We start from the raw sequence: 72089 nt of genomic DNA on the forward strand, positions 1-72089 counted from the left end.
TTGTATAATATGGCAAATATTACAGATCTGACTATTTTCTCGATCAGACACCCAGTCAGATGTCTTTCATAATACATCACAGGCATCAGCTTACAGGAAACAGACATACAGCCATATTCATCTTACAGCCAATTATTATGTGTACAAAGTAAAAAATAAAAAAAGTAAAATGTAGATTTTTACTGTCATACATTAAAACTATTATTTTTCTTCAGATGTCAGACATTTGTAGGGATCAATTGCTACTAAAGGTGTACAGGCTGGGTTATTGTCTGCAGGTAGTTTCTAACTGCAGCAAAGGCCAGTGTTACAGTTGCACTCTGTAATAACTGATCCAGTTCTGCCATAAATACATTATGATATATTAATAACATTATTTATCTCACCTGCCCACTATCAGTGCCCTGGGATGTGGACACTTTGGTCACAACCCTAATGTAATATTCTGCATGCAAACAGCTATTTTATTGAATATTCTTGGATATTCTTTTTTAGTTTTAGAAATGACCTTTCACAGTCTGTACTGACTGACAGAACAGGGCAGGGATGCCATAAAAAGGGAGGGGGGGCATAAGGATGATTCCATGGACCCCTAAGTGACAGGGCCCTAAGAAATTAGGAACTTAATCGGATTGGTCTGGGCTGGGGGCCCAATCTGATTTGCTTTCATGGGGCCCAAAATCTCTAGTGGCCCCCGGGTGTTACATCGGCTTGCGGGCGAGCGGGGAAGCAAGCGAGCCGAGCCGGGGATTCAGGCAAACGGGGTTTATTTCGAGCGGACAAGACAAAACAAGCAGAACTGCACATAACGTCAATGACCGGACTGGGGAATACTGACTCAGCTCTCAATTTACCAATCAATCTACGTTCCTACCCTCACCTATGGTCACGAGTTGTGGGTAGTGACCGAAAGAATGAGATCGCGAGTGCAAGCGGCCGAAATGAGTTTTCTCCGCAGGGTGGCTGGGCTCTCCCTTAGAGATAGGGTGAGGAGCTCGGTCATTCGGGAGGGACTCGGAGTAGAGCTGCTGCTCCTCCGCATTGAGAGGAGCCAGAGGAGGTGGCTCGGGCATCTGATTAGGATGCCTCCTGGACGCCTCCCTGGTGAGGTGTTCCGGGCATGTCCCACTGGGAGGAGGCCCCGGGGAAGACCCAGGACACGCTGGAGGGACTATGTCTCTCGGCTGGCCTGGGAATTAGGGGTGCACCGATTGCAGTTTTCTGGCCGATCAACGATCACCGATCCTTAGACAACCTTACCTGCCGATCTCGATTTTTTTTTTGCCGATCTTGTTTCTTTCATAACTAAAAGATTTATAACTATAAAATTTCCAAACTGAGGACATGTTGCCTCCAACTCCCCCTCCTCCTTTTTCTTCTTCTTCGTCCTGCACGGCAGCACAGGTGTGACGTATTGGGCGGGCGGGAGGGAGGGAGGGAGGCAGCCTGCACTGCACCTCTCTCGGGAATGGGAGAAAAGGCTGATTTAAAAGCATATAACTAAGATCGGTGGATCTCATGGGAATATGGTCGATTTCTGATCCCCTCAAATTAACGTGATCGAGGCCGATAGATCGGTGCGCCGATCGATCGGTGCACCCCTACTGGGAATGCCTTGGGATTCCCCCAGAGAAGCTGGATGAAGTGGCCGGGGAGAGGGAAGTCTGGGTTTCCCTGTTAAGACTGCTGCCCCCGCGACCCGATCTCGGATAAGCGGGAGATAATGGATGGATGGATGGAATGGAGTGAGAGTTAATCAGCTGGGTAATTTTCATACTGTCCCTGCAGGTGTGTCCACAGTGAGCAGGGCGACTGTACAGAGTGGAGGATCTGTCACCATCCCGTGTTCCTATGACAACATATATAAACAGCAGGTGAAATACTGGTGCAACGGGAGTGACTGGAGTTCATGTACTCTCATAGTACGCACTAATTCTTCAAAGAAAAGTGGTGAAGTGTCAATCAGCGATGATCCCAAAAAGCAAGTCTTCACTGTCACCATCAACAAACTGAGAAGTGGGGACTCTGGTTACTACTGGTGTGGTGTGGAGATCGGCAGAGGTTCAGCTGTGGGAACACCGGTTTCCCTGTCAGTCACTGAGGGTAAGATGTCTGTACTGCAGACTGTAGCCAATGAGATGCACAATATGTAACATGTCATTCAGTCAGAAAGGAAGGACATTAACACAAACACAGGAGAAAATGTTTTCAGTATCAGTATTTTTTCAATTTTATTTACTGTCAGTTACAGGTGTTTGATGCTATAATTTCAAGTGTCTGTGTGAATGTACAGAAAGATTAAGCATTACCTCTAAGGGAGACATCCCATAATACAGGCCTGATGACCTCATCAGATACAGGTCCTGCTCTTTATCAAATACATGAGTGTCTGATCTGTATGTTACACCTGGCAGCTGTACAGAGGCCTCAGGATTCACATATTTCTAGTTTATGATACATTTGTATAATATGGCAAATATTACAGATCTGACTATTTTCTCGATCAGACACCCAGTCAGATGTCTTTCATAATACATCACAGGCATCAGCTTACAGGAAACAGACATACAGCCATATTCATCTTACAGCCAATTATTATGTGTACAAAGTAAAAAATAAAAAAAGTAAAATGTAGATTTTTACTGTCATACATTAAAACTATTATTTTTCTTCAGATGTCAGACATTTGTAGGGATCAATTGCTACTAAAGGTGTACAGGCTGGGTTATTGTCTGCAGGTAGTTTCTAACTGCAGCAAAGGCCAGTGTTACAGTTGCACTCTGTAATAACTGATCCAGTTCTGCCATAAATACATTATGATATATTAATAACATTATTTATCTCACCTGCCCACTATCAGTGCCCTGGGATGTGGACACTTTGGTCACAACCCTAATGTAATATTCTGCATGCAAACAGCTATTTTATTGAATATTCTTGGATATTCTTTTTTAGTTTTAGAAATGACCTTTCACAGTCTGTACTGACTGACAGAACAGGGCAGGGATGCCATAAAAAGGGAGGGGGGGCATAAGGATGATTCCATGGACCCCTAAGTGACAGGGCCCTAAGAAATTAGGAACTTAATCGGATTGGTCTGGGCTGGGGGCCCAATCTGATTTGCTTTCATGGGGCCCAAAATCTCTAGTGGCCCCCGGGTGTTACATCGGCTTGCGGGCGAGCGGGGAAGCAAGCGAGCCGAGCCGGGGATTCAGGCAAACGGGGTTTATTTCGAGCGGACAAGACAAAACAAGCAGAACTGCACATAACGTCAATGACCGGACTGGGGAATACTGACTCAGCTCTCAATTTACCAATCAATCTACGTTCCTACCCTCACCTATGGTCACGAGTTGTGGGTAGTGACCGAAAGAATGAGATCGCGAGTGCAAGCGGCCGAAATGAGTTTTCTCCGCAGGGTGGCTGGGCTCTCCCTTAGAGATAGGGTGAGGAGCTCGGTCATTCGGGAGGGACTCGGAGTAGAGCTGCTGCTCCTCCGCATTGAGAGGAGCCAGAGGAGGTGGCTCGGGCATCTGATTAGGATGCCTCCTGGACGCCTCCCTGGTGAGGTGTTCCGGGCATGTCCCACTGGGAGGAGGCCCCGGGGAAGACCCAGGACACGCTGGAGGGACTATGTCTCTCGGCTGGCCTGGGAATTAGGGGTGCACCGATTGCAGTTTTCTGGCCGATCAACGATCACCGATCCTTAGACAACCTTACCTGCCGATCTCGATTTTTTTTTTGCCGATCTTGTTTCTTTCATAACTAAAAGATTTATAACTATAAAATTTCCAAACTGAGGACATGTTGCCTCCAACTCCCCCTCCTCCTTTTTCTTCTTCTTCGTCCTGCACGGCAGCACAGGTGTGACGTATTGGGCGGGCGGGAGGGAGGGAGGGAGGCAGCCTGCACTGCACCTCTCTCGGGAATGGGAGAAAAGGCTGATTTAAAAGCATATAACTAAGATCGGTGGATCTCATGGGAATATGGTCGATTTCTGATCCCCTCAAATTAACGTGATCGAGGCCGATAGATCGGTGCGCCGATCGATCGGTGCACCCCTACTGGGAATGCCTTGGGATTCCCCCAGAGAAGCTGGATGAAGTGGCCGGGGAGAGGGAAGTCTGGGTTTCCCTGTTAAGACTGCTGCCCCCGCGACCCGATCTCGGATAAGCGGGAGATAATGGATGGATGGATGGAATGGAGTGAGAGTTAATCAGCTGGGTAATTTTCATACTGTCCCTGCAGGTGTGTCCACAGTGAGCAGGGCGACTGTACAGAGTGGAGGATCTGTCACCATCCCGTGTTCCTATGACAACATATATAAACAGCAGGTGAAATACTGGTGCAACGGGAGTGACTGGAGTTCATGTACTCTCATAGTACGCACTAATTCTTCAAAGAAAAGTGGTGAAGTGTCAATCAGCGATGATCCCAAAAAGCAAGTCTTCACTGTGACCATCAACAAACTGAGAAGTGGGGACTCTGGTTACTACTGGTGTGGTGTGGAGATCGGCAGAGGTTCAGCTGTGGGAACACCGGTTTCCCTGTCAGTCACTGAGGGTAAGATGTCTGTACTGCGGACTGTTGGCAATGAGATGCACAATATGTAACATGTCATTCAGTCAGAAAGGAAGGACATTAACACAAACACAGGAGAAAATGTTTTCAGTATCAGTATTTTTTCAATTTTATTTACTGTCAGTTACAGGTGTTTGATGCTATAATTTCAAGTGTCTGTGTGAATGTACAGAAAGATTAAGCATTACCTCTAAGGGAGACATCCCATAATACAGGCCTGATGACCTCATCAGATACAGGTCCTGCTCTTTATCAAATACATGAGTGTCTGATCTGTATGTTACACCTGGCAGCTGTACAGAGGCCTCAGGATTCACATATTTCTAGTTTATGATACATTTGTATAATATGGCAAATATTACAGATCTGACTATTTTCTCGATCAGACACCCAGTCAGATGTCTTTCATAATACATCACAGGCATCAGCTTACAGGAAACAGACATACAGCCATATTCATCTTACAGCCAATTATTATGTGTACAAAGTAAAAAATAAAAAAAGTAAAATGTAGATTTTTACTGTCATACATTAAAACTATTATTTTTCTTCAGATGTCAGACATTTGTAGGGATCAATTGCTACTAAAGGTGTACAGGCTGGGTTATTGTCTGCAGGTAGTTTCTAACTGCAGCAAAGGCCAGTGTTACAGTTGCACTCTGTAATAACTGATCCAGTTCTGCCATAAATACATTATGATATATTAATAACATTATTTATCTCACCTGCCCACTATCAGTGCCCTGGGATGTGGACACTTTGGTCACAACCCTAATGTAATATTCTGCATGCAAACAGCTATTTTATTGAATATTCTTGGATATTCTTTTTTAGTTTTAGAAATGACCTTTCACAGTCTGTACTGACTGACAGAACAGGGCAGGGGTGCCATAAAAAGGGAGGGGGGGCATAAGGATGATTCCATGGACCCCTAAGTGACAGGGCCCTAAGAAATTAGGAACTTAATCGGATTGGTCTGGGCTGGGGGCCCAATCTGATTTGCTTTCATGGGGCCCAAAATCTCTAGTGGCCCCCGGGTGTTACATCGGCTTGCGGGCGAGCGGGGAAGCAAGCGAGCCGAGCCAGGGATTCAGGCAAACGGGGTTTATTTCGAGCGGACAGGACAAAACAAGCAGAACTGCACATAACGTCAATGACCGGACTGGGGAATACTGACTCAGACGCGGACTAAATACACAGGATAGGTAGAAAACAATAGGCAACAGGTGATGACAATCGGGAATTAACATGAGGTAACGAGGGGGGCGTGGCACACACGAGGATCGGACGAGCCGGGCGTGACACCGGGAACAGGGTTGTTTATTTTTAATTTAACAATCCTTTCTTTTGTTTCCAATGCTGTCCATTTTTGGCACATGATGAAGGAGGAAGGATAATTGAAAAACAGAGGTAAGCATTCAGCAGTACTTACAGCAGTGTGGTGTCCAGCTATGAGCGTCTACCTGATCACACAATGATGGGAAACTTCTGTTATTTTATGGGACCATTGTTTTTCTTTTTTTCATTAAGTATAATATCCCTGTGATGGCATCACATCCAGGGTGAGCTCTGCTTTGTGCCCTATGCTGCTGGGGAAAGGCTGCAGGCCAGTTTGGAAGATGGATGGATGGATGGACGGATGGATATAAAATGTTGTTCAATAACCAGGGGCGCCGTAAGGGGGAGGAAAGCTAGGACGATTCCAAGTGACAGGGTGACAGCCTGAGTGACAGGGGCCCTAAAAAATTAGGAAAATAACTGGATTGGTTTGGACTGGGGGGACTAATATGATATGCTTTCATGGGGCCCAAAATCTCTAGCAACGCCCCTGTCAATAACTATAGTAAAACTGGCAATTAAAATTCTCTAGCTATTTTATGTTCGTTGTTAATGTCTCCTGTAAGTTAATTTAGTTATACAGTGGTACCTCAGTTCTCAAACTCATTAGAACTCGAATTTCTTAGAAGTCGAACCAACCAGTTTGAGAAAAAAAATTAGCTAGAACTCGATCTGAATCTCAGAAGTCAAACCATGAACGCCGACCTAAGATAACTTGTACGCGCAGGGAAATGAGTCATGCGGCACGTCTCTCAGCGGAAACAAAGGGTAACGCTTCAGTCTCAGCCTTGCATTTGCTGTGATAGCATCGTGCATGCTTACACTAGCTGAATACATATATTTAGACAGTAAAAATACATTTAGACAATGATAGACAGTAACAGTAATTATTATTATATAATAAAATACATTTAAAAATAAAGATTTCTTCTGAATTAATTTAATATTAATAATAAACCATTAATATATTTAATTATAATAATATTGTCGTGCCCAGCGGGGACAGAATGGAGATAAAGGCGCAGACGTCAGGGTATCGGGGAATACGGAGTTTAATTACAGGCAAGGCAGGCAAAACGCAGACGGACAATACAATGACCAGACTGGGGAAACAAACTGAAAAGCGGACGAAATACAGAAGACTAATGACAACAAGCAGAAACAGCTGATCACACTGGGATTCCACACGGGGTTAACGAGGGGGCGTGGCACACGGAAGGAGCAGACGATCGGGGCAGGACACATTGTTTTTTTTTAACTTTACACATTGTTTGGATACATTTATTTTCTTACTTTACAAATTACTGTTTTGATAAATGTGCTTAGATGTGTTTAGTACAGTATATGATCTTCTTGTTTTATCCAGTTCATTTTGTGTTTAAATGCTAAAACAAACATATTTAGGTGTACTTTTCTGGGGCATGGGAACATGCAATTAATTGGTTTTCCATTAAATTCGATCACAACTCGAACTTTTTAGGATTCGATCCGAAGTTCTGAACGGATTAAATTCGAGTTCTGAGGTACCACTGTATTTAGTTGTTACTTAGCCTAGTTTGCAACCTGGTATTTGTTACACCGGTATTGCGTGCGTCCATGAAAACCGTAAGTTGTTGTACTGTCGTATGTGAGTGATGTGGAGTTTATGCATTAAGTGAATGTAATTAGTAAGTTCGCCTGTTACGGTGGAGATGCTAGATGTAAGATGGCATATGTCATACTTCCAGATATTAATGGTTATAGCCCTCAGTTTATCTTTATGTTAGAGAACTATATATATGCATTGGTTAAATCTGTGTTTGCTGCATAAGAGCAGCGCATACTGTGATGTTTCCAGGATAATTTGCATTATCGGTACTAATTCATGTTATTCTGGATAGTGTTACCCGCCATTGTAATCGCTGTGCTAAATCTATATCATATTGTGTTGTTTATATTGTAAAGTTCCCGCTATGGGAATAAGGAGGCAAGTGGCCGAAAACTAACTTTATTTGCCTGTTGTGGGCCACAGCCACACCATACACACTTTATATTCCTAAAAGAAACAGTCGCAGAACAGTCCTGCACTACACCCTCTCTACTTATTCTAGATCGTTCTTCTTTCTTCCCGTCAGTCTCTCAGCCCTCCCGCCTCCTCTGGCTCCTCCCACACCCTCTCCCCTGGATGGGTGCATGCCCACAGAAAATATCCCTCCCAGCAACCTCTGTAACACGCTACAATATTTACAGACCACACATACCTATACATACCATATATTCCTCTATTCTCGGCATACTACCCTATGGTAGAATTACAGTACAATCAGATAAAGGCGTCTTTTATCAGAGAAGTACTGGTGACCCGGATCCTGCTTGCACTTACATCAGAGTTGTAACCGGACTCCCCGCAGTGGTTTGAACATTCCTCCCCAGCGCATGTGCTCTCCTCCCCCACTCCCTTCCAATGTTGCTATAAAGCATGTGAGACTTTACTGTTCAAATCCACCCTCTTATTCAGCTCCTTGGTCCAGCTTGTTTCTGTATGTAGGACTGGGCTTATTGGTGCTGCTGTTGATCATCATCATCATTGCATGGAAAGTGTGTGACAAACACAGTGAGTATCTGCTGATGCAGACGGTGTATAAGTGACCTGACTGTCTGAGCAGTGATGCTTGTCCCTCTGCACTCCTGTGAGCAGCAGCTACAACTTCATGCTTTTATCCTTTTCCAAAGCCGGCTGGACAGAGACACAGACAGCAGCATTCAGACACACAGGTTATACAGTAACATTAAAACACAGAACATGGTCACAGTCCCTTTGGGAACACAGACTAAAAACAGTGCAGAGCTAAAAACCACTGTGGCGCAAACAGGACATCAGAGCACAGCAGCCCTGAAGGATCCTTCCTCCATGATCCTGCAGACTTTCCTCTGACCCTCTGAGTCTGTGTCCACCCAGCTGAGCTTATAAAACCCTAAAGAAGTTAGTTATTCCAACCAGGCCTGGCTGGGCATCATTAACTGGGTTACCTGTAAGTGTAGGTTGGTAATCAGATTTCACCTGAGATGCCAATGGCTCATAAATATTTGTGTAGTTTTATACAGTTGTTAGACTGGGTAACATTTTCACACTTATGTACATGATAACCAAGAGGAAATGACCACGTGTTTGTTGTACAACAAATTAACAGTATCAGTTGAAAGTGAGTGATGTGATCAGAATAAATTTCTTTGACTTTATTTCTCATTTCTTTCCTTGAAGAGAAAAAAATGGCAATGAACCAAAATCCAGGAAGCACAGAATTAACAGTGAGTTCATGTTTAATATGGGGAGAAACTGTAGAAAATTCTGCAAGGTTTTGTCTTTTATAAAAGAATAAAAATAGAAACTAAAGTCTGTTAACAGCCAGTAACTCATTAAGAAGTTTATCTCTGTAAATAAAGCTGATGTGAGGAGTGATTGTGTTGAATGCTGAGTTGTGACTTTGTTCTAGTTGAACCCAGACCATGAATACGCCAACATAGACAGAACTGGCATCATCAAGGGAGACCCAGCAAAGCAGGTAAAGCACAGAAATAACATACATATGATGGTATTTATGAGTGTAGCTCCTGTCTCTAAACATGTCATGTTATTAGTGTGTGAAGAAACTGCATTTTGTGTGGCACATTTTCATAAGCCAGTTTAGTTTATTTGCAGTTAAAATATTTTCCAAATGGCAATTAAAAAGAATTAATATTGGACAAAATTTGTAAAAGTACAAATTATTAACTGGTACAGTATGTCAGAATATCACCAAATTCACAATGACATTTGATGGCTGTCAGTTAAAGAATGGACAGGTGGTTCTGTAGAGATACATGGTCATAATGTGTTCCTCTCTCAGGCCTTTGTGGAACCTGGTGCTGATGTCACCTACAGCTCCATTCTCCTGCCAGATCCACAGGTAAGATGGTTTTATGTAAATCAGTGTCCAGCATGAGTGTCACAATGAGAGTAAAACGTGTATCAGGGCAGGAACATCTACACCTCAGCTGTCAGATCCATGTGTATCAGAATCAGATATAATGTACCAAGAAGTACCATGATACCCTGATATTTCACAGTGATTCACATGGGAGGTTTGGGAGTTTATGGATTTGTGGTCTCTGCACAAAGGTTGGTCTTGTACCTCCACTGTAAGCACCTAAATGCTCTCAGCAGGTGTCCTCTAGATGTTCTTCACACCGACCTGCTGTAACCCCAGCCAGCGATGTGGTCTACAGCTCAGTCACCCAGCAGGACAGAGAGGTCAGTTTGGACAATCTGCTCTAACATGAGCTGTGATAAATTTAGTCTGTGATGCTTCATATGTGTCGTATGTTTCCTTTGACACCATATACAGCCATTATTACAACATGATTCAAGATGATTATTTGGCTTTAATATTTAAGTGATGAAAATGAAATGAAAAGAGAACTAAAGAGGGTTTCCAAATTAATCTATCAGTCTGATTTCCTGTAGCAGTAACATTAACACACCACACTGCCTGAAATGCTAAGGAAAGTGTTGGTGCCTCAGAAGCTGAAATGATGAATCCAGTAGCAGATGTTAATGCTTATCTGTTCCTTTTCCAGTAGGGGGCAGCAACACAGAGATGCTCCTCTACATGTGGAGAGCAGCTGCTGAGGATGAGAGCTGTGAGGGACACACAGATACTGCAGTGATGGGGAGGGATAGTCACCAGAGAGGAGCTTCTTACAGTGATGTCAGCTGTATTTAAATGGCATGCAGCTCTCTCACATTACAGTGTGTATTTCAGCCATGATCAATGTGCTGTTTATCTCACTTGTATATTGCTTTGGACAAGATGGAATAAATGTAAATGTAAGGTATTATCTTGGCGGTCTGTGAACTGCCGCTTTTCATTCATATAAATGGAAAAAAAATATCATTAACTATCCTGCTTGATTAGTATAAAATAAAATGCTTGTTATTTCAATATGCATCATTTTCAGGTTATTTGCCAATGTCTGTCTCTTGTGTATGTAATATTGAGCATTTACTGAGGTCTATGGGCTCTGGCTTTAATTTTACTCTCTTCTTACTCACTTCACTGCCCCCTGCTGGAGCATCTTCACTGTTTCACTGCCTCCCTGCTCTTCTCTGACTGTGGGATTAAAAGCTGCCCTGTTACCATCACATCACATTTCAGGATAAAAGCTTTACTTTTAGGTTTCCACAGAATTTTAGGCTTTTGCTTATTGATATATGGATTATTATTTAAAATGCAGACCACAGATTGTGTGACTCATCATACATACTGTTAATAAAAATGCTTTTCATTAAGCCTGCATGCTGCAGTGGTGTCTCAGTGTGTAACATGGACGCCTCATACTGTCAGGGGTTTGGGTTTGAATCCTGTCCCTGGCTCTCAGTGTGTAACATGGACGCCTCATACTGTCAGGGGTTTGGGTTTGAATCCTGCCCCTGGCTCTCAGTGTGTAACATGGACGCCTCATACTGTCAGGGGTTTGGGTTTGAATCCTGCCCCTGGCTCTCAGTGTGTAACATGGACGCCTCATACTGTCAGGGGTTTGGGTTTGAATCCTGCCCCTGGCTCTCAGTGTGTAACATGGACGCCTCATACTGTCAGGGGTTTCGGTTTGAATCCTGTCCCTGGCTCTCAGTGTGTAACATGGACGCCTCATACTGTCAGGGGTTTGGGATTGAATCCTGTCCCTGGCTCTCAGTGTGTAACATGGACGCCTCATACTGTCAGGGGTTTGGGTTTGAATCCTGCCCCTGGCTCTCAGTGTGTAACATGGACGCCTCATACTGTCAGGGGTTTGGGTTTGAATCCTGCCCCTGGCTCTCAGTGTGTAACATGGACGCCTCATACTGTCAGGGGTTTGGGTTTGAATCCTGCCCCTGGCTCTCAGTGTGTAACATGGACGCCTCATACTGTCAGGGGTTTGGGATTGAATCCTGTCCCTGGCTCTCAGTGTGTAACATGGACGCCTCATACTGTCAGGGGTTTGGGTTTGAATCCTGCCCCTGGCTCTCAGTGTGTAACATGGACGCCTCATACTGTCAGGGGTTTGGGTTTGAATCCTGCCCCTGGCTCTCAGTGTGTAACATGGACGCCTCATACTGTCAGGGGTTTGGGTTTGAATCCTGCCCCTGGCTCTAAGTGTGTAACATGGACGCCTCATACTGTCAGGGGTTTGGGTTTGAATCCTGCCCCTGGCTCTCAGTGTGTAACATGGACGCCTCATACTGTCAGGGGTTTGGGATTGAATGCTGCCCCTGGCTCTCAGTGTGGTGTTTGTGTCCCTGATTTGGGCCCCGTGCTTCCTGGGATGTGCCCCAGGCTGACTGTGACCCCACCCTGGGTAAGATGGTGAAAGACAGATGGATTATCTATCTTATTATTATTATCTATCACGGAAGGAGCGGACGATCGGGCAGGACACATTGTTTGGATACATTTATTGTCTTACTTTACAAATTACTGTTTTTATAAATGTGCTTAGATGTGTTTAGTAATCATCTTAGGTGTCTAGGTTGTAGTTGTGGTCTATTTGAGAAAGTGAGTTTTGTTCATGTTTCTTTACCCTGCTGTTCAGGAACAGGGTGAAGGAGGGACAGTACAGTCCCTTTGGTTTTACACATTTTACATTTGGTATTATTCTGGAAAAGGTATATGCTCTTCTTGTTTTATCCGGTTCATTTTGTGTTTAAATGCTAAAAAACATATTTAGGTGTAATTTTTTGGGGCTGGGAACCAATTAATTGGTTTTCCATTATTTCTTATGGGGAAAATTCGATCACAACTCGAACTTTTTAGAGTTCTGAACAGATTAAATTCGAGTTCTGAGGTAACACTGTATATAAAATGTTTTTATCATAATGTAATCCTGAAGCGTCACAGAGTGACTTTTAACAATTATTTTGACATTTTAGGTATATTTTATGTAACATTAATGTTATGACTTGTTACACTGAGGGAATCTGGGTTTTCACTGAGTATGAAGCGAGGATCTATTCTTACACGTTGTTTAAAATCATTATTAGGCCTGTATGGCATGTTTGGTATCTTTATTAAATTGATCAATTAAAATCATGTTAATTCATGTATTGAAAGGAGTTTGACAGTAGTCAGTGTTTAGTACTGCTGTAAGGTAAACACTACCAGGTTACAAAATTTCAAAATGGTTAACAGTTGAGAATATTCATTCATAATTTAGAAAAGTAATCAAAAAGTAATTAAATGTAATTAGTTACATTACTTTCATATAGTAATTGAAATAAGAACATAAGAAATTTACAAACGAGAGGAGGCCATTCGGCCCATCAAGCTCGTTTGGGGAGAACTTAACTAATAGCTCAGAGTTGTTAAAATCTTATCTAGCTCTGATTTAAAGGAACCCATGGTTTTAGCTTCCACTACACTAGCAGGAAGACTATTCCATACTCTAACTACACGCTGTGTAAAGAAGTGCTTCCTCAAATTTGTTTTAAAATGTTCTCCCGCTAATTTCCACTTATGGCCACGAGTTCTAGTATTTAGACTAATATTGAAATAGGCATTTGGCTGAACAGCATCCAGACCCGTTAGAATCTTATAGACCTGAATCATATCCCCCCTTAGTCTCCTTTGCTCAAGGCTAAACAGATTCAGTTCCGCTAACCTCTCCTCATAAGACATTCCTCTAAGACCAGGAATCATTCTCGTAGCTCTTCATTGCACCTTTTCTAAGGTAGCAATGTCCTTCTTGAGGTATGGTGACCAAACCTGCACACAGTATTCTAGGTGGGGTCTTACCAAGGAATTATATAAGTGTAACATCACCTCCCTTGACTTAAACTCCACACACCTAGAGATATAACCCAACATTCTATTGGCCTTTTTTATTGCTTCCCCACACTGGCGAGAGTGGGACATGGAAGCATCAACATACATACCTAGATCTTTCTCGTAATCAGCTACCTTTATTTCAGTGGAACCCATAAAATATCTGTACTTTATATTTCTGCTCCCTGCATGGATTACCTTACATTTATCTGTGTTAAATTTCATCTGCCAAGTATCAGCCCATTCGCTAATTAAATCCAGATCCCTTTGAAGCCTCTCTGCTGCTAGATCAGTATCTGCTACACCGCCCACCTTGGTGTCGTCTGCAAATTTAACCAGTTTACTGTATGTATTTGTGTCAATATCATTAATGTAAATTAGGAACAATAGTGGTCCTAAAATTGAACCCTGCGGTACCCCACTATGAACGGAGGCCCACTGTGACATTGTGCCTCTAATAACTACTCGCTGCTTCCTGTCAGTTAGCCAGTTTTTGATCCAAGCTGCCACAGTTCCTAAAATCCCTGCAGCTTTAAGCTTTAGCAAGAGCCGTTTGTGGGGGACAACATCAAAGGCCTTCTGGAAATCTAAGTAAATCACATCATAGGCCTTTTTGTGATCAATTTCACTTGTAGCTTCCTCAAAGAACTCAAGTAGATTCGTTAAGCAGGATCTACCTCTCCTAAATCCATGTTGGCTATCCTTTATAATGTTATTTGCATCTAGGTAATCTACCATTTTCACTTGAATTATAGCTTCCAATATTTTTCCAGTAATGCTAGTTAAACTGATTGACCTATAGTTTGCTGGATTACTTCTATCCCTTTTTTTGAATATGGGTGTTATATTAGCATGCTTCCAATCTGATGGTACCACACCCGCAGATAACGATTTCTGGAATATTAAAGTTAAAGGTTGGCTAATAATATCCCTCATCTCTTTTAAAACTATAGGTAAGATGCCATCAGGCCCCTGCGATTTATTTATTTTGAGTTTAGCTAGGCTTAGTATCACATCAACCTCAGTTATACATATATTGGTCATAGCCGATGCTGTATTCGTATTAATTGGTGGTAAGTTACTTGTGTTCTCTATTGTGAACACCCTTGAAAAATAATCATTAAACTCATTTACTATATCAATTTCATTATCAATTATAAGGCCCTTACTATCCTGTAAATTAGTGATTTCAGCTTTTAGTGCTCTCTTGGAGTTAAAATATTGGAAGAAACCTTTACTGTCATGCTTAGCCTCCAGTGCAATTTTTCTTTCTACATCCCTCTTGGATAGCCTAATGTCATTTTTTAACTCTGCCTGTAGACTTCGATACTCCTGCTTAATTTTGAAATCATTACTTATTTTCCAATTGTGGAACAGAGCCCTTTTCCTCCTGACTTTATTCTTAATTTCCTTACTAAACCACCTTGGTTGTCGTTTCCTAGATTTAGTTTTGCTGGAAACAGGTATGAAGTCCTCTTGCACTTGCAACAATGTGCTTTTGAAAAATTCCCATGCCTCTTCAACTGTTTTGCTATTTAACTCTGTCCAGTTTACAGTTTCTAATTTCCGTCTCATACCATTAAAGTTAGCCTTCCTAACATTGTATACTTTTAATTTCGACTTTGCTCTTCGGACACTAAAATTAACCTCGAATTTAACCATGTTATGATCACTACCGTACAATGGGTCTAAAACCTCTAATTTTCCAAACCTATCCTGGTTACACTACTATTACATTTTAAATAGAGTAACTTATAACTTCAACGAATTACATTTCCAAAGTAATCATCCCAACACTGGCCGTAAACGACATAAAGACGTCTGTTACCTCACTGGAAAATTCTTTCAAAACTCTACAACATAGTGACCAATGTAGAAAGGCACTTAGACAAGGCCGAGAGCAGAATCTCCAGTATGGATGATAGCTACGACCATCACAACAGCGACTTACCCACCCTGCAGAAAACAGGGAACCGGCTTCTGCTAATAGGTGACGATTTGGAAAACCGCAGGTGGAGCAAGAATTTGAATTTTATCAATTTTGCCGAGAAGGCCGAGGATGGTACTTCTCTCACGGGTTTTCTTCAGTCTATGTTACTGACCTGGCTCAGGCTCCTGGAGGATTTTCCTCCACTGGAAACTGGATCTGCTCATCAAACCCTGGCTCCCACTCTAACCCCGAATCAGCCGCCAAGAAGCATCCTTGTGCGCTTTCTGCGTTTCTCCCAAAGAGCGGCGTTGAAGAAACGCAACATGGCCTACGGAGGATCTCACCCTCACATTTTCCCAGATTTATCAGCAGAAGTTTTGCGGAGAAGACGAGTCTTTGACAGCATGGGGAAAGTTTGAACGTGTGAACATCTATCGAGGATTTACCTACCCAGCACCTCTCACCATGAATGTTGGTTTCGCCTTTTCAACACTCCGGCATCAGCTGCAGCTTTTCTCGGAAACGATGAAACGACTGATTCACTCAGTTTGTCTCTGTGAGCTTTAGTGGAGAATTTTTTTCCTTTCTGACCACTACTTATTACTTTTGTAGCGTATTATATATACTGTTCCATTTATATTTTAAATATCTCATGGGGCTCAAAAGAGAGGCTGTTACTTGGGGTCGTCTTAGGTGTCTAGGTTGTAGTTGTGGTCTATTTGAGAAAGTGAGTTTTGTTCATGTTTCTTTACCCTGTTGTTCAGGAACAGGGTGTAGGAGGGACAGTACAGTCCCTTTGGTTTTACACACTTTACATTTGGTATTATTCTAAATATTTGGCTCTATATTATCCTTTTTATTTTCCTCTTTTCTCAGGATCTTCAGATCAATTTGTCTCCTTTAAATTTTTCTTACTTGTTTACTTACAGATCACAGGATCTGCATGTCTACATCTCTTAGATTTACAACTTGGCATGTTTAAGGGATTGGTCATGTGATAAAAAGGGAAAAGTGTTTAATGCACCTGCTAAAACAAAAGACCACTATAGCACGTCTCCAGGAAACCTGATTATTAAAAACTGAACATTTAAAACTTAGGAGAGACTGGCTTGGCAAAGTCTACTTTTCCTCTCATACACAAAACAGAAAGGTTACAGCCATCCTCATACATAAAAACCTCCCCATTGTTTTTGAAAAGGAGATGAAGGATCCAGAGGGGAGATTTATCTTGATTACCGGCTCGATTTTCAACCATCACCTAAGCTGTGGCTGGTAGGCGGAAACAAGTGCATAAGGGGCATATTATTCAGGTGTGTCATCTGTAGAAAACTACGCGGACAAATGGAGCATCAGTTAATGTCAGATTTACCTGCAAAGAGACTACAAATTGCACCACCTTTCACCTACATTGGCCTAGATGTCTTTGGCCCATGAGAAGTCAGCTATCATAAGACCAGAGACGGCCAAGCGAGCAACAAAAGGTGGGCCGTGTTGTTTACATGTCTTAGCGTGCGAGCAGTACTCATAGGAATAATAGAGACTTTAAGTGCTTCCAGTTTCATTAATGCGCTCAGGTGATTTTTCTCCATCAGAGGTCTGGCGGTTCAAATCCGGTCCGATCGAGGCACAAATCTCACTGGTGCTTCGAAAGAGCTCAGTCTAGAACAAGACACAGACATTCAAAGATACCTCCAAGATCAACAATGCACGTGGATCTTCAACCCTCCGCACGCCTCCCACATGGGAGGTGCGTGGGAGCGTCTCATTGGTGTGGCAAGACGCATCCTAGACTCCATGATGCTACAGCAGCGCTTTGCCTCTCTGACGCACGGAGTCCTCGTCACACTAATGGCAGAGGTTTGCGCCATAATCAGTGCAAGGCCGCTTCTGCCTGTCTCCACTGACCAGGAAAACCCACTCATCCTTACTCCATCAATGCTCCATCGTCAACTCCAGCAGACTCTGGCAAAGCAGAGATTCTCCGGCAGCAGTGGAAGCAAGTTCAGCACCTGGCAGAGACATTCTGGCACAAATGGCAAGGAGAGTACTTGAACACTTTGCGAAGCAGGGCCAAATGGCAAGACAAAAGGCCTAACTTGAGCGAATGTGACATTGTTCTGATGAGAGACAGTGTTGTGAATTGAAATCATTGGGCTATGGCAATGGTCATAAAAGCACTTCCCAGCACAGACACTGTTGTGAGAACAGTAGAAGTAAGAGCAATTAAGCAAGGCACAGCTAAAGTGTATAGTAGACCAGTTTCTGAACTTGTTTTACTGATTTCTCCCAAACATGATGTTGAATATGTTTAGATAATGTGGTTATGGAATATGGTATCCTTTAGATACCAGACAGGGAGTATCATGGTTTTAGAAGACCGGAGGTGCATTTGCAGTTTTGAAGCATAACGTCTGGGCTGTTGTCTGGGCTGTTATCTGTGCTGCACGGACGCCATCTGCTGGTCAGTGCTGGTAGTGGAGGGAATATTGTGTTTGGAGGGAATATTGTGTTTGGTTTGATTTTCTGTTAGTTGGGAGAGGCCGGATGGCGGTTCGTCATTTTTCCTACTGTTCATAGCGTTTTAAACTTTATGCCATTCGGGGGCAGTGCCCTGTGAGTATATTGCGTGTTTTACTACGATGAGACGGGTAACTTTGGTGCAGTGGATTTATGATAAAGCATTTTGCCTTAAATGTAATGGCGGCTGGTTGCGGTCGGCTAAACCACTTGAGTGAATGCTAACTTGTAATAACCAGTGCACAAGACGTATACAGTTTTTTACAAAATAAAGAATAAGGACAGAAGGGACGGATCCGGCTGCATTCGTGGTTCTTCATGCTTTTTTTTACATGTTTAGCTGACTGGATAGCTAGGCAGCGAAACTTAGTGAGGCCAGTACAATTAGGGTACTCCAAGCTGAAGGGAAAAACAGGTTCAAATGCAGGTGGTCAGATAAGTTAACAAACAGGAGCAACAAATCAAAATAGGCGGACAAAATCTCAGAATCAAAGGACAAAGCAGACCCAAAAAAACAGAATAAGTAGTGATGTTAAGCTTGACACCGAAGCTCCGAGGCATGTGTCAAAAAAAACCATACAGTGCGTTCTGAAGCAGAACTTCGATGCTTCTTCCGTTCCACCCGAAACACGCGACCATGGTGATCCGAAGCTTCGTTCTGTGCTCAACCACGTGACTGCTTCAGAAAAGTGAAAATGAGGCGCGAACCTCAGTGCCGCTTTCGAACGTGTTGTTGAGTACATACGTGTTGTTGAGTACATACGTGGGAGCAAACACACTGCATTGGAAGTGTTTGAGCAATGGACCCAGAAAGGAAAGAGGTCGTTCTGAAGTTTGGCAACACTTCAAACTTGTATCAACAAATAAGGTGTGTTGTTTGATAAATTGGGTAATATTTATTTATGTGTGTAAAAGTATTGATTCTGTTATTCTTGTACTGCCCTGGTCCAGGTGGAATGTTTGGAGCGCTCTCAGCAGTTGTCCTATAGTAAGAACACCTCATCAATGTTCAGACATTTCCGTACAAAGCATGACAATGTCCAGAATATTCCATCCACAAGTCAGTCTAGAAGAAGTCCAGGAATAGCACGGTCTTGCAGCTATACTAATAATAACCAACAACATACTACTACTCCTATTAATAATTATTATAATTAGTATTCTTAATGAAGAACTAATATGATTAACGAATAAGCATAGTTATTATGAATTAGTCTTGATTGTGTTCAAGGAACAGCTTAATTGTTCAAATACCTAATATCAATCATGGGTGAGGGTATTACCCTATAATCTGTATAATGTTACTGTGTATGTTTTCGATTCCCGTCACAGAGACCAAGAAACAAAAGATTGATGAGGCTTTGGTCAATATGATTGTAAAGGATTCACAACCCTTCACCATAGTGGACGATGCTGGATTTAGGGAGTTTGTGGGAATCCTGGATCCAACCTACATTCTCCCCTCCAGGCAAACATTAAAGGGTTTGGTAGCAGAGAAATTTAAGATAGAAAAAGAGAAAACAAAGGAAGAGGTGAAAAAGGCTAAGGCAGTAAGTCTAACATCTGACACGTGGACATCCATACATATGGAAGCTTATTCAGCAGTCAAATGCCATTTTATAAATGAAAAGACTGAGCTGTCTGCCGTATTATTGGGAGCAGGAAAATTCCCAGAGTCTCATTCTGCAGAAAACATGGCTGCAGTCAAGGCAGCCTTGATGGAGGAGTGGGGAATACAGAATAAAGTCCGATGCCTTGTGACTGATGCTGCACCAAACATGATTGCCTGTGCCAGCAATTTAAAGGTCAGAAGCCCATTGATTCCTTTATTTTTAAGCCTATTTTTGTATGGAATGCCATTGCCAAACCTGTCCGTTGTTGCGTATAAGTTGCTTAAAAATTATATTTTATAAATATTTTCTGTTCTGACTGGCAATGTTGCCGTTGCTCATATTTTTTTATGACATAAGGCTTCGGTTTAAGGTGACATTTGTTAGGCATGCAGATTATTTGTCCCTCTTTTAAATTGAAGCGATTTGACTGGAGCAGGAGGAAATTTTAGTGGAGCGAGGAGCAGTGTTGAGCCGAGCGGCTTACTGCGAATTAGAGCGAAGGAGCGGGCGGAGCCAACAGCCTTGTGAGCAAGGAGCGGAAATTCTCACCGCTCCACTCGTAAATAAATGTCCGTATAGCACAGAAAAGCTGGCGCACGGCCAAATGTTGAGCCTGTCATCTGAAGCCTCAGTGATTATTGCGCATGCGCGATTTAATCGCGATTTGATATCGCCCAGCCCTACCTCAAGCATCCCTCAGCAGCAGAGCTATGCCTAATTGTGCAGGGTTTTCGTGACCGGTGGAGATTTCCTCAAGTGGCAGGTGCCATTGATGGGACACACATTACGATTAGAGCTCCATCAAAAAACTCATCCGATTACTACAACAGAAAGGGGGGCTATTCCATTATTTTGCAGGGTGTGGTAGACCATAGGATGAGATTTTGGGACATAAATGTGGGGCGACTAGGCAAGGTACATGATGCCCGGGTTTTCTCCCTCTCATCATTGTATGAGCTAGCCAGTGCAGGAACTCTTTTACCTCACTGGAGTGAAGCATTTGAGGGGGTCGATGTGCCTCTTCTTCTGTTAGGAGATTCAGCCTATCCCTTACTACCGTGGCTGATGAAACCTTACCCAGAAGGTGGAGGAATAACACCACAGCAGCTAAATTTCAATCACAAACTTAGTCAAGCCCGTATGACAATTGAGCGTGCCTTTGGCCGTCTCAAAGGCCGTTGGCGCTGCCTTTTGAAATCAAATGACACCCATATAACTTTCATAAGTCACACAGTATCTGCTTGCTGTGTGCTACATAATTATTGTGAGTACCACAATGAGGAATATCTTGAGGGAGATACTGAAGTAGAGGAGGCCGAGAGTAGGGGACATCAGGAGCAGGTTCCTGGTCAACAGCAGACGAAAGACATCAGAGATGCACTGTGTAGCTATTTTTCTAAAATGTAAGTACTGTAGACTCCTTTTGAACAGATGGAGGCAGAAAAATGCAGCTACTCATATACAGTGTGAGGTAACAGACCTAACAGTATATTCACAGATGCGTTCAAAAAACACTGGCTTTTCCGTTAACTATGTTTGTTTGTATGATGGGATTTTTATATAGCACGAATTCTGAAATGTTATTTGAATTAAGGGCTGTTTTGACCATTAATATTTTGTTCATTTTAACTTCATTTTGCATGTTCAATAGATACACCATATTCTGAATGCTGAATGAAACCATGTTTGGCTATAAACAGTGTGTAGATTTGCCATATCCCTTCCTAAAAACATAACCTGTTTGAATGTTTGTAAATGATACTCTACAAAAGGAAAATGACAATTAAAGCAATTTATAGTTTATTCTCAAATGTGTTGCTTTTGTACATGAATACAACTTTCAGGAAAAAAGTAAGGTAAATAGTGCTACTTCTCACAAAAAGAGCATTTTTGCAACCACATTAATGAGAATGGGGTATCACATTGTTTAGGCATGTTAACAAAAAGATCTTGACTGCACCTCAGGAACATGATGTGCTGTAACAGTTGGTACCTCAAGTAAGAAGTAAAATCAAAAGTGTTTAAACGTGCTTAAACTCACAAAAGAGTTTTATCCCTTTAGTGTTTTAGGCCCTAAATAATGAGGTATCATATTGTTTAAACATGAACATAAAAATCCTCAAAAAGCTCTATCCTTATTGTAATTGCACCCCAAGAACATGTGCTGTATAACAGTAAGTAGTCTCTTCTCACAAAAGAATGTTTTAGCAACCAAGGAGAATGAGGTAATATTGTAAACACCAAAAGAAATTCCTCCACTGAATAAACATTCTTGCCTTAACTGAAAGCAAATAATATGACCTACTTTATGCTACATAAACAGCCTACAAATGGTAAACGTGCGGTTGGCTATTAATGTCCTGTAGGATAGATGAAGTGCTGGGACGTTGATTTTGGGCATCTTGGGGATGTGGAGGAACCCCATGTGGCTGGGCAGCAGGTTGTGGTTGATATGTCTGTGGCACTGACCAGGCCCTAGTGGGAGGAGGTGTGGTCCAGGGCGACATTGATTGAGAATGGCCTGGTGCAACAACACTTACCACAGTGCTCATTAGTTGCATAAGAATCTGATTGCTGGCTTGTTGCTGTGCCTGTAAAGCCTGAAATCTCCTATCATCTGCCTCCCGCTGAGCCCTCATCATTCTTTCAAATGCAGCAGCCTCTTCTTCCAGTCGCCTCTGCTCAGCAGTTTGTATTTCCTGCATCATCCTTCTGCTGTCAATCATGTATTGCCGTAAGTCGTCATCTTCAACTCTGCTCGACTTTGCCTTTCGCTTTCGAGCCCGTGCTCCAGTGCTCCAGGAATAGGTAATTTCAACTCTTTAGGGGTCTCTGCATGATCACCACTCTCGATGCTCTGGGTAGACTCACTTGACTCATCAAGGTTGGTAACTGAATCTTCCACTGTTTCAAATGGAAGAGAAGAATAGAAGAAGAGGCATAGAAGAATAGATTGGGCCCATTTTTAAGCTAGCCTAACATTGTGTGTGTGTGCGCATGTATGTATCTGCCCACATATTATGAACATATTCTCTCTCTCATACACTCATGCATGCATGCACGCACGCACACACACACACATATATTTGTTCGTTTTTGTTCCAGTACATTAGTCTAAACATCATTTATACAGTGTCAGTGAAAAAATAGGTTGCTTACCATCTACATCAGTGTCACGTTAGTCTGTCAGGTCAGACACAGCGTCGGTGGATTCAAGTGGCGAAAGAGTTGAGCTGTCATTCTCCACAACATCCACCGGCTCAACGATAGGTTTTGTCCCGAGTATTCCATCCAAAGCGTCATACCAGGGAAGCTTGTCTTTCTCTTTTCCAGAACTTCCCGTCTTGCTAAGTGCATCACGCACTTCTGTGTACTTCGCCCGAAGTTTTTTTGTCTTAATACGGTATTGTTCAACTGTCCGAGGATAGCCTTTCTCCCTTAGCTGCTTACTGAACAGCGCGTAAATGCACCTATTTTTATGTGTTGTGGACAGTTGCTTTTGGATATGCTCATCCGACCATATGTCTATGAGGCACTTCATTTCTTCGGCACTCCACGTTTCTCCGCGGTTTGATTTCATCGTGAGTCGATAGCTTGAAAAATTTAATGGAGTCAACAGGAAGTGAAAAGAATTTTACCCACAACCCCCTATCTCTTATACCCAAAGTGCATTAAACTATACCATTTCGTCAGATTTGGTTTGGTTGCTTTCACACCAGACGCACCATACCAAAGTAGAGCGGATAAAGCGGTCCAAGACCACCCCTTCAGGCAGGTCTCGGATCAATTGATTTGGTGCGCACCAAAGTACCGAGATTGCATTCACATCAACGCAAACGAACCGAACCAAGGGACCAAACACGTTTGGTGCGCACCAAATGCTGTAGGTGTGAAAGCACCCTAAATAACAGATGTAACTAGGCGCAGGTGTAACTTGTTGACTGATTAACAGGCGAGGTGGTGCTGTAGAGGATTCTGGGAATTGCAGTCCTAGGGGAGTGTGACTGATTGGGTGGAGGTGAGGTACATTCTGGGATTTGCAGTGTTGTTCAGTTGGTCCATGACACACAAAAAAACATAATATTAAATAATATTATGAAAAGATCAGAGAAATCATTCTCACAGCTATTAGGTGTAACGATGCAGACCGCCACTCAGTGCACGACCCTGCCTTATGGGGACGGCCTATTGCCGTGATCCCTTTTTTATATTTACTTTTAACATGTCGTAGGTTCGTACAGCTGCTACCTTGGCCAGGTCTCTCTTGTAAAAGAGATTTTTAATCTCAATGGGACTTCCTGGTAAAATAAAGGTAAATAATAAAATAATTCTGCATCCAACCAACTGCTCTACTGCATATTTCACATTATTCAGTTCAAGCATATAGCAGAACACCAGGATTTAGCTGCAAAGGCCTGTCACTTACCCTAAACAATTATAGTTTTTCTCGATTGCTTTGGAGCATTTCTCAAATGACAATTAACATTTGTGAAACAAGAAGTGTAATCCCCATGCCACTCATGCACAGCTGGACATCATTTCTCATTACTTCACACTAATTTCCAAATGTTTTACTACATATATGTAAATGGTTTTGTACAATTGTCATGGCTTGGTACAATTTTCAGTTGCTTTAGACTTGTTGATTAAAACAGATTATGTAGTTTCCCACTGTAATAATTTTATACCCAATACCATGTATGTATCTGATCATCATGTTAGTGATCCCACGCAAAAGAGTTAAACTAAACTTTCAAAATGATTGAAACATACATTCTATAAACTGCAGTGATACTGCATTGTTGTGTTTTTGGTTTGTGCATTGTGGTTTTGCTGTTTTTGTGTTATACAGTGTTGTGTGACTATTTTGTTTGCTATTGTACTGTGTCTTGAGATCTGAAGAAGTTACTTGTGCATGTGAGTGCTTTCTCTTGCCAGTGAACTTTACAAACTGTAATGTAGAGCATCACAATGTGGAAAATGCACTCTAAAAAAGAATGTGTTGGGTCTACTCAAAAAGGTGTGTTAACTATTTGCATTGATCTTTTTAAGTTGTCCCAACCTAACTGTCCGAATTCAGTATTATTAAGTAATTGTTACTAAACTATCATTATTACACCAACAGAAATCATTAAATACATTAAAAGCTATATTAAGTTTAATCTACTCGATATTCAGTGGGCTGTTACGTGCCGTGGGCTGTTAAGTTTCGGATACGTGCGTAAGTTTGGGGATGCCTACAGTATAGGTTCTTCGGACGCCCTGCCCACTCGCCCATTCGTCCGCCGTTCCTTCGACTCCGCCCCGGACCTGGCCACGCCTTCCATCTGCGACCGTTTCCTGTTCCAGGTTCCGAGAAGAAAAGCCAGACAGCAAGTTACCTCGGGAGCTCTGCTCAGTATTTTGGATTTGTGATTTGGATTATTATTGGTTTGATTATTAGTGTATGACGGTTTTTGGTTTTCGGATTTAGATTTCTTGCTTTGCCCCTCGGTACTTTCGCTTTGGTTTGTTTTATCTCCTGGTGTATTTGATCTCTCGCTTGTGTTCAACTACTCTCTTAACTGGGGGGCTGTTCCACGAAGCGATCTTATAAAATCGAGGATTATTTGTAATACCCTCACTTGAGTTAGCCTAACAGTTCACTTCAGGCTAATTGAGTTCCACGAACAAAATTCAGGTGTATTTAATCTCCGCTAATTCAAGCCAAGCTTGACAAGAGAGGCTCGTGCGCGTCCACGCGATATAAAAGGCAGCCTTGTTAATCGATGCTGGATAAGTAAGAATGGAAGGAAAGGAAAGGAAAGAGCTGTGTTTCCCCCCCAAGCGGAGCAAGAATTATTACTGCAAGCCTATGAGGTCTACAAAGACATAATAAGCAAAAAGGGGAACACGAGCTGCATCATCAAATCTAGTGAGGCTGCATGGCAGAAAATAGCTGACAGGTTAAATGCGTAAGAACATGATTTAAGTAACCTTTGTGTTAAGGATGTAAAAATATTTAACAACTAAATGAGAACAGTTTCAAGCCTTCAAAATGTATAGTTAGAATAATATTTCCTTTTACATATGTATTTTGTTACCAGTTGTAAGGTACTTTAACACATTATTTTAACACATTTATAAACAGGACAGTGTAGCGGGGTCATAGGCAATCAGAATTCTCAGGGCAGATGTGCTCTTATTCTGAAGGCTTGTTCGACTTCCTGTTATAGTTTTTGGTTATCTTGGTGGCAACCGGATCTTGCTCTCTCGTTTCTTCTTTTTGTTGTTAATAAAAAGTGCTTCATCCCTTTCACGGACTAAGCATCTGCCTCCTGTCTTTTTCCTCTCGCCACATTGGTGACCCCGACAATCTCCTCGTACGTGTTTGAGATTTCCCTCAGCATGACAGCTAACGCTATGGCTTTAAAGCTGCCAGACTTCTGGCGTGAAAATGCCGCTGTGTGGTTTGCACAGGCTGAAGCCCAGTTTGCCGTCCGGGGCATCACGCAGGACGACACAAAATACTATGTTGTTGCTGCACTGGACAACACCACAGCATCCCGGGTGGTGAGCTTTCTGCAGGATCCCCCAGCGGACGGCAAGTATGAAGCTTTTAAATCCCTGCTGCTAGCGACTTTCGAGTTGTCGGAGCCGGAGCGGGCACGTCGGCTTCTCACCTTGCCCTCCTTCGGAGATCAGAAACCATCTGAGCTTATGGGCCACATGCTGTCTTTGCTAGGCAGACATCAGCCCTGTTTTATTTTTCGCGAGCTATTTATGCAGCGGATGCCGGCTCCCGTTCGCTCAGCCCTAGCATGCTCCCCACTTACAGATTTCCGCGAGTTGGCGAGAGAAGTGGACAGAGTTTACATTGCCAGTTGGCAGTCCTGCGCCGTGCTGGACAGCGGTGGACCAGCTGATTTCACTTTTTCTGCCCCTGGCGTCGTTGCTGCAGCTCAGCGTGACTCTAAGTCCGGTCACTGTTTTTATCACGCCCGTTTTGGTGTGTGTGCTAAGAAATGCATCCCGCCCTGCTGCTTTAAGCCGCCGGGAAACGTCAGGCAAAGCAGTCTGCTATTCGTTGAAGACTCCGTTTCTGGCCGGCGTTTTCTGTGCGACACGGGCGCTTTGGTGAGCGTCCTCCCCACCTCACAGCTAGACAAGCAGTCAGGAGTGCGTGGTTTTCCCCTAGCAGCTGCTAACGGCACTTCAATTGAAACTTTTGCCGATCGGCCAGTAGACCTCTGTTTTCACGGACAGCGTTTCCGATGGATTTTTGTTTTGGCCTCTGTTTCCACTCCATTGTTAGGGGCTGACTTTTTCTGTGCCAACAATTTGCTAGTGGATGATAAAAATGAGTGCCTGATAAATGGCGAGACTTTTTGCTCTTTCCCTTGCACACTCAGCGGGGCTGGCCCTTCCAACCTGTCCTGGTGTTTCTGCTTCGGCTGATGTTTTCCAGCGCCTCCTGACAGAGTTTCCCACCCTCACCACACCCACCTTTTCCGCATCCTCGGCGAAACACGGCGTGGAGCACCACAGAACCACAGCAGGCCCGTCAGTGCATGCCAAAGCAAGGCGCCTAGACCCTGAGAAACTGGCTATCGCCAGGGAGGAGTTTCCCACATTGGAACATTTGGGGATTGTTTCGCATTCTGACAGCCCCTGGTCTTCTCCTCTCCATATGGTGCCCAAGCCTGGGGGTGGCTGGCGCCCCTGTGGGGACTATAGATGCCTTAATGATGCAACTACCCCTGACCGATACCCTGTTCCACACATCCAGGATTTCTCTGCCTGTTTGGCAGGCACTCTCATTTTCTCTAAGGTGGACCTGGTTAGGGGATACCATCAGGTTCCAGTACACCCCCAGGACGTCCCTAAGACCGCTGTTGTTACACCTTTTGGTCTGTTGGAGTTTCTTCAGATGCCTTTTGGGCTCAAGAATGCAGCTCAGACTTTCCAGCGTTTGATGGACAGTGTTGTGTGGGACATGCCTTTTCTGTTTGTTTATTTAGATGACATTTTAGTTGCCAGCACCAGTTTGGATGAGCATTTGATTCATCTTCGGGCATTTTTTGCACGTCTCAGTGCTCACGGGTTAATTGTGAATGTTACCAAGTGTCAGTTTGGTGTCCATTCTGTTGATTTTCTTGGCCATCGTATTACCTCAGAGGGGGCGGTGCCTCTCCCAGAGAAAATTGCTGCTGTTCAGGATTTCCCATAGCCAGTCACGGTCAAATCCTTGCAAGAGTTTCTGGGAATGGTTCATTTTTACCATCGTTTCATCCATGGGGCTGCCCACATTATGTGCCCCCTATACTCTGCACTGAAGGGTGTTTCTTCTAAGGTGGTGGTTGAGTGGACTCCGGAGCGGTGTCAGGCATTCCATAATGCTAAACAGGCTTTGGTAGATGCTATGTTGCTAGCTCACCCCTTGCCAGATGCTCCCATCGGCATTACTACGGATGCTTCCGATGTTGCTGTGGGTGCAGTACATGAGCAACTGGTTAATGGGGAATGGCAGCCCCTGGCCTTTTTCAGTCGCCAGTTGCGCCCGAGTGAGCGCAAGTACAGCGCTTTTGACCGTGAGCTCCTTGGCCTGTACTTAGCTGTGTGCCATTTCCGCTTCCTGTTAGAAGGGCGCCCATTCACTGCTTTTGTGGATCACAAACCATTGGTGGCCGCTACGAGTAAAATTTCGGACCCTTGGTCTGCACATTTCTGAATTCACCACTGACATCCATCATGTTGCTGGCAAACACAATGTGGTGGTTGATTGCCTTTCACGTTCAGTGGTTGGTTCTGTCCACCTCGGTGTGGATTATGCACTAATGGCAGCGGACCAGGCAGCTGACAGTGAGATTCAGGGGTTGCGGTCTGCTGACACTGGTCTGCAGCTCCAGGATGTCCCCTTTAGTGATGCGTCACTACTTTGTGATGTCTCAACAGGAACTGCGCGGCCCGTTGTGCCGCATGGCTGGCGGCGTTGGGTGTTCGATGCTGTCCATAGCCTTTCCCATCCTGGCCGCAAGGCATCACAAAAGCTGCTTTTCGGTAAGTTTCAGCGTGGGCTGAAAAAGGACATCAGTTCAGTTCAGTTCAGTTCAATTTTATTTATATAGCACATTTAACAACAACCGTGGTTGACCAAAGTGCTTAACAATATCTGACACACATAAAACTAGCCAAAAACAATTATTATAAGTCACGATATCTCAACTCAGCTCGTAATAAAAGCTAAAGAATACAGATGGGTCTTAAGCAACGACTTAAATGTTCCAACAGTCTGAGCAGTTCTTATGTGTACAGGTAAACTATTCCACAAATTTGGTGCCACCACTGAAAAAGCTGTCACCTTTATTTTTTAACCTTGCTCTTGGAACATCAAGGAGCACCTCATTGGATGACCTCAGTGCTCTAGCTGGAGTATGAACATGTAAAAGCTCTGATAAATAAGCAGGTGCCAACCCATTTAAAATCTTATAAACAAACAATAGAACCTTAAAAACAATCCTATAATGGACAGGAAGCCAGTGAAGTGAAGCTAAGACTGGGGTAATATGCTCGTACTTTTTAGTCCCAGTTAAAAGACGAGCTGCTGCATTCTGGACTAACTGTAAACGTTGAATACATGACACATCCAAACCAACATATAAAGAGTTACAGTAGTCTAGTCTAGTTGTTATAAAAGCATGAATCACACTTTCAAATTCCTTACCTGGCAAGTAAGGCTTGACTTTAGCAAGCAGTCTCAGTTGAAAGAAACTGGCTTTTACAACAGAACTAATCTGTTTTTCAAATTTAAGATCACTGTCAAAAATCACACCAAGATTCCTAATAAAAGGACGAACATACCAACCTAAATTACCAAGTCCATCTACACAACCACTTAAATCCCCAGGATGACCAAACACAACGATCTCAGTCTTGTTCTCATTTAGACAAAGAAAATTCTGATTCAGCCATCTCTTTAAATCTCTTAAGCAATTAAAATAATGACAGAAAAGAAGTGTTGTCATTTGGTTTAACAGGCAAACAAATTTGGACATCATCCGCATAACAATGGAAGGGGATATTATGTTTTCTAAAAATATACCCCAAGGGCAACAAATACAAAGAAAACAACATCGGACCCAATATTGACCCCTGAGGAACACCACAAGAAAGAGGGGCAGTAGATGAGGAAAATTCGCCCAGGTGAACAGAAAAACTTCTATCTGTCAAATACGACTGAAACCATTTGAGAGCTATGCCTTGAATGCCAACACACTGTTCTAGTCTAGATAAAAGAATCGAGTGGTTGACCTTATCGAAGGCCGCAGTCAAATCTAAAAGGACTAAGACAGCCGACTTACCAGAGTCCACAGCTAACAGAAGATCATTAAAAACTCTCAAAAGAGAAGTTTCCGTACTATGTCTAGGCTTAAAACCAGACTGAAATTTTTCAAAAATACTAAATTCATCCAAAAATGATTTAAGTTGCTTGAAAACAACTCTCTCCAAAACTTTCGAAAGAAAGGAGAGTTTAGATATAGGTCTAAAATTAGACAAAATTGATGAATCCAAGTTTTTCTTTTTTAGAAGTGGTTGCACAATGGCATGTTTGAAAACAGCTGGTACACACCCTGAACTGAGAGATGTATTCACCAAAGATACAATGCTTGGCCCAACAGTATCAAAAACATCTTTAAATAAATGAGCAGGTATACTATCAAGGGGGCAGTATGCAGGACGTAGCTGCTTAACTATGTCAGAAAGACAAGAAAGCGTAACCGACTCAAACTGCTGGAAGGCAGCTGATGGGCATGAGGAAAAATCAGATGAATCACTAATAACCATATAGGGTGAAAAATTAAAACCAGTAATTTTGTCCACAAAATATTTCAGAAAGTTTTCGCATAATATTACAGATGGCACAATACAGTCAGATTCACGGGGATTAACAAGATGTCAGGGTCAGCCCCCCTGCTGTGGTCCTTCCGTGCCCCTTCCCCGTTTGACCAGCAGGTGGTGCTGGTCATTCCGTCCTTCACGTCAGTCCTTGTTCTCCCCTGTCTCCTGTCTGGTCTCGTGGCTCAATGTATTAAGCATGTGCTGTCTGTTTGCCCCTCGGTCCTGAGTTCCCTCTTGTCTTATGTTTGAATCCTGCCTCCTGTTTTTGTATTTTGCTCCCTAGTGTTTCAGTTGAGTTTGTCTAGTTATTGTATTTGGTGATTTTGTATATGGTTCTTGGTTTTGTTCCTTGTGCCCTCTGCTTGTCTTTACCTGTTTAGATTCCCCAGTGTTAGTTTCTGTTTCCTTGGTTAGTTATTAGTTTCCCTGTTTTCAGTTCCTTTTGAGTTCATTAGTTTCACCTGTGCCCTGTTTCCTTGGTTTTGTTAATTAGCCTCACCTGTCCTGTGTTAGTCTCGTTACCCATTAGTATTTTAGTTCCTGCCTGTGTTCAGTTCCCCAGTGGTTCATTGTCTATGTCTAGGTTGTTCGTGATTGCGTTTAGTTGATTTGTATTGCTTGTGTTTCATGGTTTGTTTCTGAGATTCCCCGTATTAGTTGTGTAGTTAGGTTTTGTTATTTGATTTTGCTAATTAATCCCTTTTTGGTTTTTGACCCCTCGTGGTCCTTTTGGTTTCTTTGTGTTTGTAGTTTTTTCTGTCTTTTGTAATAAACCGTTTTTGTGTTCCTGGAGCTGCAAGTGGGTCGTCCGCCCTTTTTTGCGCACCATGCCGCGCTCCCGTACCCGAGATGCCCGCAATCATGACACAAGAGAATTAAAAACATTAAAAAGAACCTGAGGCCGATGGCTGTTATTGGCTACAAGATCTGAGAAGAACTTGGATTTAGCAGTTTTAACCGCTCTTTGATATTTACGTAATGCTTCCTCCATTATTTCGAATGAGATTTCCAGTTTATCCTTTTTCCACTTTCTCTCGGTGACTCTACTTGCACGTCTGAGAGAGTGGGTAGTCTCATTCAACCAAGGTTCTGATTGAACTTTTGGACGTTTTTTCTTAAGCGGAGCAACAGAGTCCAATATATCGGTACAAGTAGAATCAAACAGGACAATAAACGCTTCAACATTGAGATCACAACCAACACAGTTATACAACAAGGAGTTTTTAAAAGCACTAGAAAACTGAGAAGTAGTTTTAGGGTTAATTGCCCTCCTACTGCGTGCAGAAGCACAAATAGAAATCCCCGAATTGGGAACAACTGCAGTAAATAAAACAGGCAGGTGATCAGAAATACACGTGTCACATATTTCACTAACAGTAATACATAGACCATACGACAACACAAGGTCCAAAGTATGTCCTTTCTCATGGGTCGGACCAATAACAGACTGCATGAGATTAAACGAATCAATGAGACTGAGAAAGTCCTTAGCCAAAGGTTTGGATTCACAACACACATGTATATTAAAATCACCGACAATTAAAAAGCGATCATAATTCAGTGCAATCCCCGACACAAAATCTGCAAAGTCCTGAATAAAATTCTTATTATACTTTGGAGGACGATATACCACCGCACATAGTACAGTCGCGGGAAAATTTGTCTCAAAAAGCTGCAATTCAAAACTATTGTAACCGTCCACCGCAATCTCCCGACAGTGAAAGACAGACTTAAATACAGAAGCCAGCCCTCCACCTTTACCGGTAGTCCGAGGGGAGCTAAGAAAATCACAACTGGGAGGGAGAAGTTCAGAAAAAGACATTAACTCACCAGCATGAAGCCAGGTTTCTGTTAAAAACATAAAGTCCAACTCACGTGAGGTGAAAAAATCATTCAGCAAAAAAGTCTTGTTCGCTAGCGATCTAGCATTAATCAGACCTAAACGGAGGGTGCGATCATCACTGGCCGACGACACTGCAGGGCCCAGCGGGCGAAGGTGCGAAGAATCCACCCCCCCGCAGGCCCGGACCCGAACCCGCACAGGAGAAGAAGACCCAATCGACAAGCTGCCTTCAGCGATCCCTGTCGAGCTGGGGAAGACAGGACGGAGCCAACGGCCTCTCATTTCCAGCGAACGCAGGGCAACAGGAACGCAGCCTCCATCGCGAAAACACCTTCCAGACATGGTGGACACCAGGTATGCCTTGCATCTGACCAGGATACCTCCACGCTTTCCCCGTCGTCTCCAACGCTTCTTACGAGGAATAACGCAAGGTGATCGACGTAAAAACGCCGGTATATCTGCCAGGAAGGGAGGAAGGCTCGTAGACTGATTTCCCAAGTCATATCGTCCAGCAAGTGTATCTTCAGAAACTCTAATTTTGTAGAGTGATTGGCGATCATAAACGAGCAGAGCAGAGACATCAGGACAACATATACAAATAAAAAGAGCGATTGCAAGCAACAAACTGAGCAGACAACGCGGAGACAGACGGCATGCCATAGACACTGGCGCCATCCTAACTCCAGCCATACGTGACTGGGCAGCTTCATGCCTTGCTTGTCAGCGCTCTAAGATCCAGCTGCACACCAAAGCTCCCCTGGCACATTTTGCTGTCCCAGTGCGTCGATTTGATCATGTCCACGTGGATCTGGTTGGTCCGTTGCCACCATCCCGTGATTAAACGCACCTTTTAACGATCATTGATCGGACAACCCACTGGTCAGAGGTGGTACCATTAGCCTCCACGGCAACGGCAGATGTGGCTCGGGCTTTCATCAGCTCCTGGGTCTCTCGTTTTGGGGTGCCTGCTGACCTGTCGTCTGACCGCGGACCACAGTTCACATCCGAGCTATGGGGTGCACTTGCCCGTGAGCTAGGGATCACTCTACACCACACCACCGCTTATCACCCGCAAGCTAACGGGTTGTGTGAGCGCTTTCACCGCTCTCTGAAGGCTGCCCTTCGTGCATCTCTTCAGGGTGCTTCTTGGTCTGATAGGTTGCCATGGGTTTTGCTGGGTTTGCGGACCGCTCCGAAGGCCGACCTGCAGGCTTTCTCTGCTGAGTTAGTCTACGGACAGCCCTTGCGGGTACCTGGTGACTTTTTGCCAGATGCGTCAGTTCCTTGGTCGTCCTCACAGCAGCGCTCCGCTTTTCGGGACACTGCGGCTACTTTTGGTCCAACACCCGCATCACATCATGGTTTTCCGCGTTCTCATATTCTCCCGAATCTGGCGGATGCTCAATTTGTGTTTGTTCGGCATGATGCTCATCGCGATCCTTTGCGCCCCCCCTATGATGGGCCTTTTCGTGTGCTGCAGCCTGGGGACAAGTTTTTTGTTTTGGAAATGGGTGGTAAGGCCGACCATGTTTCTGTGGACCGTTTGAAGCCGGCCCATTTGGATTTAGATGCTCCAGTGCCGCTCGGCCAGCTTCCTCGTAGGGGTCGTCCGCGCGGTTCAGTCCCGTCACTGGCCCTGGCCCAAGCCCCAGTTGTGCCTGTTCCTGTGGGTGGTACTGTGAGCAGGTCAGGGTGGGTGATCAGACCCCCTAAGAAGTGGGATCCTCTGCCTCTGTGAATTCTGGGGGGGCCTGTGTAGCGGGTTCATAAGCAATCAGAATTCTCAGGGCAGATGTGCTCTTATTCTGAAGGCTTGTTCGACTTCCTGTTATAGTTTTTGGTTATCTTGGCGGCAACCGGATCTTGCTCTCTCGTTTCTTCTTTTTGTTGTTAATAAAAAGTGCTTCATCCCTTTCACGGACTAAGCATCTGCCTCCTGTCTTTCTCCTCTCGCCACAACAGCGTGTTAATTATATGGGTCTATCTTAGACAAAAAGTGATATATAATTGTAATTATTAATAATGCTTGGTTTCAGGAGCAACATGAGTGGAACCAGGGGCGGATTGGCCATCTGGCAATTCTGGCAAATGCCAGAAGGGCCGGACCATTTTTTAAATGTGGGCCGGTCAGTTTTTTTTTTTTTTTTTTTTTAATATGTATTGTTTTTACATGCAGGCAGCTTTTATCTCTTGCAAGATGTGAATATTATGATGATGATGATGATGATGATAATAATAGTAATAATAATAATTTGGCCCAATCGGCGACAGCCGGCTGGTTTCGAGATGGGCCGACCCAATCCGACCCGATCAGAGGTTACGCGGACGTAATCAAAATCTGGCAAGAATGTCAAACAGTAAGTGCAACGCAAGCTAATTGTCAGAGATGGACCATAAAAAAAAGGAAAGGCGGTGCCGAAAAGCTCAGAGAAAGCAAAAAAAAGGCTCTAAAATCAGACGCTGCCAAATGCATAAAATTAACTGAAATATTCTCCAAAGGTTTAAATTCAGCTGCTGCATCGGAGGACAATAGCGCGGTAGAGGAGGTAAGAAGAAAACAGAAAATATACTTCTAAGTCATTATACTAAAATATACTAAGTAATTTTCACACCATTCACGCTACTTCTGACAGTTTTTGACAGTAACCTACACTGTGTTTAACAGTTGTAAGCTTAGCGTAGAACTCCCGTACATTTTAAAATGTCATTATCAGCAGATAACGTGGGATTTAGGGTATACAGACTGCTGTATGCTACTAGCAATATAGTCTAACATGCAAAAGAACCTATAGCTATAGCCATAGTACTGTAGGCATTTGTAGTGAACTCTGAATACATAGCTAGTCTTTAAAGTAAAACATTAAATACATGCATAGGTTACAGTATGTAATTAATCCTTAGGTAGGGTGGAACATAGACTTCTATTACAGGCATTAGTGTAATATATCTATGCAATAGTTAGACAATGTATTAAAATTGCAGAGTTACAAAGTTAAAATGGATGAGAAGATGTAGAATCAGACAGACAATGTGTACAATGTCAACATAGAAACAAGGAGAAGCGAACATATAGACAGTGGCAATAAAGAACAACACTGCAGAGAATGACATATACTGCATAGTTATTTGTGAATAAAAGTATGCTGAAGTGTTGCTAGTGCTGCATGTCCATTTGTGTGTAAAGGTGTGTGTGTGTGTGATACACATTCACAGGTTACTCCTATCATAAGTAATAGCAGACAAACGGCATAAACAGACAGCACACGGACTCTACAAGATTCACAGATTGTTTTTTATTTAGTTTTTACTGTATGTATAAATTTGTTATAAACGGGTTATTTTTGTTCCAGTCACATATTGTACATTACATGTTTAAATATCTATTACATATGGTACTGCTTATATTATTTCACCATCTGTACACCAATATAAGTAGTGAATGTGCGTGTCCGTGGGTGGGGCTGTGTCAGTGTGGTAATGTGGGCTGGTGTGGCTACAGTGCCAGGGCTGAATTTTTGTCCCAGTCCGCCCCTGAGTGGAACGAAAAGGTCCTGGTAGCAAGTGAAGATTAAATACAAAATATTCTTCAGAATGGTAAAAAGTAAATCTAATTAGAACTACATTTTTAAAGAATTCATTTAAAGCCCACATTGCATTGTATAATTTAGCCACCAAAGAGAGTGCTGCGGCTGCTGCAACCGGTGGGGGCCCACCTCCAGCAGCCTGTACCCCAGCCGAGGTGATAGGCCGTGTACGGTTCAGTGCAAGGGCCATTATTTAGGGGATTGAGGGAGGAACATCCTCAGACGTTCCTTCCAGTCGTGTGCAATCTTATGTTAAAGGTACCGTATTTTTCGGACCATAAGATGCACCGGACCAGAGCATGTGAGCGGAGTGGAGCGGTGAGAATGTCCGCTCCTCGTTCACGAGGCTGTTGACTGCGCCCGCTTCTCCGTTCTAATTCCCACTAAGCCGCTCCGCTCAACACCGCTCCTCGCTCCACTAAAATTTCCTCCCGCTCCAATCAAATCGCTCCAGTTTAAAAGAGGGACAAATAATCTGCATGCCTAACAAACGTCACCTTAAACCGAAGCCTTATATCATAAAGAAATATGAGCAACGGCAACACTGCCAGTCAGAACAGAAAATATTTATTTTTAAGCAACTTATAGGCAACAACGGACAGGTTTGGTAATGGCATTCCACACAGAAATAGGCTTAAAAATAAAGGAATCAGTGGGCTTAATAGCCTAAAGAATATACAGGCACATTTTAAATTCCTCAATTTTTTTCTGTTGATGCTGCTGCTGCGTCTCTATAAAATAAAATTTCACTGACAGCATTAGCCTACGTGAAATTAAGAAAAATTCTATTAGACCTACTTTGAATGACTAAACGAATTTGATTACCAATATTTACTTTATAGGCTTTTATACTTTAATTTACTTTATAGACTTGATATGCTACAACCATATAAAACTTGCTCACGTTTTGCTTTGGCTTCCGCCTGTTCGCATAGCACTCTCATGTTTCTGAGAAAAGTGATTCCAAAGTGAATCTTTACTCACTGAAACAGTTTCATGACATTGTTGTTCTTGCTGTACATTATTGTTATCTATACGTTTGATAAGAATAGTACACTTGTATGATTTATCAGTTTCCTTTGTGAAATACTTTGCGAATTCCATCTCGGCCAATTTGTGTAACAGTCTTGATAATTGTACAGATGAATTCTGGGTAGATCTGGCCACGCCTCAGAGTCGTAGTGTGAGCAGTATCGGAGCGAAACTGGAGCGACACAGAGCGACCGCTCCAGCCTTAATTAAAAAACCGCTCCGCGCTCTGACCAAATTCCGCCCGCTCCGCTCCTCGCTTACCCCTGACGCTCCGCTCCACTCCGCTCACATGCTCTGCACCGGACCATAAGACGCACATAGTTTTAGAGAAGGGAAATGAAGAAACAAACTATTCTGAACAAATATAGTGTCCTAAAATATTTTATGTCAACCATCCTTACCTGGCCACATCCCTCCCCCCTTTTATGGCGCTGATGGGGATGTATCTGGATCGCGTTTCACCGCTGCGTTCTTCAGCAAATTACCATGCGAATGCGATTTGAATACGCGCTAATACGGCTATTTAAGAATGTAAATAGCTATCTTCGGGTGACAGCGGTACTACACGACCCCGATGCAGGTAAAACAAAGTAAGCTTAGGTGACATGGTTTGATTTTTTTTTTATTTAACATAATTTTGAAAAGAAGACAGATTACGGATTTAGCCAGCGTTTTTTCATAAGATTTCAGCGAGATATAAACTGAAATAGATGCGAAATGTACGCTGCGTCGCCGACAATGCACTCGAGCCCAGATCGAAGGTTAAAGCATGTGAGCAGAGCAATATTCCTACCATAAGACGCAGTGACTTTTTCTCCCCACTTTTCGGGGAGAAAAAGTGCATCTTATGGTCCGAAAAATAAGTTAGGTCTTTACTCTGTTTCCCCTCTCTGCCTTGCTTTCTGTTAAATGTCTTAAACAAATATTCTAATGCATTACAGTAGTGGATGGTGTCTTGACCCTCTTGGATCCTGAACCACAGTCATTAGAATCTGTTGTGAGTATTGTATTTAATCATATACTTTAATACACTGCAATAACTTTGGGTTTTATATCCATCCATCCATCCATTATCTCCCGCTTATCCGAGGTCGGGTCGCGGGGGCAGCAGTCTCAGCAGGGAAACCCAGACTTCCATCTCCCCGGCCACTTCATCCAGCTCCTCTGGGGGAATCCCGAGGCGTTCCCAGGCCAGCCGAGAGACATAGTCCCTCCAGCGTGTCCTGGGTCTTCCCCGAGGCCTCCTCCCAGTGGGACATGCCCAGAATACCTCACCAGGGAGGCGTCCAGGAGGCATCCTCATCAGATGCCCGAGCCACCTCATCTGACTCCTCTCAATGTGGAGGAGCAGCGGCTCTACTCTGAGTCCCGAATGACCGAGCTCCTCACCCTATCTCTAAGGGAGAGCCCAGCCACCCTGCGGAGGAAACTCATTTCGGCCGCTTGCACTCGCGATCTCGTTCTTTCGGTCACTACCCACAGCTCGTGACCATAGGTGAGGGTAGGAACGTAGATCGACTGGTAAATCGAGAGCTTCGCCTTTTGGCTCAGCTCCTTCTTTACCATGACAGACCGATGCAGCACCCGCATCACTGCTGACGCCGCATCGATCTGCCTGTCGACCTCCCGCTCCATCGTCCCCCCACTCGTGAACCGAGATACTTAAACTCCTCCACTTGGGGAAGGATCCTATCCCCGACCCGGAGAGAGCATTCTACCCTTTTCCGGCTGAGGACCATGGTCTCGGATTTGGAGGTGCTGATTCTCATCCCAGCCGCTTCACACTCGGCTGCGAACTGTCCCAGCGAGAGCTGAAGGTCACGATCCGATGAAGCCAACAGAACCACATCATCTGCAAAAAGCAGAGACCTAATCCTGAGGTCACCAAACCGGACACCCTCAACGCCCTGGCTGCGCCTAGAAATTCTGTCCATAAAAACTATGAACAGAATCGGTGACAAAGGGCAGCCCTGACGGAGTCCAACCCTCACCGGAAACAAGTCCGACTTATTGCCGCCCATGCGGACCAGACTCTGGCACCGGTCATACAGGGACCGAACAGCCCTTATATGGAAGCCCAGCACCCCATACTCCTGGGGCACCCCCCACAGGACTCCCCGAGGGACACGGTCGAATGCCTTCTCCAAGTCCACAAAGCACATGTAGACTGGTTGGGCAAACTCCCATGAACCCTCCAGAACCCTGCGGTGAGTATAGAGCTGGGCCAGATCAGGGCCACCAACATGTCTGCATCTGGCTTTGTGCTGGCCCATGTGTGGGCCACCTCTGGCAAACCAGATCTGAGCCATCAAGGGGCCGTCATTCATTGCGGTATGTGGGCCGGGTGTAAGCGCATAGTGTGGGCCAGATCCGGGCCATACCAATTTTGCTATGCGGGCCCCACACTGTACAGAAATGAACCACTGGCAAAGTAACGCAAAGTGATACACATAGACTGTGCAACCGTAAGGGCTTTAGAGCGACGTGTGTTCTTAGAAATGTAAGGTTCCAATAACTGACACAAATATGTAATACTGCGTCTACTAAATCTATACCGCTTGTATAAATAATCATCCGGAAAATGCAACAGATCTATCCTGGGCCAAAGAACTTGTGGAACCTGTTGCCTTAAAGCTCTATGAATGACCTCCCTCATCAACTGGATTATGAAGATTATTATTATGTGTGACAGAAAAACAAGCCAAACAGTTCAGAAATAAATTTAACATATTTGCTTCACTTGCATGTATTTTTAATCTCTGAGCTACAATGATTCTTTGTAAAGACCAACTCTGAATTGTTTTACTTTTAAGTCATGTTTCTAAAATAAGATTCCAGATGATATTGAACTGTTTATTCCTGTAAACAGCAGGACAAATTAAGTCAGTAGACAGATTGGAAGAGCATGGGGGGTCATGAGGTCGCTGGAAAGGGGTGTGTGGAGCTCCTGACATCTTTGCAAGAGGACAAAGGTCCAAGTCTTTAGAGTCCTGTTGCTCCCTGTCTTGCTGTATGGCTGTGAAACATGGATCAGCATCAGCTCATACTCTCCAACCTGACCTCACCTGACCTGAATGTAAAGATTATTGCCTTTGATGGTATGTACTGGCCCTCACTGTTTTCTACAGCATCCGTCCCTCTCAGGTTTTCATTTCGGTTTGGCTGTGAAGCTGCAGGAAGTAGCTGTGAGTAACATGTATAACACAGGAAAGCAGGCAAGCTGAAGGCTTTATTTTTAAAAAAATGTTCTACTTTGGCTGCAATTGCAGTTCAGAGCAACTAGACATTGCCAGTAAACTGATGTATTTTGAGCCCATGTACTGTTGGTCTTGCTGTGGTTCCTCAAAGTCCATCTGTGTCTTTAGCTCTTCATGATATTAGATACCTGACTGATACACCTGCTATCTCAGCACTCCTGAGTGTTGGCTTTGAATGTGACCATGACTGTGTCTATTTGGAGTTTGCAGGCTTCCTCTGATCACATGGCATTTCTCCAGGTTCCAGTGCTCTGCAGTGGACTGACGTGCTATCGAAAGTTTTCCTCACTTTACACTGTGTGCTTCCAGGATGTTGATAAATGATAAATAAGAATGATGAAACAGAGATGGATCTTTGAGGCAACAGGGAGATCCAACTAATTTTTGTGTCTTATTAGCACTATTCTCTATAGACTCATAATAATGGTCTGATTATCTGAAGGAATAAACATTCAGCCTTGTGGTTTTGTCACTTCCTGTTTAAAGTTTCCACTCCCCCTTCGCTCTGCCTGCTGTATGTGAGAATAGAAACAAGAGAGACAGTGAAGGTACAGAGGATGAGGAAGTGAGTGTCACTCTCCACAGATCTGGGCTCAGTGACACACACACGTATGGATCCTCTGATGCTCCTGTTTCTTCTCATTGCTGGGCTCACAGGTGAGTGTCATTCATTACAGGATCTCTCTCCTGCTCCTTCACATACTGTCAGGTACAGTTTGGAGATAACGATGGAGATGTGGTCAGAAAGAACTGTGAAATGTCAATTCTGCAAAGATTCGTCTGCTTTGCATAACATTGTCTCTGAAATTGTGAATAGTTTTTGAATTCTTGTGGGTGTTTTGTATCAAAACACGTGTAATCACTATGGTAATATTTCAGAAATGATCCATGTACCATGTATCAAGTTATTGGTATTATAATTTTAATATCTATATATTCAGGGGCAGGTCTCTGTTTATCAGGGGTCAAGGTCAGCCTCAAGCCCAGTTTTCTATTTGCATTTTTGGACTGAGGATGGTCATACACATGGCAACTTGTGTTCATATTACATTTACCAGTGGATGCAGATGGATGCAGTCGGTGCCTATGGCAGTGATATTCCACCAGACCAGGAGAGAGCAGATGTGTTGCAACAAACAGAAATACACGCAGTGTAGTGAAATGGGTAAAAATTTTAGGAAAAATTTTAAAGTTGTTAGTAGAGGTTCAGGCAGAATACTGTTGCATTTGAAAATATACTGCACTGCAATATATAAAATATATATGCGCATAACTCCTCACCTCTTACCACAATTTTTCTTCCTTTTCTCATTCTTGGTTGACTCTGCTCTGTGAAACTCAGTGCTGCCACATACTGGAAACACCTAGTCAATTATCTTGCACAAGCGCAGTGGACGTGCAGTGATGTGCATGATTTCTGCCAGACAAAAAATCTGGGCTACATGTGTATTGTCTGGCATAAACGTCTGATGATGAAATTTACATCAGCTCACCCAGGACACGACAAAAAGTGCACACAGAAAAGTAAAGTTTCAATTGGTCTTCAGGGCTTAAGAATAGACCTGGTTGTCTTTCACGCTACAGCAGGTTTGGAGAGCTAGTTACCCTCTAGCTGGTAGAGACTGGGGGCAGCGTGGGGGCCTCACACCTCCAGGCTTGTGGTTTCAGTATCTGGCCCAGCTCTCTGTGGGGAGTTTGCATGTTCTTCCTGTATCTATACTGGTTTCCTATGAGCTCTCTGGTTTCACATCTAGTGAAACATGTTCCAGGTGAATTGGTGCCTCTAAAAGTCCCCATAGTGACTGTGTGTGAGTGTTTGCCCTGTGACAGACTGGCATCTTGTCCTGGCTGTTCCCCTGCCTTGTGCCCTGTGACAGACTGGCATCCTGTCCTGGCTGTTCCCCTGCCTTGTGCCCTGTGACAGACTGGCATCCTGTCCTGGGTGTTCCCCTGCCTTGTGCCCTGTGACAGACTGGCATCCTGTCCTGGTTGTTCCCCTGCCTTGTGCCCTGTGACAGATTGGCATCCTGTCCTGGTTGTTCCCCTGCCTTGTGCCCTGTGCTGCCTCAGATCAGCTCCATGCTCCCTGTACTGTACCAGCCGTGTACTAGATAAGCATATAGAAAATGAATGAACTGAATATGTTTAATCCTTAATTAATTGCCATTTGCACAGTATGAGTTCAGGTACATTGGAATCTTCTTCTTGCCTCCCCCCATCTTGCTCTCCATAGCTCAGGGCTGATGGCACAGGGGCAGCCGGTGTGTGGCCCCTTGGAGCTGGGTGTTTATGGGCTTTTCTCAAGGACCCACAGACATGTGACTATTCTGCTGAGGCCGGGGCTCGAACTGGCGACCTTCCGATCGCGTTTGCAGTTTGTGTATCTTGCTGCTGCATGAAAAACTCCCCCCAGGATCAATTAAGTTCATCTGATCATATATTATTATATGATTCCCCAGATGATGTAGATTTACAGCAAAAGGGTCACGGGATTTGAAACTATCATGTAGTATCAGGTGCAGCATGTGGGTCTCAGATTTAGACAGAAATAACTTTTATAATATAACTTTCATTAATCCACAGATTTGATTTTTGCATATTTTCTGCATAATCTACTTAAAATTGAGGGATCTAGCATCACCCCCAACAACTTCCATCCATTGCATGGATATACATTGACCACTGCTGCAGCAAAGTGCATCACGGGACCCAAACCACAACGACCACAAGCTGGTCTCAACCCTGGAGTCTCATCGGATATTTCACAGCGTCACAATTTTGGCTTTAGATTCAAGAACAGTTTCTTCCCCCAAACCATCCTCATCATCATTAGCTAAATCCAGCTATAATACTATTTGCACCTGTGCAGTTTGTGAATTGTAATGTCAGAAGTTTCACAAAGGTATTTCTCTGTAGTGCTGCATGTCTATCAATTGTCTGTTAATATTTATTTGGGTACTGTTAGTCATTCTTTGTACTATGTCTAAACAAGTAAGCTGTCCAATGCAGTTGTAGAATATGGCAAATAAAATATCTTTTTAATTATTTTCTATAGTAATTTTATTGTTCCAGTATCAGCAAAATAATGAATATATTATCATTTCTATAGCTCTTGGCATCAATGCATGTTATCACTATCAATGCATAAAAAGCCATCCTGAATGCGAAACTGACTTTATATACATTCATTAGAGATTAGACCTGGTTGTATTTCACTCTGCAGCAGGTTTGGAGAGCTAGTTACCCTCTAGCTGGTAGAGACTGGGGGAAGCGTGGGGGCCTCACACCTCCAGGCTTTGCATGTTCTTCCTGTATCTATACTGGTTTCCTATGAGCTCTCTGGTTTCACATCTAGTGAAACATGTTCCAGGTGAATCCAGCTATAATACTATTTGCACCTGTGCAGTTTGTGAATTGTAATGTCAGAAGTTTCACAAAGGTATTTCTCTGTAGTGCTGCATGTCTATCAATTGTCTGTTAATATTTATTTGGGTACTGTTAGTCATTCTTTGTACTATGTCTAAACAAGTAAGCTGTCCAATGCAGTTGTAGAATATGGCAAATAAAATATCTTTTTAATTATTTTCTATAGTAATTTTATTGTTCCAGTATCAGCAAAATAATGAATATATTATCATTTCTATAGCTCTTGGCATCAATGCATGTTATCACTATCAATGCATAAAAAGCCATCCTGAATGCGAAACTGACTTTATATACATTCATTAGAGATTAGACCTGGTTGTATTTCACTCTGCAGCAGGTTTGGAGAGCTAGTTACCCTCTAGCTGGTAGAGACTGGGGGCAGCGTGGGGGCCTCACACCTCCAGGCTTGTGGTTTCAATATCTGGCCCAGCTCTCTGTGGGGAGTTTGCATGTTCTTCCTGTATCTACACTGGTTTCCTATGAGCTCTCTGGTTTCACATCTAGTGAAACATGTTCCAGGTTCCAACAACTGACTTTATATACATTTTTTTGGTCCGTCAGCTGATTTTCATGCATAACTTACAGTTTATCAGGGAAATCTTTTGGATTTATCTAAGTTGATATTTGATATTTCATGGCTAATGAAAATATTGTCCGTCTAATGGACAAACAGCTTTTACTACCTTGAGTACTTTTAAGAAAAACACAGGCTGAAATTACAGTTCACAGCCACATGAGGGTAGCAAAGCTATGGACACTGTATGTAAACGTAGTAAATGAAAATGTGAGCCCTCTGGCGGTGAAACAGTGTAAATACTTTTGCAGTTCAGTCTATGAAAATGAAAAGTACTGTAGATCATTGTATGTGGGCGCTGGGTAAAATAGTGACTAGAGACTAGTACCCGCTCTTGATCACAATTACATATTTAAGGTGAACAGACAGAATATACAGAAAATTAAAATTTAATATGAATAATATTCTTCATACATTTATATGTTTACATTCTAATTGCTCCTTGATGACTGCTGCCCTGAGCAGGATAAGCAGCTGGAGGATGGATGGATGAATGAATGAATGACCTCTGCTGTAAAATCAAATACTCTCAATATTCCGTAATCACTAATAAGCCAAACAGGTAAATGTTTATTGAATGATTTTTTTTTCATTACATGCAGAAAAACAGATGATCTATTATGGTTTAATCACTTCCTGTTTGTAGTGCAGAGGTTAAATGTGGACTGATAAAATGATTTTACAGTTGGCTGCAGTCTTCTTTATGTCCACTATGTGGCAGCAGTATACAGGAATGGTCATATTCTGTCTCAGTGGCTGGTGTGTGTATAAATTCATATACGCTGATAGCATGGAATTCTGCCTCCAGCTTTGTGTCTCGGATCTGGGCAGGAGTGAATTACATACTAACAACAGTATGACAAAATTACATTATACACAATGTTTTCACCAGGAAGTTAGTCTGAAAATTATTCAGATTTGCAGGTATGCATAGTTAAAGTAACAGGAAATCCAACAGGAATGGGTTCCTAAGAGAACTTTGCCAAAAGCTGCATCAAGACTGTAAGAATGACACTGATCCACCACCAGCACAGACCCCCCACCTTCTCGGGACAGGAAGTCAGCCCAGGCCAGGTCCTGCCCCCCAGCCAATAGGCCGCCTGGTAGCTGACGGTTCATCCAGCTATACTGCATTCTGGGTGTTGGGGGTGGGGGGGGGCAGCATGGTCAGAACAGAGGGGGAAGTCCCCCCCCAGGAAGTAGAAGTGGAGGGTAAGGACAGCTCACTTAATTATCAGTCACTGTATCTCAGTGCTGCTATACTTTGTCTCTCTTACAAGGCAAGTTTATTGTCTTGCAGACAGTTTCCTGCTGATGTAGACCCCCGGTCACACAGGCCACAGTCAGCCATTACTGTAAGTGATGATGTTGGTCAGGTGGGCTGTGCAAAGGCAGCATGACGATAAAGTTTGTGGTCAGTTGGTGAGAAGGGGCCGACACCCCATGCAAACCGAACAGAAGAGAGCAGAACCTGTATAAACCAAGCGGAGGGGAGAAAGTGGGTTTTTCATTGGACTCCAGGAGTCCTGGGTCACAGACAGAGACAGAGAAACAGTGACTATATGGAGAATCAGGAAGTGAGTGTCAGTCTCCACAGACCTGAGGTCAGTGAGACACAAATAAGTTCATTTTATCTGCAAGAATCTCTGTAATGAAATAGGCTGTGAACTTGGGCGTCTGTGTCTGCGTGTGTCTGTCGGGGGCTGAGAGAAACACAAACAGCGCTCAGTCTGATAGGACTGCTGATAAGGCCCAGGTGAAGTGAATCAATGTGCTCATCACCTGACTTTGCCCCCCCTGGGACGGCCCCCACCCCTGTCTTACAGAGACACCTTCCTAATAGGCCTCTTGTTACCTACTGATCCACAGAGATTAAAAGGACCTACTGCAGTGGCACTATAGAAAACTGTATAACACATAATAAAGGCTGATCCAAAGGCCTGAGGACAGACCCTCTGTATGCAGCACACAGTGTTTCTGCAGAGTCTCACCCTCACATCCTGTATGATGACATTTCTGATTTTCAGAATAAGTGACTGTCTCAGAATATTTTCTGCATCATGATAATGATTTAGGTGCTTTACGCTCGTGCAGAAGAGAAAAATCAGAAGCTATGAACTGTTAGTGCAGATAAAATGCCCTTGTCTTTTGCATCCTTTGATGTTCTGTGAGGTGTAGGATTATCTTACTGGGGTCATTTCAGCAGCACAGGTGGTTCTGTGAGCAGACAGCCGGGATGCCATCAGTCATTTCTGTGTGTACAGACAGAGGGGTCTAAACACCCAGCTTCATGTGCTACTGGGGCAGGTCTCTGTTTATCAGGGTCGAGATCAGCCTCAAGCCCAGTTTATACTTCACTTTTCCGTGTGCGGTTTTGGGCTGTGAAAAAAAAATGGTTGGTTGAAACAAAATCCTGGTCTGGATTTGTACTCTCTGGACCTGAAATTTCCACCTCTGTAAAACAAATTGCCATCCCTGCAACAGCAATTCATTGAACTAATGTTGAAATCATCCAGACCTACAAATGCTTGCATACTGTGTTTGATAACTGACTGAGATTTTACGTAAATACAGAGGTAATTGTGAAAAAGTCCCTGCGGCAACTATATTGCTTACGTAAATTAAACTCCTTTGTAGTAGATCAAAGACTACAGACAATGTTTTATTCTTTCATTGAAAGTACTTTAAACTTTTCATTTATTTTCTGGTTTAAATCGCTTTGTCAAAAGGACAAGAATCGACTGCAAAGTGCTGTTAACCTCAGCTCAGAAATTATTGGGCAAACATATAGATCTCTAGTGCAGTTTAATTCTGAACAAGTCCTTAAAAGGCATATAAGGTTATCAATGACCCACACATGTCCTCTGTGATGACTGTCAGATGTTGCCATCAGGAATGTGATTCAGACGCCATGTATGTAAAACAAATAGGAGGAAGTTTGGGTTTGTTCCAGAAGCCATCAGACTGGTGAACAGTAACAGTAAGAGATAGTCAGTGAACCTTGACGAAGGCATTTGCACTTTAAGTTGCACTTTAACTAACCTTAATGTCACATGCCTGCCTACATAAACATACTAAATACATGCATAAATAGTTATTTTAGTGAGGCTGCTTTTGAATTGAATTTTGCAAACAGTTCTTAGTTGAGGCTTGGGCAGAGTAAAGTGCCTGACAAAAGTCTTGTCACTTAACCAAGTTGTAGGAACAACAAATAATAACTTGACCTGTAGTTAATCAGTTGGAATCAGAAATGGCTTATAAGAAAGGCAAAGCCCTCTAGATTATGCTTATTATACCAAAATAAAGTTTTTTATCATTCATTGAGTTTTGTCATGTAATTAGGACAGAAAGGTCAACTTTTGCCTGGACAAAAGTCTTGTCATATACAAAAATAATGTAGAAATTATACATATACTTTATTTAGAATACACAAACATGCTACAATAACATCAGAACATAAAGTCATGATGCCTTGGAAGAAAGAATTAATAACATGTATGACTTCCATGAGCTTGGAGGACGGCATCCATACGTCTTGGCAATGACTGAAATAACTTGTTGATGAAGTTATCTGGAATGGCAAAGAAAGCAGTCTTGCAGGACTCCCAGAGTTGGTCTAGATTCTTTGGTTTTGTCTTCCAAGCCTCCTCCTTCATCCTACCCCAGACATGCTCAATAATGTTCATGTCTGGTGACTGGGCTGTAGAGCTTAGATCGGGCCCAAAAAATTAAACCCGATCCTACCCGAGCCCGTGCACCTTGTGTCCGAGCCCGACCCGGTCCGACACATTAACTGTAATTATGAGCCCGAGCCCGATTTAAACCCGACTATTTTTTAATACGTGAGCCGTTGTAACAGACGTTCTCAACTACAATTCTAAGTTGTTTGAACTACAGAAATTAGTTTAGATTTATCTTAATGAAAAATGCAACAAGGACGAAGCATGTAAACTGCATTGTTTGTTTATTCAGAATGGATCGCAAATAGATCCGAATGAAAAAAAAACGTGAACAATGATAAACACAGAAAATGAACAAGTAATTAACTTTGGATGGCATATTTAATAAATATGATAAGTTTTAGAATATTTTTAAACAAAATAGGTAATAGCGGAACTGTTGTTCTGATGTCCGCAATTATTGAGACACGTTTAGAAGAAAAGCACGTTTTCACTTATCCAGTTCGCTTGCTGCTGGAACCAGTTTGTGTGCTCGGCATCGAACTTTAAGTAAAGGGTTAAGAAAAAGGTTAAATCCTTCCGTAAGCAGCCAACGAGGTATGTGTTAATTAAGTTTTAGTTAAGTTTGTTGTATTTAGCCATGTAAATGCTAACTGAGGTTCGTGTTAACTGTATATGAATTCTCTAAGCTGTCTTTATTGTTATTTATGTTTATATTTCATTTGAATTTCAATGTTTGTTAGCTAATATTGTAAGTAAATGTGCTTGATTTTGTGTTTCCGTATCTGTATTTAGTTCTCACGTCTGCCATGATGGTGATAATAACGAAGCCACTGTCTTTCGAATAAACCGTCGGCTCAGTTAAATGCAAAGGACTCTTGTGCTCGTGTATTACGGGAGGGAGCTACATTTATAATTATGGCATAGCTCTCCACCCAATTAGGCTAATTAAGTAATGATTTTAAAAAAAAAAACCACACACAAATGCTTGATCATGGCCCCGCCCGGCCCGGCCCGGCCCGGCCCGGCCCGAAGATAGTGGCAGGAAATATCGGCCCGACCCGGCCCACGGGTCGGGTCGGGTCAAGTCTGGGCTCGGCCTCGGGCAGAGAATCTAAACTCTACTGGGCTGGCCAATTCTGGAGCACCTTGATCCTCGTCAGTTTCAGGAACTTCAATGTGGAGGCTGAAGTATGATAAGGAGAGTCATCCTGCTGCAGAATTTGCCCCCTCTTATGGTTTGGAATGTAATGGGCAGCAAGAATGTCTTGATACTTCAGGCTGTTGATGCTGCCATCCATTCTGCAGATCTCTTGAACACCCCCATACTGGATGTAACCCCAAACCATTTTTCCTCCACCAAACTTGACTGTTTTCTGGGTGAATCTTGGGTCCATGCAGGTTCCAACAGGTCTCCTACAGTATTTGCAGCATTTGGTATGCAGTTCAATGGATGATTCGTCAGAAAAATCTACCTTCTGCCACTTTGCCACTGTCCATCCTTACTGCAAGCTGTGGGCCTTAGCAAATTCAACACGGTTTTTTTGTTGTGTTCTCATTAATGCTGGTTTCTGTGCACTAATTCGGCCATGGAGACCACTGCGTGCGAGAATTCGAGAAATTGTTCTTGTAGACACAGCGGTTTCTGGTGACCAGTTCTGATGTCGCTCTACTGCAGTTGAAAAAGGGTTGGCCCTGGACTTTCGAAGCAACAAACGGTCCTCTCGAAGAGTTGTCTTACGTGGTCTGCCTGACCTGGGCTTGTCATGAACATCACCAGTTTCTTCATATCTTTTTTTTAATCCTCTCCACTTGATGTTTGGATACATTAATGACGTCTGACACCTCAGCAGACTTGGTCTGTGGTTGAATCTTTGGCATGTTGTCAGAAGTCAGGTTGCACTTCAAGTGAAGGTCTGGTTTGCTGGGGATCTTTTTATACACGACTGGGATTATGTTAATTACAGTATTTGTCACAGGTGAACCTCAAATCTGTGATTGGTTGAATCATTAAAAGACATGACAAGACTTTTGTCCTTGCAAAAACAGGTGTTATGGACTTTAACAAGCTGTGAACATCAGGACACTTTTTGACTGTTTCATTTTGCACCCAGTTATTAATGTGAAAGTCCTTGGCATTAAATTGATCCATTTATCATAACAATTGATTGATTATAAATAAAGTTATATGCCTTTTTAAGTTACTATGTCCTTATGTGACAAGACTTTTGTCAATGACTGTAGTGTTGTTTTTGAAAATACCACATACCGTGGTATAATGATTCGACAGTATAAGTGATCTAGACATTAAAAATGTAAAAACTAAATATGCAGATATCTCCACACCTCCTGCAACAATTATTCTTCCTCTGCTCTTTCTTGGTTGATCTCTGCTCTGTGAAAGTCAGTGCTGCCACCTACTGGAAACACCTAGTCAATCTGGGCTACAGGCGCCTGATGATGTAATTTACATCACCTCACCCTGTGTATGACCGAAAGCACATGCAGAAACGGAAAGTATGAATTGGCCTTCAGGGGTGGAGATTAGACCTGGTTGTCTTGCACTCTGCAGCAGGTTTGGAGAGCTAGTTAACCTCTAACTGGTAGAGACTGGGGGCAGCGTGGGGGCCTCACACCTCCAGGCTTGTGGTTTCAGTATCTGGCCCAGCTCTCTGTGTAGAGTTTGCATGTTCTTCCTGTATCTATACTGGTTTCCTATGAGCTCTCTGGTTTCACATCTAGTGAAACATGTTCCAGGTGAATTGGTGCCTCTAAAAGTCCCCATAGTGACTATGTGTGAGTGTTTGCCCTGTGACAGACTGGCATCCTGTCCTGGTTGTTCCCCTGCCTCGTGCCCTGTGACAGACTGGCATCCTGTCCTGGCTCTTCCCCTGCCTCGTGCCCTGTGACAGACTGGCATCCTGTCCTGGCTCTTCCCCTGCCTCGTGCCCTGTGACAGACTGGCATCCTGTCCTGGCTCTTCCCCTGCCTTGTGCCCTGTGACTGACTGGCATCCTGTCCTGGCTGTTCCCCTGCCTTGTGCCCTGTGACAGACTGGCATCCTGTCCTGGCTGTTCCCCTGCCTTGTGCCCTGTGACAGACTGGCATCCTGTCCTGGCTGTTCCCCTGCCTTGTGCCCTGTGACAGACTGGCATCCTGTCCTGGTTGTTCCCCTGCCTTGTGCCCTGTGACAGAATGGCATTCTGTCCTGGCTGTTCCCCTGCCTTGTGCCCTGTGACAGACTCGCATCCTGTCCTGGTTGTTCCCCTGCTTTGTGCCCTGTGACAGACTGGCATCCTGTCCTGGCTGTTCCCCTACTTTGTGCCCTGTGACAGACTGGCATCCTGTCCTGGCTGTTCCCCTGCCTTGTGCCCTTGTGCCTTAGATAAGCTCCATGCTCCCTGTACTGTACTGAGAAAAGATCTGGTTTCCTCTCAGACCCTAATACAGTGCTGCCCAAATGGCAAATTCTGGACTGAAACACAATTCACCCACTCATTCCCCTCCGATCCCTGGTCAGTAAATGATGTGGACCTTGGCTCTGTGCCCCTGATGGGAATGATAGCTGAGTGCCCCTCCCCTAGAACACATCAGCTTTGTTTTCCTGTGTCTTGCATGCACTGGAAAAAGTGTTTCATTGGATCAAAGTAAAAATTTTGCGTCAACTTGTTACATGTAATTACTTTGCTTTTTATCAACTTAAAATTTTTACTTTGATAAGAATGAACTATCCATTACTTAGCCAAAGCAAAAAGTATATTTGAATCAAATAAAGTTTTTAAGTTTAATGAAATCTCAAATTATACTTTGTTTTCTCTTTGTATTAATCTAATTATTTTACTTTACATATATCCAAATATCCAACCAAATACAATTTAAAATATTAATGTAATAAGGAATTTATTTACTTTCATAATGTGTAATTTTATGATATAAGATGAATGACTTCAAGCATCAAACTTGACAATTTATTTTGTCATAATACAAAATTTTGTACAATGTGTACAGTATCCTCAAATACACATTGTTTAACAATGTAAACATCGTAAACTTGACCATTTTTGTCAAAACATTTCCACAATGTGTATTGTTCTAAAAACATACTGTATAACAGTTTTTAGTATCCATATACATACACACTGGATACAATGTAAATTCACCATAAGAATCAGTTATGGTTTTGAAGAGAAACATGTAATCTTTCCATGAACAGTCACTTAGAATTGACTACACAATCAAATTAAAATTCTTCAAAACAAGTTTGGCACCAAAAACTGCTTTAAAATGGGCAGTGTACAACCAAGCACTTTTAAAACATACCAAATTAGCCAATGGTAGGAGAAAAATAAATAAAAATTCTCTCCTTCATGAGAAAGTATACCCAAAAATGAGACTTCTCATAATTGTCATAAAATGTCTGTTAACCAAATTTAATTAAAGTTGAATACTTAAATAGTTTAAGGATAAGTAAACAACATAAGAATGTTCATTTTTGGGTAAACTATTTAACCCTATAAAACTATAAAACATCTTAGCCAAGATAAAACAAACCAGGTTTAGTAAACAGTAGTTAACTTTGAAGATGTAGGACTTGTATAGAACCTTTTATACTAAGAAATTTACCATCAGCAGAACACTGTAGCTGGGTCAAAGAAAACAAACTTACTCCAGCAGCTTTGAAGAGAGGTTCTGCACCCTTCGGCTCATCTGCTTACTCTCTATATCCATGATTATTTTTTGAAAAGCCTCAAATGTATATTTGAGTCCTTCAGGATATTTTAAGTTCAGTGCATAAATGAGTCCAAACATCATGGCACAGGCACATGCAACAGAGGGCAACTCATTTAGTACTTCCACACCATCAATGACAATGGAAATGTCTATTGCACGACTAAGAGCATCACTTTCACGTATCACAAAAAATGCCATGGTGGTCTTTTCAAATTCTCTCTCCGCTTCCTCCCTTTGGTCAGCCTAAAAACATACAAGAACAGAGAGCAATTAAACTTTGTAAGGTGGAGGAGGAGAAAAAAAAAACACCCCATCTGAAAATTACAAAATTTAGTTAGCCGTCCTATTCTGAAGGTCAATGTAGAGCCCAAACATCTGTGCCAACTTCCATTAAAATATTTTCATTTGTGTTCAGCATAATTTGTACGTTTTATTACAAGAGTAGTGTAAGTGCTAACAATTTTCATTTTTGGGTGAAGACATACTTTTACACTCTTTGTCAACAATGGTCAACACATGGGAGCATTTAATTGTGCAAGTGTTTAAAAGCATTTTCATAGCCAATCACAGATATTTTTGTTGAGTGCAGTTCAAAATGCATGTTTGGGTGAACCAACCCCCTTTAACGGAGTAGTTCACATTAAAAATTTACATGCCCTCTTGTAATTTCAAACCTGTATGAATTACTGTCCTTTTGAACAATGTTGGTAACAGAACAGCATAGCACCCTTTCACTATTATTGTATGGACACAAAACCAATGCAAGTGAATAGGGGGCTCTTAACATTTTTCAAAATATATTCTTTTGTGTTCTGTGGAAGAAAGTCACACAGGCAAGTACTTGAACTACTTTAAAGCAATAGGTCATTACCAAATCAAAATTTCCCCACATTTCACTCACCCTCAAGGCTTGAGAAGACCATTTTTTTAGACCACAGAGCATTGTAGAGCAGTTCTTTGCTCGATGGATGCACTATTTGAAGCTTTAAAAAGTCAACAATTCACTTCCATTCTACTGCTTGGAAGTAAAACATTAAGTAGGATTATAACTTTGCCTGTATTGTTCAAGAATATAACTAAATTCAGTTAGGATGACTTGAGGGAAATTCGATTTGGTAGTGAAATATAACTTTAAAGACAAACATGGTTGGACAAAATTTCAGTAGTTTGCTTTGCCTACATTACCTGGTATTCTTTGATCAGACAGCTTGCATCTTCACCAAGATACATGATCAGGCACTTCAGCAGGCACTACATGTCTATGTCCTGATTCTACAAAATGTTCAAGATGTATTGCTTTTAATGGACCAAAACACTACCAAATTGATTGCAACAAGCAATTTTGTTTGCATCCAACAAATACCTGATCCATAACTTGAATAGTGTCCTTAGTTTTTTCACGGAGGACTCCACCTTTGCTCCTAATAACCTGGAGAAGCTGAGAGCTCTGTCTGTCCAAAGAAGCCATAAATCTCGGTAGTAAAGGTAAGGTCGTGATGCGCAAAAATTTCGCATTAATCTGTCAGGAAGAGAAAAAGAAAATAGACTTCTAAAAAAAATTATTTCACTTTGAGAACTAGTTGTAAAAATACTAGTGCTGTCAAACGATTAAAATTTTTAATCAGATTAATCACAGGGTTGCTGTGGATTAATTTCGATTAATCACGATTAAATATCATTCATTTTTAATCTATATTAATTGCATTTAATTTTGCATGACCAAACAGACTCAAGAAAAAAGGGAATATATATGCACTTAACATGTTTATTGAACATCTTGAACACGAGTCGGATGCATTCCATCTGCCACAGAAGTGCAATATCTCATGGACCCATGTCAACAAGCAAGATTTTCTGGTTAGTCGGAAAACTTTCGGATTTAAGGTACTTCAGTTTAAATAGTCTTTATTTTCGTTCACTTACAATTATCCCGAACTACCGTAAATCCGACAAATAATCCGACTCATCATGAAATCCAATTCTAGCCCGGTTAATTGCCATTGTTAGCAATATCAGTTGATAACACATTACGCGCGGTGCTTTACGTATAAAACTCCGTAGCAACACGTCCACAGATAAGTTGGATGGTATAGTGTGTGCGACTGATTTATTGAGCCACAAATGAGAAGTAGTGCTTAAACAGTATAAAACTACAACTTCCCCTTCTGTTGATAAAAGGCGCAGCTATCTTGGATTCTGAACTCGGGATCCTCTGTGCTGCTCCGAGATATTTCTTTGATCTCTGAGAAAGGGAGCGCGCATGCCGTCACTTCCTGCTTCAAAACTTAGAATCCGACTTGGAATACGAGTTCCCATGGCAAATGAAACGCACCAAAACTGCCCGAAATGGGGTGACAGACACATTTCAGGGATTTTGAGTCATTCTGCACTGTAGATGGGTTAATTGCATTAAAAATTTTAATCAGATTAATCATGATGATGGATTAATCTGCGTTAACCCGTTAATTTTGACAGCCCTAATATTTAAGTGATGAAAATGAAATGAAAAGAGAACTAAAGAGGGTTTCCAAATTAATCTATCAGTCTGATTTCCTGTAGCAGTAACATTAACACACCACACTGCCTGAAATGCTAAGGAAGGTGTTGGTGCCTCAGAAGCTGAAATGATGAATCCAGTAGCAGATGTTAATGCTTATCTGTTCCTTTTCCAGTAGGGGGCAGCAACACAGAGATGCTCCTCTACATGTGGGGAGCTGCTGCTCAGGATGACAGCTGTGAGGGACACACAGATACTGCAGTGATGGGGAGGGATAATCACCAGAGAGGAGCATCTTACAGTGATGTGAGCTGTATTTAAACGGCATGCAGCTCTCTCACATTACAGTGTGTATTTCAGCCATGATCACTGTGCTGTTTATCTCACTTGTACGTTGCTTTGGACAAGACGGAATAAATGTATACGTAAGGTATTATCTTGGCGGTCTGTGAACTGCCGCTTTTCATTCATATAAATGGAAAAAAATATTATTAGCTATCCTGATTAGTATAAAATAAAATGTTTGATATATTTTGATATTTGATATAGTTCAATATGCATCATTTTCAGGGTATTTGCCAATGTCTGTCTCTTGTGTATGTAATATTGAGCATTTACTGAGGTCTATGGGCTCTGGCTTTAATTTTACTCTCTTCTTGCGCACTTCACTGTTTCACTGCCTCCCTGCTCTCCTCTGACTGTGGGATTAAAAGCTGCTCTGTTACCATCACATCACATTTCAGGATAAAAGCTTTACTTTTAGGTTTCCACAGAATGTTAGGCTTTTGCTTATTGATAAATGAAGTATTATCTAAAATGCAGACCACAGACTGTGTGACTCATCATACATAATGTTAATAAAGATACTTTTCATTAAGCCTGCAGTGGTGTCTCATGGATGCCTCATGTAACATGGATGCCTCATACTTTCAGGGCTTTGGGTTTGAATTCTTCCCCTGGCTCTTCATCTGGCATTTGTAGGTTTTCTGGTTTCCTCTGTGCTGGAAAAACAGCCAAATACATGGTATGAAAGCAGCATAGTTTTATTATTAGGTTATTTGATGGATCAAATAAGCCGGGACACTATGTCTGCATACAAGTGTCCACAATTCTTTTCTTACTTCAGTCTCATGTTTATCATTCGATGAGATAAGAACAAAGGTTCACAGTTACTGTCTTCTCTGTGTCCAACCAAACAGAACCGGTCCGAACCAGCTCTGTAAGTACCGGTGTGACCTTCCTCCTGGTCGGCTGCTAAGTGGCCCTCGCCTTTCACACAGACAGACGGTACTTTGTGATCATAGCAAATATTCTCTTAGTAAAAATATCCAATATGTCTAAATGTATCATTTCCACTACACCTCCCACATACATACTAGCTGAAATATATGTCTGGTTATGATGTTGAACTGCATCCAGCCCTGCAAGCAGTCCTCCAACTTGCAGGGTAAAACACCTGGGGGTTGGTGGCAGTACTGACACTCCAGCCACTGTAAAAACTCCGACCAGGCAGCCAAGACACTGGGTTCAGGCCTGTTGGGGATCGGAACTGGTGTGGTGCTGAGTCATCGCCCGCTGAACGGCGACACTCGGGTCCTAACTGGGTAAGTGTGTGGAATGTCTTGTCTCTCTGGCAGGACGATCCTCTTCCTCTGCTTTCAGGGAGCTTCGTAAACCCCACGTTTCAGTAGCGGCGCCCTCTGAGGTACACGGACCAGTAGGTTCACCTATTACTGGTCTGGTCGGTCTGATGGCTGCCATACTCAGGGAGCAGATGTTGCTTTGGTGGATTGACTCCTCCCAATGGTGGCTGATGTCACTCCTTTCAATGAGCGTATTATGAGACTCAGATTAAGACTCTATCTGGGCGCCTTGTCTTAGTGCCGGTCAATATGACCTCAAAATAATATCATGATTAATTGAAAAATTTACCTCAATTTCAATTAATGAATGATTATTCTGTTTTTGGTTTTTCCCTCATATTTCACTAGCAAGGTTTGTACTGTGAACATGCTCAACTATTAAAGGGCAAATCACTCGAAATGAAAACGTCTTATAAAGAAGGTCACATTTTAGTTTTAATGTAAAAAGCAAGTTGCATAAAAAATAATTTTTTGCAAACCGAATAAATTACACTGGAAAGCGGTTGTAGTGAAACTAGCTCATGACTATAGTCTGGGCCCGGTGCCCATGGAGGGTAATGTTGAGTAAGGCTCAGAGTGGTACGGAAAGGGGGAATTAGCCACGTGTCACACACTGTGCTGCTCTGTCTACATACTGGCCCTGTTGCACAAAGGCCTCTCTGCAGTCATACAAGAACGACCAAAAGTCTCTGCAGCCACCCAGCCATGTAATTATGCTTCCCTGCTAATATTCACTGAAATCCTACATAATAAACACAAACTGGGAGGAAGATTATGGTTTTTTATAGACCTGTGACACAAATGGGCAGTAAGATGAACAGTCTGGCATAATAATTGATTGGTAGTTAATATTACGTAAAAATGCTCATGTAAGATTTACTATTGCACTTGGAAGTTGCAAGTTTTATAGTTTTAGTCACTCAAGTCTGTATTGATTACATGGTAGGACTGAGCATGCATAGCAGGATGTAAAACACTGCTGACATTGCGGAAGAGACCTTTGCTAATCTGGTTCACTTGCCCCTGGTTCCCCGTGTAGATGTTTCTTGATTTGTTCTGTTGTTTTTAAGCCCCAGTAACTCAAATCCCGACACCGTCCTGAGACCCATGCTTCTTTGTTCTGTCGTTTCCCAGACTCACATGTCCCTGCTTATTCTGGCCTTACCTGCTGAAAGCATATTTATTTTTCACTCTTACTTTGTGTTGTTTTGTCTCTGTCCCTGCTTGATCCCCATTTCCCCAAAAAAGATAAATGCATTCTCCCAGTACACCTGTAACCAGCTGCCCAATTCCCACACCACAATATTTGCAGATATCCCATCCACTGACGTTTTCACAACCAGCATGTCTCCACACAGATATACAAAGGATTTTGACTCCCCTAAACATCCATCCTGTGCTGTTTTTCTTGTTCATGCTGTAGGTTAATTTTCTCTTGTCTATACATGTTACGTGGACAGAGGTGTCTTTTTAGGAATCTTTTTAGAGCACACGTAAAATGAGCATATTTGTTTCAACTGCAAAAAAAAACCCCTGACCGTAAATGGCAAGGCGACAGCTATTTTCCCCCGCAGTGAATATCTACCAAATTTAGATGCTGTAATGAAAGGTCCAGTGACGCCCATTTGTTGAATTATACACTTTAAAATGTTACTTTAGTAAGGTTTGAGTGGACAGCGCCTCAGGACCATGGACAGCAACTGAAGAAATTCAGGAACTAACACTAGGGGGTGCTAGATGGTCCATGCGAAAATTTGGGTAAAACAAATCTATAAACAAAAAATATATGACTTAGGAAATATAACCAAACACACCATCCATCTTTGAACCACTTTTTCTGGTTAAGGTTGCAGAGGGGTGGGCTGAAGCCTGTTACAGGCAGTATATTCCAACATTATTAAAGCACTAATACACTTTAGTTGTTACTTATTTTCTTCAACACAGAAAAGTTTAGCATTCAAGGAGAAATATGCAGACATAATAAAAGCCCGAGGTACAAAAAGAAATGCAAATTAGGAATAGGGACTTTTATTATATGGATAGAAGTATCCCTCAAAGTATCCTGCACACTTCAAAACCATCTTTTGGGAATGTATCTAATCAGCTTTCATTTCCATTGTCGTCACTTCAGAGTTTTTATGGGACTTGAAAAAAAGGTTAGTTGGCAGTTAGGGCGGGGCTTAAAGCCCCCCACCCTCGTCTATGACGTCATCACCAATGATTGACAGGTCCAGCTGCATGCCCCCACCCCAACGATGATTGACAGGTTTAGTATTTTAAAGCTTGTATTAAAACAATGGTTGCATTTATTAATTACGTTTTAAAGAATAATAAAGCGTATAGTAGACTGAATGTAAGCTAGCGCATATACGTTGTATTTTAAAAGAAAATGCACGTAAGCTCATTATATTTAACTGAAATGTTTAAAGAATTTAACTTTTAAACAAGTATAGACATGGCCCGAGCGAAAAAAAGAGCAAACACCGTATTTTAAGCACAAAACGACACAAGTCCCAAACTTTTAACTCTTAAACAAGTAGAGACATGCCCGAGCGAAACACCGTATTTTAAGCACAAACGGCACAAGACCCGACGAGGCAGAAGTTCGCTACTTATTCGCAGCTACTTATTCGGATTTTTCCGGTCCACCTTAAATGCTTCTATTTTTCAGGTATTTTTACAGGCCCCTGCTCCTTCATTTCAAAACGTCCCAAAAATCTGCCATTACCATTTTATAGTATGTATAACAGAGTGTAAGTAGACTTATTTTGGTGAATTTTTACTGTAGCATTTTTCAATATTCACCACCTAAATGTGGCACCAACACTCCATTCTCTATGGGTCTCAATGCACTTCTGAGCAATTACATCCCAGCTGTCTTTATATGCCTGAGGAAGTGCAGTCGTTGCTGTGCCTTTTTAGTGACTTGAGGCTCTGGCACTAAGGGTCACCCCATGGAACCTGAAGCTGAAGACTCTCTCCTCAGCATCTCTTCCAATGTGTGCAATGCATGGTTTGTCCATAACGAACACTGTTGTTTGAGCATAAGGGTGTCCATAAGTGGACAAGGTACGAACATGTCTGGGGCTACAGGTCGAAGATCGATTTCATAATCGTATCTGATCTGTGGCCTTCTGTCTTGGACACTCGGGTAAAGAGAGGGGCAGAGCTGTCAACTGATCACCACCTGGTGGTGAGTTGGCTCAGGTGGCAGGGAAGCCGGTCAGACCTGGTAGGCCCAAACGCATAGTGAGGGTCTGCTGGGAACGTCTGGTAGAGGCTTCTGTTCGCCTGAGCTTTAACCCCCTGGGCCCTGAGGCCTTTTTTCCACTTTCGAGGTAGTCTGACATGCCTTGACATTTTAAAATATTTCACCTATCTAAAAAACATTTATCCCAAAGTGATACATTTGCTTTTATTCAGCACAAACTCAGCACCAATAATCTGAGACCTCTTAGAATGTTATTATTCTATTTTTTGTTAAAATCAACTTTAAACATATACTTTTCAAAAACCTATTTTCAGACATGCTGAGAAATTGTAAAAAATCACATTATAGACATTTCTAGGTAAGACTTTTGAGCTCTGAAGCTTATAGACACAGGGGTTGGCTACACATAGGTGAAAGTGACATTCTGAAATTTTATGTAGTTTGATTACTAAAGTGTTAGAACTTTGGAGTGACACTCTTTTTCTCAAAGTCAGTGGTCTTCACAATGAATATTGATGAGATAGGTGTCCTCACACCTGTAGTAGTTTGCATACTGTCAATGGCCCATCAGTCTGGAATGTCACTGCACCCCACACCCATCACTTTGGAAAGGCAGTTTGAAACGCAAGAAAAGTAGCAACAATAAAATCCCTTTCACAGTTTATTGATAGATGGAATGAAAAATGAAAAACTGTGACTATATAAATATAGAAAGCGATAAATATGATGCAGTGACTATTATTGACGCTCTGGGGACGAGGGCATCATCGACCGCGTATCTTTCTCGTGTATTTCAGTTTATATCTCGCTGAAATCATTATGTAGAATCATGAAAAAAACACTGACTAAATCCGTTATCTGTCTTCTTTTCAAAACTTCCATTGTCAGAAGTATTAAAGTTTTTAAAATTAGGTTAAATAGGCAAAAAAGCAAATCGTGTCACCTTTCTTGGTTTTACTTGCGTCGGGAGCGTTTAGGACCGCTCTCAGCGGAAGATCGCTATTCACGTTCTAAATACGCTGCGTTTGAATCGGCGACCACGTGATTGCAGGCACACAGGCTTAGCCCACTGAGCTATGAACACAGGTATGAGCTTCGCTGCTGAAAGTGGCAACACTGGCGCAAAGCTTCAGCGGCAGAGACGTATCCGTGTGCTATATTGTAGCCGATCAGTGTAAACACTACCCAGACATGTGCTCTTGTTTATTTCGGTCACAATGGGCGTATTCACATATTTCTTTACCCAATACTAACTGTCAGATTATCACGTTATTATCATGCGAATAGCGCGATTTGCAAGTGGGTGGGCGATCAGAGCCGCTTCGAGACGCAGACGCTTAAGTCAGTCACTCTTGTTCTTTCAATTCGTATCACGAAGCTGTAAAAATATATTTAGTTTCTACCTATATACAGGTACATCTCAAAAAATTAGAATATCGTGAAAAAGTTCAATATTTCTTGACATTCCTTTCAGAAGGTGAAATTCATATATTATATAGATTCATTACACATAGAGTGAAATATGTCAAGCCTTTATTTCTTGGAATTTCAAAGATTATGGCTTACAGATAATAAAACCCAAAATTCATTGTCTCAGAAAATTAGAATATTGTGAAAAAGTTCAATATTGGAAAGTCATGGTGTCACACCCTAATCAGCTAATCACCTGCAAAGGTTTCCTGAGCCCTTAAATGGTCTCAGTCTGGGTCAGGAGGCTACACAATCATGGGGAAGACTGCTGACTTGACAGATGCCCAGAGGACAGTCATTGACACCCTCCACAAGGAGGGTAAGCCATAAAAGGTCATTGCCAAAGAAGCTGGTTGTTCACAGAGTGCTGTATCCAAGCATATTCATAGAGAGTTGAGTGAAAGGAAAAAGTGTGGTAGGAAAAGGTGCCCCAGCAACAGGTACAACTGCAGCCTTGAGAAGGATTGTCAAGCAAAATCCATTCAAGAATTCTAAGACACGGGTTACAAATGTCGCATTCCTCGTGTCAAGCCATTCCTGAACCAGGGAGAACGTCAGAAGCGTCTTACCTGGGCTAAGGAGAAAACGTGCTGGAGTGTTGCTCAGTGGTCCAAAGTCCTCTTTTCAGATGAAAGTAAAATTTGCAAATCATTTGGAAATCAAGGTCCCAGAGTCTGGAGGAAGAGTGGAGAGACACAGAATCCACGTTGCTTGAAGTCCAGTGTGAAGCTTCCACAGTCAATGATGATTTGGGGTGCCATGTCATCTGCTGGTGTCCACAGTATTCATTCTGAAGTCCACAGTAAACGCAGCCATCTACCAGGATATCTTGGAGCACTTCATGCTTCCTTCTACTGACAAGCTTTATGGAGATGCTGATTTCATTTTCCAGCAGGGCTTGGCACCTGCCCACATTACCAAAGGTACCAAAAGTTGGTTCAACGACCATGGTGTTACTGTGCTTGATTGGCCAGCAAACTCGCCTGACCTGAACCCCATAGAGAATATATAGGGTATTTTCAAGAGGAAGATGAGACACCAGACCCAACAATGCAGATGACCTGAAGGCTGCTATCAAAGCAACCTGGGCTTCCATTACACCCCAGCAGTGCCACAGGCTGATCGCCTCCATGCCAGGCTGCATTGATGCTGTAATTCATGCAAAAGGAGGCCCAACCAAGTATTGAGTGCATAGGAATGAACATACTTTTCAGAAGCCTGCCATTTCTGTTTAAAATATCCTTTTTTTTAATTGATCTTATGTGATATTCTAATTTTCTGAGACAGTGAATTTTGGGTTTTATTATGTATAAGCCATAATCATCGAAATTCCAATAAATAAAGGCTTGACATATTTCACTCCATGTGTAATGAATCTATATAGTATATGAATTTCACTTTCTGAAAGGGTTGTCAAGAAATATTGAACTTTTTCATGATATTCTAATTTTTTGAGATGTACCTGTATATTTGAAAAGTAGACCGTCCAAGGTTTCTGAGAGTATTTTTAAAATGTGTATATGACAAAAACTCGCGGAGTTATTTAAACGGTTTTGCGAAATTTCTGTCAGATCCCGCCGGCGGGATCGCCGGTTCCAAGGGGTTAACTCGCACCTCCAGCAGAATTCCAACTGTATACCGGGGGAGGTTGGGGACATTGAGTCTGAATGGACACTGTTCCGGACCTCCATTGTGGAAGCGGCCGTACGGAGCTGTGGCTGCAGGGTGGTCGGTGCCAGTCATGGCAGTAACCCTCGTAGCCAATGGTGGACACCAGAGGTGAGGGGGGCTGTCAAGCTGAAGAAGGAAGCCGACCAGGAATTATTAGCTTGGGGATCTCCGGAGACTGCTGACGGTTCCCGTTAGGCCAAGCGGAACGCGGCTCAGGCAGTTGCAGAAGCAAAAACCCGGGCGAGAGAGGAGCAGCAGGGATGAGGATTAGCGTGTCCAAGTCCAAGGTTCTCAGCCAGAAATGGGTGGATTACCCTCTTCAGGTCAGAGAAGAGGTACTGCCTCAAGTGGAGAAGTTCAAGTATCTCGGGGTCTTGTTCACGAGTGAGGGTAGGTGAGATAGGGAGGTGGACACACGAATCGGAGCGACATCTACAGTTTTGCAGCCGGAAAGCAAAGCTCTCGAGCTATTGGTCCATCTTCGTCCCTACCCTTACCTATGGTCATGAGCTATGGGTAATGACTAAAAGAATGAGATCGCGAATACAGACGGCCGAAATGAGGTTCCTCCGCTGGGTGTCTGGGCTCTCCCTTAGAGATAAGGTGAGAAGTTCAGATATCCGGGAGAGTATCAGAGTAGAACCGCTGCTTCTCCACGTCGAAAGGAGCCAGTTGAGGTGGTTTGGACATCCGGTGCGGATGCCTTCTGGGCGGCTACCCGGAGAGGTTTTCCGTGCATGTCCTACAGGGAGGAGGCCCTGGGGCAGGACAAGCTGGAGGGATTATATCTCTCAGTTGGCCTGGGAACGCCTTGGCATCCCCCCCGAAGAGCTGGTAGAGGTAGCTGGGGAGAGGGAGGTCTGGGTATCTCTCCTGAATCTGCTACCCCCACGACCCGAAACCCAGACAAGCGGTACTTAATGGATGGATGGATGGATGGATGGATGTAGAATAAGTGCCTGTCTTAAAATAATTTCTGCATCATGCTAATGATTTAGCTGTTTTCTGTTCATGCATGAGTGAAAAACAAGGAAATCAGACAGTTAAGAAATAAATCTGACAAACTTTCTTCAGTTGCATGTATTTTATTCTCTGAGCTGTAATGACCAACTGTCAAATCTGTTACTTTGAAGGTATTTTTGTAAAATGATAATCCTGGGATATGGACCCTCCTGGGCCTGTTCACCGGCCTGTATGGTCCGCAAGACCTGAGGGCCTCGGAAAGTTAGTGAGGCCAGAGGGTGCAGAGAGATCCACAGGCCGGACCAGGAGGGGGGCCGTGGGTCTTCTACTCTCAGCCGCAGCAGGAGTGTCTTCAGGCCATACAACGTTGAGCAGATAAGAGTCTGGGGGCCTGCCTCTGACAGTGTGTCCCCCATCTCCCTCTGTTGGAGACGGAGACTCAGCCAGCCCCTCTGGGCCCCAGCCGATACCGCTGACTGCTCCAGGACTAGGATAGAGTCAGTGTGAATGTTAGGCTGAGGCGGGAGCCCTCAGATCGGGACTTAGGGCCCAGAAGGTCCCAACTCAAGTCCTCTGGCTGCGCATCATCAGGGTCGACCCAACCTGGCCTGGCGGCAACTGGGGAGTCAATGGGCTGACCAGCTTCATGTGGCAGAGAGGCGGCGGACTGAGCAGGTTCAGGCAGCAGGAAAGTGGCAAATCAGCCCACCTTGGAGACGTGGAGCTCTGGAGGGTCAATGCAGGCATGTCCTCTTTGTACTGGAGCTGAGCCCAGTATGATCTCCACATGGATGGGTTGACCCACACTCCGAGAGACTCCTCAGGGACCTTGAGGTCGCTCTCGCTCAGTGGGTCGATGAGGGGATTGTCCACGAACCATCGTTGCAAGTGAGGCTCAGACACCAGAAGGAAGTCAGACAAAGGGGAAAGTGTGCAGGTGGAGATGGGAAGCAAAAGAGGCTCCCAGGGATACCTGTTATCTTGCTCATTTGATTTCCTCTACCCTTTTCATTCTGGTTCCTCAAAAGGTTTGGTCACTGGGGGCTTTGGGCAGGGATAATGCAAAGCACCTTGAGACACTGTAATGCGAAGATGTGATATGCAAATAGAATAGAATAGAATAGAATAGTCCAGTCCAGTGCAGACATTCTGTCACAGCATACGGGACAAAATGACTTGAGGGCAGGCATTTGGTGGGACATCAAAGGGGTTGTATTAAACTAAACAAACAGGGACTGGAAATTAACAGGACTGGAGGGATCAGAATGAGAAAGCTTGGACAAAGAGGGACACAGGCTGACAGGAGAAGTGATGTTAATCACCAGACTAGCAATGACGAGACAAACAATTACTTGTATAAATAGACTAACGAGCATCAGCTGTGGCCCATCATGGCCACGTGAGGGAGGAGACAGGAGGGTCAGGCAGACATGGCAGGCAGGAGGTGACATCACTGTTTTCTACCTCGCAGTTCATTTCAGTTTACTTGTGAAACCACAGAAAATAGCTGTGAGTCACATGTTTCACACAGGAAAGTAGGCAAGCTGAAGATTTTTATTCTTAGGCTGCAATTGCAACTAAGAGCAACTGGACTGCAGCAGTTAACTGATGGATTTTGAGGCCTTACTGTCAGGAGCCCATGTCCTCTGCTGGTCTTGCTGTGGTTCCTCAAAGTCCCTCTGTGACTTTAGTTTATCATGATATTAGATACCTGACTGATGCACCTGCTATCTCAGCACTCCTGACTGTTGGCTTTGAATGTGACCATGACTGTGTCTGTGTGCAGTTTGCAGGCTTCCTCTGATCACATGGCATTTCTCCAGGATCCAGTGCCCTGCAATGGACTGACGTGCAGTTGATGGTTTACCTCACTTTACTCTGTGTGCTTCCAGCATTAGGACCTAGATAATTATATTACCAATAAATAACTATGATAAAACAGAGATAAATCTTTGAGGCAGCAGGGAGATCCAGCTAAATCGTAGGTCTTATTAGAACATTATATAAATACACAGTAACTCTAATTCATAAAGTCTTCTTCATACATGCAGATTTATTTTGTTGATGAAGGAGGGTATGCATTGATAGTTTATTTTATTCTCTATAGACCATTAATAATGCTAAACATTCAGCCTTGTGGTTTTGTCACTTCCGGTTTAAAGTGTCCACTCCCCCTTCACTCTGCCTGCTGTGTGTAAGAATAGAAACGACAGAGACAGTGAAGGTACAGAGGATGAGGAAGTGAGTGTCACTCTCCACAGATCTGGGCTCAGTGACACACACACGAATGGATGCTCTGATGCTCCTGTTTCTTCTCATTGCTGGGCGCACAGGTGAGTGTCTCTCATTACAGTGGTACTGAGTAGAGATCTCTCTCCTGCTCCTCCACACACTGTCAGATACAGTTTGGAGATCAGGATGGAGATCTGGTCAGCAAAATGTCAATTGTGAAAATATTTAGCTGCTTTGCGTAACGTCTCAGAAATTGTGAATACTTTTTGGATCCTTATGGTTATTTGTGTGGGCATTGTAGGTCAGATCAGTTGGGGCTGTAGCCCCGAGTATTTCACCCCCGATGCCAATCTTCCTTCAAAAAACAAAAAAAAAACTCAAGCCCCTGGTAAACTGCAATTAGTCCCTGATCTTTTCAATAGCTAGAAACTCCCCTGGGTGTTTGTATCAAGATATTTGTAATTGATATGTTAATATTTTAAATATCAATGCACCATGTAACAGGTTATTGATAATATAGATTTAATATCTATATATTCAGGGTACTGCTGTCATGTCTTTCTTTAGTGATCAAAAAGCATGCAGTCGGTGCCTATGGCAGTGATATTCCAGCAGACCAGGAGAGAGCAGACATGTTGCAACAAACAAATACAAGTAGGGTAGTGAAATGGGTAAACCTTTTACAAATAGTTCTAAAGTTGTTAGCAGAGGCTTGGGCAGAATAGTGTTATTTTTGAAAATATCATACACCGCGGTATAATGTCTGGACAGTATAAATTCTCTGGATAGTAAAAATGTAAAAATATACATGGGGCTACCTCCTCACCTCTTACAACAATACTACTCTGCTATTGCTTGGTTGACCTCTGCTCTGTGAAAGTCATTGCTGCTTCCTGCTGGTAACACCTAGTCAATTATCCTACACAAGCACAGTCGATGTGCATCGATATGCATGATCTCTGACAAACAAAAAACCTGTGTTACATGTGCACCACTCACAGCCATCTGGCGTAAACTCTTGATGAAATTTATATCACCTCACCCTGTGTGTTACTGAAAGTGCATGGAGAAAAGTGAAGTATGAATTGGCTTTCAGGGGTTGAGATTAAACCTGCTTGTATTCCACAGGTTTGGAGAGCTAGTTAACCTCTAGCTGGTAGAGACTGGGGGCATCGTGGGGGCCTCACACCTCCAGGCTTGTGGTTTTGGTATCTGGCCCAGCTCTCTGTGGGGAGTTTGCATGTTCTTCCTGTATCTATACTGGTTTCCTATGAGCTCTCTGGTTTCACATCTAAACATACATGTTACAGGTGAATTGGTGCCTCTAAAAGTGCCCATAGTGACTGTGTGTGAGTGTTTGACCTGTGACAGACTGGCATCCTGTCCTGGTTGTTCCCCTGCCTTTCGCCCTGTGAAAGACTGGCATCCTGTCCTGGATGTTCCCCTGCCTTGTGCCCTGTGACAGACTGGCATCCTGTCCTGGGTATTCCCCTGCCTTGTGCCCTGTGACAGACTGGCATCCTGTCCTGGCTGTTCCCCTGCCTTGTGCCCTGTGACAGACTGGCATCCTGTCCTGGCTGTTCCCCTGCCTTGTGCCCTTGTGCCTTAGATCAGCTCCATGCTCCCTGTACTGTACAAACTCTGTACTAGATAAGTATGTGGAAGAAAAGACCTGGTTTCCTCTCAGACCCTAAAACAGTGCTGCCCAAATGGCAAATTCTGGACTGAAACCCAATTCAATCCTGACCCCCCCATCCCTGGTAAGTAAATGATGTGGACCTTGGCTCTGTGCCCCTGATGGGAATGATAGCTGAGTGCCCCTCCCCTAGAACACACCTGCTTTGTTTTCCTGTGTCTTTCCCTTGTTCTTATGGTAAAATGACAGTCTTGCTGTTTTACCTCCTCACTGTCCTCTTAAACCCATCTCTCTGTGCCATGACTCCTGGTACAAGTGTCACACAAACTGATAATATATAATATTAACCAGAGATACTGTGATGCTGTAAAAGTGAATTCAGTTGGTTGTTTTCCCCACAGGTGCTGTCAGTGTGTCCTCAGTGGGACGGGTGTCAGTACAGAGAGGAGGATCTGTCACCATCCCATGTTCCTATGAAGACAGTTATAAAACACATGTGAAATACTGGTGCAGAGAAAAATATTCTTCGGATCCATGTACTCCCATAGTACGCAGTGACTCTCCACAGAAGAAGGATGAAGTGTCAATCAGAGATGATCCTGACCAGCGAGTCTTCACTGTGACCATGAACAGTCTGACAGCTGGGGACTCTGGTTACTACTGGTGTGGTGTGGAGATCAGGAGAGGTTCACCTGTGGGAAAACGGGTTTACCTGTCAGTCACTGAGGGTAAGATGTCTGTACTGCAGACTGTAGCCAATGAGATGCTCAGTATGTAACATGTCATTCAGTCAGAAAGGAAGGACATTATCACAAACACAGGAGAAAATATTTTAATATATAAGAGGGACCAAAATTTAGTCTTGATCAACACCATAAATGACACCTGGTTGAAATAACAGTTAATGTGCTACTTCAGGGGGTTAGATATGAGAAGTAACATCCTTTGTTTTACTTTTAAGTGAATGTTAAATAACTTCATAAAAGCATAAATATATAAATAAACATTCTGTAATAGAGCCTCAGTTGGGCTGTCGTATGTAAATAGAAATAACTGTAAGCCAGCAAAGCAGGTTATTACAGGCTAATTCTATACTAAATAATCAGTTAATCATTCATTACACAATTTTATTTTTGCAAATACAGTGATAGTAAGACAACATTTAATCAAAACAAATTGTAGCACTGGGGGCCCATCGGACAGCGAGGCAGCATGTTGGGCTGGTGCCAGCAGTGTAAATAGTGTAAATAGCTGTGTATTTACCATGTATTGTGTTGTGTGTCTGTTGTGAGTATGACTGGCATACTTCAGGAAACCCCATCTTTGTTCCCTTCCTGCGCTTATCTGTGACTCTGGTACCTGTGCCACACTGGTGTCAGACCTGAGGATAAAGGTGACAGAGCTCAGCAGGGAGCGGCATGACGTGGGGACACGGCCGACCGCGGTGAAGACCCCCCTATAGCTGCCCCAGTACAATGGGAAATGGCCCCTGGAACCCTCCCTCGTACAGGTCCGGCTGCTGGTGCGGCTCAATCACTGGTCCCCAAGATGGGGGGGCACCTGGTGATGTTGCTGGAAGGGGGGGTACTGCCAGCTCTCTGAAGCAGAGCCCTAATCACCGCGCTGGAGCGGCGCTTCGGCCCGGAACAGTCTGAGGGGAAGATGAGGGAGCAGCTTGGGGACCGACAGCAGCACACTGCCGAAAATCTGGGGGATTCGCAGCCGACCTGGAAGACTGTGCACTGGGGCTACCCTCACTTCCCCAGGACAAACTGGCCCTCCATGCTTTCCAGTGGGTACTCTCCCCAGAGAGCATGTGCGCCTGCTGAAGTCAGCCATACTGGGAACAGGCAGAGCAGGCTGATGAAGTCCTGGGCACAACACCGTGTCCAACTCAGAGCTGGGCCTGTACTGCAGAGAGCATCAAGAAAGAGTGGAGCTAAGATCTGCACATCGCTGTTTCCGCACCTCGCCAGCAATCTCGCCCCCGGTGCCGCACTCTCTCTCCCTGCTACCTGAAGCTCACGCAAATCGCCTGAAACTGCCACACTCCAGCACCGCACCCTCACCCTGAAGAACAACCAGGAAACGCCAGATGGGTGTTAAAAGTCATGCTGACAGGACAATCGGTGGTAGAAGAGGTCTGACTAGCCAGCATTGCTGACCCCTGTGTCATCAGACTGGACTTACTAGTACAGCAGCTAGGGGCCGCCATTGATCTGCTGGGGGCAGCCCTCTGCTTTGGGTACAGATGTGGTGCATCTGGTCCTCCAGCATGAGAGCGGCGACCAGCGGCAGCCAGCGCTAGCGATGGGGGAAGAGAGGAGGTGAGTCATCCACCCAGTGGGGGAAGAGAGGAGGTGAGTCATCCACCCAGTGGGGGAAGAGAGGAGGTGAGTCATCCACCCAGTGGGGGAAGAGAGGAGGTGAGTCATCCACCCAGTGGGGGAAGAGAGGAGGTGAGTCATCCACCCAGTGGGGGAAGAGAGGAGGTGAGTCATCCACCCAGTGGGGGAAGAGAGGAGGTGAGTCATCCACCCAGTGGAGGAAAAGAGCTGCCCACAGCTCCTGAGGGAAAGTCTCCACCAGCGATATGACGATAACTCCAGCCCAGACTGTGCTGAACGGCAGCACCGCAGCAGGACCGTCTCCCTAGACAGTGCAGGCTGTCCAGCAACTGTGACTGTACAGCAATCAGCCCTGTCCATCCATCTGCATCTGCACCAACTGCTTCTGGTGAAGCAACAAGTGGCAGAGCAGCAGATCCATGAAATGGCAGAGACAGGAGTCATCTAACAAGGACGGGTCATGTTGCTTTTACTTCAACTCTCCACGATTGAATGCGGTAACAAGGAATGACTCCCTTTTGCTTCCATGCATCACTGGGTCAACAAGGTTCAGCCCCTTAGACCTCTGGAGTGGCTACTGGCAGGTCAAACTGTCCCCAGAAACCCACCCCAAGACCACCATCGGTCACAGGCTATGACACTTCTGGTCAATTTCATTCAGCCTGTGTAACAGCCTGGCCACCTTCGAGAGGCTAAGGGAGCATGTCCCAGCTCACCTGGACCTAGTGCGTCATCAGTATCGATGATCTGCTGCTCTACACCGCTGATTTTCCCAGGACATTGTGGAACTTAAAGACAGTGTTTGCATGGATCCTCTGTGCAGGGATGTGGCTGAACCCCTGGAAGTCCTCCCTCCTCCAATGCATGATGCACTTCCAGGGCCACGTCATCAGGGGGAGGGTGTGGCCACCGACCCGCAGAAGAGGCAGCTGTGTGAGACTGGCCCCCTGCACAGACTGTAGCAGAGCTGCACAGCTTCCTGGGGCTACTGTCATCTTACCAACACTCTGTTAAGGACCTGGACCCTAATCTCCTTTTCATTCTGAACCGGGACGCTAGCAATGAGGGGCTGGGTGCTGTGCTATCACAGGCAGGACCCGAAGGGGAGCACGTAGTTGCATATTTCAGCAAAATGCTAAATAGGTAGGAGTACAAGTTTCAGATAACCTGACAGGAGCTGCTATCTGTGATGCAGGCCTGCAAGAACTCAGAAGGACAGCTGGTCCACTGGTTGGAGGTAATGGCAGAGTTTGACTTTGAGGTCCAACATCACCCTGGGAAGCTGCATGGAAACGTGGACACTCTGTCTCACCGACCCTGCAGCAGCTCACAGTGCAGGACAACCAGGCCACCACCAAGACTTCATTTGCCAGCAGATCGTCACAGAGCAGCACAGCAGCCCCATGCTGGCCAGGGTGAGGGAGTAGCTGGATGAAGGAGGGTGACTGGGTTGGGAGGCGATCTCGGCCTCTGGCCCAGAGACCAAGACCGACCACACCCAGTGGGGCACCCTGGAGGAACACGAGGGTCTGCTGTTAAGCTGCAGGTGATCACTGGATGGCGTTGGGGAGCTGCTGCAGCTGCTGGTGCCCAGGAGCCTGTATAACCCAGTGTCTG

General features: G+C 43.5%; 1 protein-coding gene across 1 annotated transcript; it reads left to right on the top strand.

Annotated features, from left to right (window-relative positions):
• Nucleotides 1-1344: 1344 nt before the first annotated feature.
• LOC140588976 (CMRF35-like molecule 1) lies at nt 1345-56175 on the top strand. The gene is made up of 10 exons (XM_072711633.1): nt 1345-1404; nt 1944-2051; nt 4203-4563; nt 5967-5991; nt 8430-8512; nt 9161-9207; nt 9393-9461; nt 9786-9845; nt 10100-10189; nt 55474-56175. Exons 1-10 carry the CDS (start codon nt 1345-1347, stop codon nt 55474-55476), a joined length of 906 nt encoding a protein of 301 aa, XP_072567734.1. The 3' UTR covers nt 55477-56175.
• The last annotated feature ends 15914 nt before the right edge of the window (nt 56176-72089 follow it).

The sequence above is a fragment of the Paramormyrops kingsleyae genome, chromosome 4 (assembly GCF_048594095.1).
Source record: "Paramormyrops kingsleyae isolate MSU_618 chromosome 4, PKINGS_0.4, whole genome shotgun sequence".
In the NCBI taxonomy this organism is placed as follows: Eukaryota; Metazoa; Chordata; class Actinopteri; order Osteoglossiformes; family Mormyridae; genus Paramormyrops; species Paramormyrops kingsleyae.

Excerpts from the sequence above, each read along its gene's own strand:
- LOC140588976 (XM_072711633.1), top strand. The coding sequence starts at position 1,345 with ATGTTGCCTCCAACTCCCCCTCCTCCTTTTTCTTCTTCTTCGTCCTGC. Across the intron at positions 1,405-1,943 it reads CGTCCTGCACGGCAGCACAG|AAAAGTGGTGAAGTGTCAAT; the intron begins GTGTGACGTATT and ends AATTCTTCAAAG. Across the intron at positions 4,564-5,966 it reads TTCCCTGTCAGTCACTGAGG|GAGGAAGGATAATTGAAAAA; the intron begins GTAAGATGTCTG and ends CACATGATGAAG.